General features: G+C 36.2%; 1 protein-coding gene across 1 annotated transcript; it reads right to left on the reverse strand.

Annotated features, from left to right (window-relative positions):
• Positions 1–540: 540 nt before the first annotated feature.
• GC (GC vitamin D binding protein) lies at positions 541–34,071 on the reverse strand. Its single transcript, XM_077848317.1, has 13 exons — positions 33,844–34,071; positions 22,663–22,732; positions 21,968–22,100; positions 19,482–19,693; positions 18,231–18,363; positions 17,853–17,947; positions 14,165–14,294; positions 13,086–13,288; positions 12,025–12,154; positions 11,459–11,556; positions 9,559–9,691; positions 3,370–3,424; positions 541–1,312 (listed from the first exon to the last, which is right to left on the reverse strand). Exons 1-12 carry the CDS (start codon positions 33,899–33,901, stop codon positions 3,395–3,397), a joined length of 1,425 nt encoding a protein of 474 aa, XP_077704443.1. The 5' UTR covers positions 33,902–34,071; the 3' UTR covers positions 541–1,312; positions 3,370–3,394.
• Between the last annotated feature and the right edge of the window lie 38,018 nt (positions 34,072–72,089).

Genomic DNA, 72,089 nt, shown 5'->3' on the forward strand with positions numbered 1-72,089 from the left:
GGACTTGAAGGCTAAGTCTCTGCTTTATTCTTCACTGTTTCCTTGGGCCACTCAATTGCCTTTTGGAGTTTCATTCTCTTATTTTTATCAATGATATTTACAGCTCAGAGTTGGTTTTGAACCTTCAGGAAAGGTACTTTTGGAAGTAAAAAAGAACTTTAAGAAATCTAAAATCCTGCTTTAATATGTAGTGCATAGTGCATAGTTGCCTTTTTTTTCTTGGTAGTATCTGAAGAACTTTCTGTTTGAGGTCAATTTCCCATTTTGGAATCTTCTATAGAAGCTGCAAGGGGAGAGACATTTTATTTCCCGGTTACCAGCAACTGAAGTTTTGGTATTTGACCTTGAGTTAGTTAATGAAATTTTCCGTCCTGGGACTTAGAATCTTGAGGAGTGATCAGGGATGATTTTGGTTAGTGTGACTCCATTTATATTTGCTATAAAATTTGCTTCATCTCTACCGTATAACTCTATATCTATCATGAGATAAATGTAAATTCCTTCAGGCAATTAATTATAAATACAGAAGTTTTCCTCGGCTTGTATTGGTTTCAGAGAGGTATTTATTCTAAAAGTATAACCTTTTTTTCAAAACAAAATACGTTGAGTTAGCAAGTTCATTTTTCCCTGAGCAAAGAAAGCACATAGAAACAATATCCTATACAGTGTGCATATGGTAAATTGAATTAAGCTGAAATCGGGTTTTTAGAATTATGACACACTAAATTGCTCTGAATTCTTTTTAGCAAAGATGAAAAATGTTCAAACCACAGAAATTTTCATGCAAGGTAGATGTTACCTACTTAATGTAACACAACCTGCAGCTGGGAGCAGGAAGGTGTTCTCAGGAAGATGGTAGTGGTGGTTCTTTAAGAAGTGAGTGATCCCAGGCATTTATGATGGAAGTCTGGCTAACTTTTCCTTAATGATACCTATCAAGGCTGAGAAGCAATCAATGAGTGGAGCTTAGTGTGTTGGGAATTTGAAAGTGGTTACTTAATGTTGTGAATCTTCTAAAAAGACACAGCAGAGACCTGAAAAAAAGCAGGGACTGGTGAGGTTAGGGCTACCTATCCCAGAATCTTTGTGACAATCACAGGGACAGAGCTGAATATCAACATTGTAACATTATCCCAGTAACATGTATGGATTGCATTATATTTATATTTATTTTTATAGCAAATTATCAAACATCATTGTATAAAGATATTGTAGCTGATAAAAGCAGGGATTATCCCACTCGTCTCCCCAGGAGCTCTGGTTTTCTTAGGTTAGGCCATCAGATGTTCCCAGGGTGGTTCCAACACTAGATCTATGAGAATAATGAAAATAAATGTTAGAAAAATAGTGAATGGGCAACAATCATAATACCACTCAGCAGATGTTTATAAGGTCAGGTTATTTTTATGTTTAAGGAGGAACCTGTCTAGCATGACCCATATACCCACTATGACCCACCTGATGGATCCAGAATAAAAATGTAAGAAATTCCCAAGACTTGCATTTAAGACCATCACTCTTGTTATGTCAAGATTCATTATAGCTTTTCTTTTTTTATTTATTTTTTACAGTAGAGTTCTACTGTAGTTTCTATTTGCACAGTGCAAGAAATTCCATCTTTCATTGTACTCTCAGTTTATGCATTTGAAGATGAGATGGGAGACCCATCTGTGCTTTCCTCACTGGTTTCTCTCCTAGTGCCTGGCTATGCTGAGTGTGATTCTGGTAGTGGTTTTTTTTTTTTTTGGTTTTGTTTTGTTTTTTTAAATCCAATTTGAATCTGCCATCGGATGAGCCTATTCCTTTATCTGTTGGCAACCCAGGGAACACTGTCTCCAAAACTGAAGGAAAAAGATAACTGGCTTTGTGGGATTTATCAGGAGGTGATAATTCTCTCTCCAGTGAGGCATGAGAATGTGGCCACAGTCAGTCAATTTTGGGGCTTGAAGAAAGTGAGTGGTCAAGATGATGACAACGGTTTATGATCTTAGTTAAGAATGAAATAGCATCACACTGTTGCCTGGAAAACCTGAATTGTAGGTGTCCTTAAGGATGGGAACACCTTGAGATGAAGGCTTCAGCTCCTACAAGTTCAAATCTCAGAAGAAATATAGACTTTCATTGAGAAGAAATTCATAAGCATCCACAGTTGATCTAGCAATTTTAGAACAGCTTCCCATTGAACAGTATGTGCCATTTCTGCCATGGGCGAGCTGACATGCTCTAGTAAAAGAAAACTCAGAAGAAAATGGATCTATTCTAGAGCAATTAAAAACATGAAAGAACTGCTGTATCTGGGGAAACTCGTTTGAGTTTAGATTCACATTATCTGTAGTAGAAGCAGCAGCAGCAACTTTGCTGGTAGTACTGTCATTTCTTAGGCATTTTATATACATCCCTTCCCCTTCATCATTACAATAATGCTGAGAGATAGATATTGTAATTTTCTTTTCATGAAAAAAGGGAACTGAGCTTTAGGGGGGATGAATGACTCACAAAGATAGGTAGTCGGAGTAGGAATTCTAATATAGATTGGATAATTCCGAAAGTTTCCATGACCACCCCTGTTATACTGCCTCTTGGGATGTTAATTTTCTTTTTTACTGTTTCGTATTCAAATAGCTTATATTGAAAGCCTGGATGTGATGGACTGATTTAATTTCCTTAGTCAAGGGTCTTTGCCTCCATATAATTTTGAGGAATGTTGTTAATAAATCAGCAAAATAACAATCTTTTATCATTGAAAAGACTCAGTTCAGTGAAGGTCTGAGATACACCAAATGATTGTTTTCTTCATTTTTAATTTCAAAAGTAATATCTTTAAAATGAACACAATTAAATTTGGAAAGAATAATTTTGTTAATGTGCAGAATTGAGGTCACCTTCAGCTTAAGGTACGAAACTTAAAGTATGTTATGCCTTTAACATCTTCATCATGCATTTTTAATGGGTGATAATATAATGTCTAAAATAAACAAATGCTAATACTTCAAATATTCCACTTAATTTGAAAAAACCTCTTTCCTCCTAGGAACCCTGTTGTCTTTTAAGATGATGGACTCTGTCTTTAAATTCAGTCTTTAAATTTAGAATTCTTCAAAATCCCTGCAGTGATCTCTATCTTGTCATTTTCTTAGATGCGGGATTATAATAGATGTAGTACCAAGCTGGGGACCTGGATTCTCGGTCTACAGAAGAAAGAAATTAGTTGGTATATGCATATAAGCTCCTTAAGTTTTCCATATGCTTAATGTCTCCACTGTAATATGAGTTTGAATAGATGATAGTTAGAAAAGAGACTTCTCAAATTGGTCTTGGATTTTAAAAATAAAAATCTGGGTTCTTCACTGCCTTTAAAGCTATACTTACCTAAGACCGCACACATACATCAGGACTATACAGTATTGTTCATTTCAACATCAATCTGAAATGAAAAAGTTATGTAAGTCATAAAGTGTTTTATAGACTGTTGTAGAAGGTATTCAAAAATTTGAACCTTGCTTAGGGGAAAAGATTCTTGTCAAAATGTAGCTTTATATTAAACTTTTTATCAGCCATCATTCACATTTATTTAGTTTTTTTTATTTTTATTTTTTTATTCATGAAAGACACAGAGACAGAGAGAGAGGCAGAGACACAGGCAGAGGGAGAAGCAGGCTCCATGCAGGGAGCCTGATGTGGGACTCGATCTCGGGTCTCCAGGATCACACCCTGGCCGAAGGCGGCGCTAAACCACTGAGCCACTGGGGCTGCCCCCACATTTATTTAGTTTTATGCTATCCCTGTACTTAGAATTTGAAAATAGATAAAGAAACGACAATAGTTAATAAGTGCTAATTATTGGGTGTGCACAAAATATTGAGGGATAAAAGAGCCTGAGTGCCAGAGAAGGATTCCCTGCGGGTAGATGAGGCCTAAAATGAATCCTGAGACTTGATGAAAGATTTAGTTAGGTTGGAGTGAGCATTGGGCAATCTAGGATGAGTCATTATGTGTAAAAATCCTTGAGGTAAGAACAAGATTAATGTACTTGAAAAATTACAAGTAGTTCAGGAGAATCAAAGCAGGAGGAACAAGAAGTAATGGTAGGTCCAACTGAAAAGGAAGTCAAGGGTTCAAATTCTTTATTACAAAACTTTAGACCCTATGGAGAGTAATTAGAGGAATATATTAACTATTACATGTTTTACAGAGGTGATTTTGACCTCTGCATAGAGATTAGGTTGGATGTGAGGCATGGAAGGTGAGAGGACTAGAGAAGGGAGACCAATTGGAAAGTTGTGATTCAGGCAAGAGGTTGCCTAAACTTAAGTAACAATAATGTAGAAGTAAGTGGGGGAGACAGAGATACAGAGATGTTTGAATTGATAGGATCTGGAATTTGGATATATATGGAAAGAGGTGAAATCAAGAATCACTTGTTATCTTAGTGGGTGAATGATTATGATATTTATTAATTTAGGAAACACAAGAGGAGGTTTTAAGGGAAGATTTTGGGTGGGTTGAATTTATATTTCTTGTGGGATAAGAGAGCCCCCTGAAGAGTTGGATAAAATGCTCAGTGTGGAAGGAAGAGATCCTGGCTAATGGAAGAGATTTGGATATTAAGGTCCTGTCCATGGCTGAGAACACTCCAGGAAAATGTAATATAATGAAAAAGAGCAAGGAAAAAAAACTAGAAAAGAGAAAGGATGGCTAGAAGAAGAAGATACTATGAAATAGAATGAGAAGGGAAGAATCCTGGAAGTACAAAAGGTAGAAAATAGGGATATCAAAGTAATTGTATCAAAGGGGAAGAAATAGTTGTAGGTATCAGGTGTTTTTTCAGAGAAGGCTGCTAAGCTAATGACTGAGAAATGTTTGTTAGATTTGGGAAGAAGGAGATTGTCAGTGTAATGCTATTAGTGGCATGGTTCTGTCAGAAGTCCTGCAATGGGCTGAAGACTTAATAGATGTAAGAAATGAGAATATATACTGTTATTTGAAAAATATTGGTCGTAAGGGGAGGAGAAAGGAAAAATAGCTAGGGAATAGTGTCCAAAGTACCTTATTTAAGGCAGGAGATAAGTAACTTTAAATTAGATGGAGCCAGGAAAAAGGGAATGTTGAAACAAAAGAAGAGTAGTATAACTAATGGAAGAAGATTCCAAGGAAGTGGAATAGATGGAATTCGGAGACATAAAACTGACCTGGCACTATTTTTTTTTCTACTTTCCTAATAATTTTGGATTTCAGTCAATTAAATCTTTTGGTATCTATACTTTGCTTTTGTCATTATTAGCGAAGTTAGGGCTAAATCTATGACCGTAACCTGGAGCGAGAGCAACAGACTCTTGATGAATAAACCTATGATTTTCCTAACATCAGGTAACCCTTGCATGTTCCTTCAACCATCTGTAAAAGGAGAATTAAAAATGGTACCTAATACTTAGAATTGTTTTAGATTATCTTATAAATGTATACATATAAGGCTCCTATTCTGCTTCACCTTTAGTAATGGCTTAATAAATGCTAGCTATGATGTTGAGGATCTCATAAAACCTACTTACACTAAGAAATGTGACCAACTATAGGGGATAAGCCAGTGTTCCCTGAAGTATGAGCAGAAGAAAGGGGGAGAAGGAGGGGAGAGTCTGTTTTCTTGCCCAGCTTCCTCTTGGCTATTTGCAATTGTCTCCTTTCAAGATGGTAATGATCAACTCCAGTATGTAACAATGGCTTTCTGAAAACTTTTGGAAACCATAGTTAATGCCCATTAGCACTCTGTTGGGACATTTTAGAGGAAACCTAGTAACGAATTCTCAGAGAATCACCAGGGATGAACTGACTGAATGATGGGTGAAGAGAAAAAAATAAATTCAAGTCCTATTTTACAGCTGTTTCTATAGTTAATGGGCTTCTATGGAATAAAAAAAAAAAGGACTAGTTCTAGTTCATTGAGAGTACTATGGTGAAACTAAAAGAATTACACTAATTTTTCTATTTGCTTGTCATTTGAAGATAAGGGTGAGGGATAGGGATAGATCACCACATAATGAGACTCTGGTTTAGTCTGGTTCAGAAGCATCTTTTGCCATTCTTCTAGTGACTCTGCCAAGTATACAGAATAGTAGATAGAGGTGGATCCCTGGATTTAAATGACTTGGAGTCGCTGTAATAGATGGGCATTATTTTTAAGGAAAAAAATTGTCAGGCAAATATGGGGCAAGGATATTTAATATATCTCAAATATTATAAGGTAACAGGACAAATAGTCATGCCAAGTATTGAGAATCAAAGCGAATGCTGTTCTAACATGAAGTCAGAAAGCAGAGGCCAGCTCACTTACCTAGCTGTGAGATTAGTTTAGAAAGACCATCTAAAAAGCTAATGGAAACAGCAGAGTCGAACCTTCGAGTGTTCCAGACAATCACATGTGCACGAGTGCCTCAACTCCATTTATTTCCATCTTCTCTAGCAATTACTGAAAAATTGGCTATTCAGCAGCAGCACTGCTCTATATTTGCTGAGTATAAAGCAGGAACATTGTTATGAACCTGCCTTTCCATCATTGTAGTTGAAAATACAAAGTTTTTAAATGGTAATATGTTATAATAAAAAAATCTAAAAAGCAAAAAAGCAAGAGACTTGAAGGAAACGTGTTGTGTGCAATTGTTCAGTTTTTCTTGTATGATGTCAAAAAGAAAGTGTGTATCTGGACAAACAGATAACAAACGGACTAGGAAAAGTTTACGAAACTGATACCTTTTGACAGCATGTAAAAAAAATAGTCCTTTCTCTTAATAATTGAATGATACTCTACGCAAAATCTGGTAACAACTTTGAAGTAAGGTAGTTTTATTTTTCTGGGATAAGGCAACCTAATTCAGCTGTTGTAGGTTGGTAGTAAAGGAAGGGTCTGCTCAATTGTTTTATGCTAAGTGTTTTAATGTGATAATGACCAAAATATTCTAACGATCTAGCTCCTCTAGTCTTATGTTTGATTTCACTTGGCTTGAATTTTCATAAAAGATGAACACGATCTGTTTCTCAGCAGAATTTAAAGAATATGCTTTTGTTCTTCATCTGGAGTTCTAACTTTATAAATTGCTGCAAACAAGATTGGCTAATAGGGTGTGAACGTAGAAATTGGAAGAGAAATCAGAATCTCCCAGGGTATCAAGCAGAAAAATGAACAAGGTGATGTAGCTCAGTTTAGCAAACTAATTAGGACAATTTTAGGTGCTGTACAGTCAAAATCAAAATTTCACTAAAATGTTAGGCAAGTCTGGGATATGAGTGCAAACTTTAAAATTTTTAAATTCCAGCTAACATGCAGTATAACTAGTTTCAGGGTATGATACAGTGATTCAACACTTCTTTATAATACCCAGTGCTCACTGCATAGTGCTCCTTAATCCTCATCACTTGTTTAGCCCATCCCCCCCCAACCTCCCCTCTGGTAACCATCAGTTCTCTACAGTTAAGTCTGTTTCTCAGTTTGCCTCTTTTCTTTTCCCCCTTTGATCATTTGTTTCTTAAACTCCACATAGGAATGAGATCATATGGTACTTGTCCCTCTCTGACTAACTTACTTCACTTACCGTAACACTCTAGCTCCATCATGTTGTTGCAAATGGCAAGATTTCATTCTTTTTTTATGGTAATATCCCATTGTGTGTGTGTGTGTGTGTGTGTGTGTGTGTGTGTGTACACACCGCACCTTTTTTATCCATTCATCAGTTGATGGAAACTTGGGCTGTTTCCACAATTTGGCTATTGTAGATAATGCTGCTATAAACAGAGGTACATGTGCCTCTTGGAATCAGTATGTTTGTATTTTTTGGGTAAATATCTAGTAGTGCAATTGCTGGATCATAGGGTAGTTCTATTTTTAAACTTTTGAGGAACCCCCATACTGTTTGCCAGGGTGGCTGTATCAGTTTACATTCCAACCAACAGTGCAAGGAGGTTTCCCTTTCTCCACATCCTCACCAATGCCTGTTGTTTCTTGTGTTGTTTGATTTTAGCTATTTTGACAGGTGGGTGCTGGTATCTTCTTTTAGTTTTGGTATGTATTTCCCTGATGTTCAGTGATGTTGAACATCTTTTCATATGTCTGTTGGCCATCTGTATATTGTCTTTGGAAAAATGTCTTTTCATGTCTTCTACCCATTTTTTTAAAAGATTTTATTTATTTATTCATGACAGACACACAGAGAGGAAGGGAGAGAGGCAGAGACACAGGCAGAGGGAGAAGCAGGCCCCATGCAGGGAGCCCAACATGGGACTCGATCCCAGGTCCCCAGGATCCGGCCCAGGCCTGAAGGCGGCGCTAAACATCTGAGCCACCTGGGCTGCCCCTTCTACCCATTTTTAACTGGATTATTTTTTAGGTGATGAGTTTCGTAAGTTCCTTATATATTTTGGATACTAACTCTTTATCAGATATATCATTTAAGGTTTGCCTAACTTTTAAGAAGCCACTGCAAGTATAAAAGCTGCTATTGAGAAAAGAGACATTTTCTAGCTGGTAAAGAAAACCAGAGCAGTTTAAATCCTAGTTTAAAACATTTAACAAAATATCAGAGCACAGACCAGATCCACCTGCAACAGAGCCACACAGCCTAAACTGGGCTCTCCTCCCTTATTTTATACCTCCAGCCTGCAGACAGGTGTAACACTAAGTACCTGCCTCACAATGGTTTATGGGAAAAAACCGGTAGGCTCAGATGCAGTGAAAAGGATACAGTAATAAAAGAAGGACGGTCTAGCTGGAAATACCTATGTTAAGCACAAGGTAAAATAAATGATCTGGCAATGATTTATGCAAATTACATTAAAAGGATAGAAGGAAAGCTAGGGAGGAATATAGGGGCAAGGAATGGAGACTCAGGGGGATTAACATTTAAAGAAAAATAAACCTAAGAATGAACAGATTAGTGGGGGTGGGGAGGGCAACTGGAAGATGTGCAAGTTCTAATTTCTTTAGCTTTTAAAGTTTGGAAGTAAATTGATAGTGTCTAAAAATTTTTGTAATTAAAAATGACCCCATTTTAAGAAAATCTTACTGTAAAGAAACATTAGTGACTATTCATTTTCAGTTGCATTTCTTTCTTGTTAAAAGTAAATTTTTATAATTAAGAGAGAAGGTATGTGATCCATGTTTATAAAAGTACTTCTATCTACTGATACCTATATACATACGCGTGTACATATGTGAAGTAAAATTCACAAAAGATTTACCCTCACTGTGTGAGATGGACTCTGATATCTCTACCATATTTTTTTCTTCATTTTAAGAAGCTGTCAATATGTTACAACCTAAGGTTTAAAACCACTGCTCTACACTTTGTTAACAAAAGGATTTATGAATATAGGCAATAAAGTTTTGCAACTGCCTCAATTTGCTTTTAAATTAGCATAACAAGGAAACTAACTTTTTTTTGTCTTTACAATGAAAGCATCAGGAAAAGTCTGCCAAGTGATGGCATTTCAGTAACAAAGGAAAGAGTACATCTGAGTACATAAATTGTTAAAATACTGTGCAGTGCTAGGGAGAGGGTTAAATTTTCTTACCTCTGAATCACAGTAGATGGGAGGTGAGTTTATGGAGCAGCACTTGGAGGCAAAGTCTGAGCGCTTGTCAATCAACCCTTGGAGGTCGGTTGCACTGGCATCAGGGAATTGTGCTTTTAATCCCTCTGCTAGTCTGAAAGACCATATTTTTGTACGGTTTTACTAGTTGTATTTTATAAACCTTTCTAATGCAAAATGATAACCCACTCCAGGTCTTTTAAAATTAAAAAAAATTGGAGTAGTTGTCTTAAATTTCAGATCTGTGGAGTAATCATTTAGCAATTCAATTTGCTCCTGGGTTTGACTTCCAGGCCTTCCCCTTTCATTTGTTCAATTATATTAACATGGACGATTTCCTCTCCAATTCTTCCTGACTTTCATCTTCTCTGCAGTACTAGATTTCAAGCTCCTTAAAGAGTATTTCCTTCATGGGATTTTATGCCACCTTAATACTCTTTCTTTTCTCTTATTTTATACAATTTCCCCCTTGGGTGCCTGCTTCTTGACTGGCTATGTTGGAAAACACAGAGAGGGTCAGACACTTTGGCTCTTGTTTTTAGCCCTACTATCAATTAAGTCTCCATCTAACTTTCAAGATGGTGCTAGGATTTGAGTTTTCTGGATTCTCTCCCAGTTTGAATGGTCTATATGATTTTGGTATCTCTCTACTCTTAAAATCAGCAGCTCAACCTAGTTTTAACATGATCTTCTCCAGAAACTGTTTGCCAGCCTTGTTTTGGGCAGAGATGGTAGAAATCCAAATTTATCTGGGTGGGATAAGGTGGATGCTGGGAAAGGACAAGAGGATGAGGGAGACTAGTTTGCTCATAAAAGCATTATTGAAAGGAGTCAGTCCCAGTTGGAAGGGCAGGTAAGTCTGCCCAGAAGGAACTCAGGTGATGGAGAAAGAAAAAATGTGTGTGCATTTGTGTACACTCGTGCAGAATTTCAAATATCTGGATGCAGTGGTCTTAATCTTTGATGTCATAGCCCTGAATGTCAATTCTACTCCATTGCTATTTTTAATGTTTTGAGATTATATAAATTATCAGTCAGTTGCCCTATGCAACACTGGAGTACAAAACTTGGATTATCTGTTTAATGTTCTGTACTGTTTTCTGATAATTCGGAAATAAACATTTTGAACTTACGGCTTTTACAATTTTTCATTTTCTTATAGAGCTTTGCTAAGGTAGTTTTCATAGGGGTCATTGAAGGAAGCATCTGATTTTGGGGATTCTTAGGTCTTTTTGTGGAGTCCTATTTGTTCTTGCTTTAGTCCTATGTTGACAAGATGATTTGAAATGGATCTAAGAAATCACTTTAATGAATTTGGGAATGCTGTGGGTAAAATTTCTTTCATTATCATGGCCTTTCTCGTCTTACTTAAGAAACATGGCAGTTGACTGTTGTACAACAGTGTTGGTGATTTTCAAGTTTTAGAGAACGCATGCTGGTCATGAGTGGTACTACCACTTGACTGACAGTTTGGGTTGTCTTGTCAGACACAATATACCATGAAGTTAGATAACCTATTTTTTTTTTTTAGCAGTTTTCTAGTTCCTCAATTATGTGTAGGGACATCTACATTTAGCCTTAGGGCAAGAATGTTGATGAACTATGGGCTAATTTGGTGTGTTTTGAATCAAGCAGATCTTGTAATTTATACTTCTGTGGCTCTGTTCTAATTGATCTCTCACCTGATACACATGACTTTTTTCCCCACTGTGAAAAGAACTCCATTTCTTCCTACACAGATTCTACTTTTTAAAACTCTTAATTGCACCTCTTTTTTCTATTGCTCACTTAGCACACCTTAAATCTTCAATTATACATTCAAATTACCATACCAAACTGCAGTTATTGATAAATGTGAAGGAAACAGCCAGAAAAATCTTACTTTTTCTTAAACTCAGTAAAAGTGTTTTCCGAATAATCTGCACATAGTTTTTGTCCCTTGTCAATGAAAGAAGATAATTCCTTTTTCAGTTGAGGTCCCTGTAAGAAAACAATTGCATACAAAATTATTTGTCTTGAAGCATTGTTCTAGAAGACATAAATTAAATTAGAATTCCATTTAATGTCTTAGTATGTGTGTGTTTTTATCTATGCCAGATATTGGCAAGTATTTTCTATGTAAGACCAGATAGTAAATATTTTAGATTTTGTAAACCATATATAGTCTCTTCTGTAATTATTCAACTTTGCCAATATGACACAAAAGCAGCTATAAGCAATGTGTAAATAAGGAGGAAGGCTGTGTTCTAGTGACTTTATGAACACTGAATTTTTAGTTTCACATTTTTTTGTGCCCTAAAATTAAAAACAAATCCTTTAAAAATATAAGACCATTCTTAGCTCATAGGCCATACAAACAGAGGCACTGGATCAGATTTGGCCCATGAGCTACAGTTTTCCAACCCTTTTCCAATCTCTACCAAGGTTGAGAAAATGTAGTAAGTGTACCTGAGCATTCATACAGCCAGTAGAATCTTCAGAGTCGCAGCATTCTGCAAGGCTTTTCAGGGTTGGCTCAAGTATTTTACTGAGGAATACTTCTGGAAGATGAGTTCTCCTACTTAATTCAAATGTATACCTGGCACAAGGGGAAAAGGAGAGAATACTCTTTGACATGAGTAGATTTGTGTTTGTGTGTCATACTAGAAATCTGACGTCTATTTTAAAGGTTGACCACCTGGCTTCTGCATCCTAATGAAAAATAAATGATTTAGGGATGACTTGGATGGCTCAGTGGTTGAGCATCTGCCTTTGGCTCAGGGCATGATCCCAGGTTCGAGTCCCACATCAGGCTCCCCACAGGGAACCAGCTTCTCCCTCTGCCTATAGTCTCTGCCTCTCTCTCCCTGTGTGTCTCATGAATAAATAAAATCTTTAAAAAAAATAAAAAATAAAAGATTTAGGTAAAACTGACTCCAAATCAACAGGTTTTGGATTTATATTCTCAATGAAATGCAAATCGTTAGTAGTAGCTTTGGAGCTATTCTGACTAGTTAATACTGTATTAAAGCTCTGTGTGTACTATATATACACGTATGTATATATTCTATATAAACATATCTATTTCAAATGCATATGGAACTAACTTTTATGTAACTATAATACAATGAACCCTACATAAAGCTTCAAGTAGGCACCTCAAGTGGCTTTTCTGTGTAAGTAGATCTGTAAATCCTTCCATTATCTTATTCCATTGCTCTCTATGCATTTATAAAAATATTCAGTCAACTATAAATCAGTCTAAAGTTAATCTAAATTATTCTAATATTGGTAATTTTCTGACCTGTTAATACAACTTATTTGTGAAATATTTCTATGCCCTGAATATGCATATACTCAGACCTTATGCAGCTCATGGCGTAAACGAACATATGGTCTATTTTTAGTTCTTAGTTGGATGAAAACAGATATAGGTTTACCATTTCTTCTCATTTAATTTCTTTGTCATCTAATGCTAGTGAATGTCAATACTGTCAAGAAAAAAATTTACTCTGGTCAACTCTACTTACTGATCTATGGCTTTGGTGTTTCCTTTATCACATACATCCGCATTTGCAGGCAACTCAATGGCTGGCAGCTCAGGTGTTGGAGCAGCTGGCATGAAGTAAGCGCACACAAAAATGTCCATGGGCGTTTTTTCTTGACAACAGTCCTTGAACTTAGAATTCTTTGTGGATAAGTTATCACAGATTTTTACTGTGTATTCAGGTAGCTATAAAAGCAATTGTGAGTTTGTGCATTGTTAGTTTCCTGGTTGGCCTAATTAAAAATAAGAAAAGCTTAGGTAGGCTTATAAGCCCTGGCATGGTATATATGAAAGGTTATAAGTAAGGTTCTTGAAAAACACCTATTAACACAGACATGTTTTCTTAGTGGGAAAAGACCAAGCAATATGACATATCTGTTTCTAAAGAGATCTACAGACTTGGAGTAACCTTTATTAAAGCAACTATTCAAATTCATATCCACTTAAAAGGATTGTGTAATTGAAAAAATGGTGAAGAAAATGATCGAGTCATCACAGGTATAAACATGAACAGCTTCCAATCTTCCAATAATATATTGGTTGCAATATTGTTCAGTAGAACTTTGTGATGAAATGATCTGTATCTATACTGTTCAATACTATTGAGCATTTGAAATGTGGCTAGTGGTGTGCCTGGCTGGCTCAGTTGGTAGATCATGTGGCTCTTGATCTCAGGGTTGTGAGTTCTAGCTCCATGTTGGGTGTAGAGATTACTAAATAAACTTAATCTTTTTTTAAAATGTGGCTAGTGTTACCAAGGAATCGAAGTTTATCAAGTTTAAGAAGTTAAATAAATTTAATTATGATTAACCTGTATTGGGCTGTGCAGGTAAAATAAGGTCAGGGGAGTTAGATAATCTTGTCCTCAAGTGTGGACTTGGCCATTTAATAGTTGTAAGACTTCAAATTATTCATCCTTGTTAATCTTGTTTCCTTATTAATGGAGTTAACAATACACTTAAATTTCACGATGATTCACTGAGATGATGTATGAAGAAGCAACATAGATCCCATAGCAACATGGGATTCTTAGTGCATGGCACATGATGAGGATTCTCTTACCTCCTTGGCCATGCAGTCCTCAGAGGTAGACTCACAGCACTTGGAGAGAACTGTGTTGATCTCTTCAGCTAGTGGCAAAACATCCTCCAGCTCAGCAGTTGGCACTTTCTGTGCTAATTTTATGAGATGGCTAAGTAGTTAAAAATGAATTGTTAGGTGGCTAATATTGTTTTTTGGGTCTTATTATGAACATACAGTCTGGAAGAATAATACCGTAATTTCAACTCTGTCCTCAATAGCTGCATGGAACACATCTGCTATGTGATGGATCCTATGTGCTAGAGCCACTATTCAAAATTCAATCATCCCCAAGGAATCATTTCCTATTTTTTGTACTGATATGTAGTTTTTTTTTTTTTTTTATGCAAGACCTACCTACTTGAAATATACCTTTAAAATGTTAGATACAGGGGGATCCCTGGATGGCTCAGTGGTTTAGCGCCTGCCTTTGGCCCAGGGGGTGGTCCTGGACTTCCCGGGTCGAGTCTCACATCAGGCTCCCTCGATGGAGCCTGCTTCTCTCTGCCTATGTCTCTGCCTCTGTCTCTTTCTCTGTGTCTCTCATGAATAAATAAATAAAATCTTAAAAAAAAATTTAGGTCTAAAAGAGCAATCAAGTACTAACATCCCTATTCATAAGGCCAATATCCCTTTTTTTGTGGCCTTTCACTGTACTTTTAAAAATGGTTTATGGGACACCTGGGTGGCTCAGAGGTTGAGCATCTGCCTTCGGCCTAGGGCGTGATCCTGGATGTCTCAGGATCAAGTCCCGCATCAGGCTCCCTGCATGGAGCCTGCTTCTCCCTCTGCCTGTGTCTGTGTGTCTCTCATGAATAAATAATTTTTTTTAAAATGGTTTATAAATTCATTTAGAAACTAAAGATAAAACAAAAAGGAATAAGACCTATGACCCTAGATCACAGAATAATAAATGTTGGTATTTTGGTGTATAACCTTGAAGAATTTTCTAAGGTTTATTAAGTATTAAGTATTTCATAAGGGATTATGTATACTCTGCTATACTATTTATACACTTGTCTTTTTCACTTAATATATCAGGGATATTTTCTATATTAAGTATTATTTATATTAAGTATTATTTTTAAATTGTGACAAAAAATTTACTTTGCCATCTTACCTTTTAAAGTATGTAGCTTGGTAATGTTAATTTTTACTATAAATAAGTATCTATAAATATAACAAATTTCTGGAATCTTTCCATCTTGCTAAACTGAAACTGTATATCCATTAAACACTGACAGCATCCACCTCAGTCTTTTGGCAACCACCTTTTTACTACTTTAGATATTACATCTAAGGGGAATCATATAGTATTTGTCCTCCTGGTACTGCTTATTTTGCTTAGCATAATGTCTTAGCATTCATCCATGTTGTAGCATGTGACAGGCTTTTTTCAAGGTTGCATATTATTCCAATGTATGTATATACCGCATTTGCTTTATTTATTGGTAGACATTTGAGTTTCTTCTATCTCTTGGCTATTGTAAGTAATGCTGCAATGAGCATGCGTATGAAAATATCTTTGAGATTCTACTTCGAATGCAAAGGTGGGATTCTATTTTTAAATTTTTGAGGAACCTCCATACTGGCTGCACCATTTTGCATTCCCATTAATAGCGCACGAGAACTTCAATTTCTTCACATTCTTGCCAACATTCATTTTCTGTTTTGGTAGTAGCCATCTTAATGAGTGTGAGGTGACATCTCATTGTGGTTTTGACTTGCCTTTATTTTATGATTACTAATGGTGAACATCTTTCCATATGCTTATAGGCCATTTATATATCTCGAAGAGAATTGTTTAAACAACTTGATTGAAAAAAATTGAATACTTTCTTATTGAGTTATGGAAGTTCCTTATATTCTGGACATTAAACCCTTATTAGATATACTTGTAAATATTTTCTCATTCTGTAGGTTGTCTTTTTACACACAGAAGTTTGTTTGTAGTTCCATTTGTCTATTTTTGCTTTTGTTGTGTAGGTCATTTCTAAGAAAACATCACCAAGTATAATGTTCTGAAGCTTTCTCTTTCATCTAAGAGTTTTATAGTCTTAGACCTTATGTTTTGATTTAATACATTTTGAATTTTAGTATATGTATAAGGTAAGGGTTCAATTTCCTTCTTTAGCATGTGGATATCCAATTTTCCCAGCACCATTTGTTGAAGAGACCATCCTTTTTCCAGTGTGTAGCCCAGCACCCCCATTGAAATTCATTTGGCCAAATATGTAAGAGTGTATTTCTGAGCTCTCTGTTCCATTAATCTCTCTCTATTTTTTTAATGCCAGTACCATAGCATCTTACTACTGCCATGTAGTATATTTTGAAATCCTAAAATGTGAGGCCTCCAACTTCTTTTCCAAGATTGTTAAGGCTACATAGAGTCCCTTGACATTCTATATGAATTTTAGGATGCTTTTGTTTTTAATATTGCTGCAAGAAATGCCATTGTGATATCGATAGGGATTGTACTAGATCTGCAGTTTGCTTTGAATAGTATGAACATTTTAACAATATTATTCCATTCAAAGAGCACAGAGTGTCTTTACATTTACTTGTATCTTCTTTAGTTTCTTTTACCAATATTTTATATTTTTCATTCTACATCTTTTTACAATAGAATTATAACAAACCATATGGCATTCTCATATAGATATACTGTAATATGAGTGTTCTCCATTGTAAGGAAATTTCAGAAGACTCTAATTTTTTCATATTTAAAAAAGAAATGGTGCAGCAATATATTAGCTAAATCTTTGTTCACATTCAATGCTACTTACCTGAGATAAATTCCCACGCTAATGCAAGTATAAATTAATGATTAAATTAGTTATATATTTTATAGGTGGTTTTATATTACAAATCCTTATGTTCTACTTGCCAAATACACTATCTTATTGCAAAAGGAAAACTAAAGGGGAGGTCTAAAGAAAATGCTATTTTAGTGTTTGAGTATATCTATTGGAAGGTATTTTTAAAGGACTCATGAAAGTAGTTCCTCTTAACATTAGAGAACCTTAGGATCTGATGCCAGCACAAAATAGATTTGTTTGTTTGTCTTTTCATTGCCATTAGAGGGAAAAAAGCTTGCAGATCAAAGTAAGAAGAATTAGAGACTGTAGAGACTGAAAAGATAAATCTGCAAACCCCAGAAGTCTGAGATAAGTGTTAACATAGAAACTGTCAAAATTAAAATATGGTGTTAACTGTAGCCCACAAAAATCACAGTGAAGGTTACAAATAAAGTCAGTAATTAGAATACATTCACTAAGCTTAAGAGATACACGTTATATATAGAACAAAGCTTCATGTAACAAGAATTCAGGAAATCTGATCTCAAGGAAAAAATAGGCAAAGGAAATAACAGATGAACAAAAAAGTGATTTTTAAATAAATACTGAGGAAACAATTTCTGGTGATATACCAGTTTTCCCATGAATATGTGGAAAAGGTTGATTAAAAACAAATCTCATGTTTTACAACATAGCTGTGTTCTTTATCCATGTTTAATGTAGATAAAAGAACTGGACTGTATTTTTGAGAATTATAGGAGTATAAGACAATAGTGTATATATTCTATTAAAAATATTTTCTTAGAGAATCCTAATATTATGGATAGTGTAGAAGCAAACAGCTAAACATACTGATGGTGCTTGATCTTTACCTGAGTCTTGATTTCTCCTTCCCATAAGCAGCATATTGTGAACAAATTCTATTTGACATAGTGGTGAGAAGTGATAAGTGTTTCATCTGGAGTCTCTAGGAAATAAGTGAGAGAATCCTATTATTAGATGGCCAAGCAGTGTTCAGGAATGGCAACAAGAAATTATTTTTTATTACTACAAAACTGAATTCTGACAAAAGAAACTTACTAATATTCCTTTCCTAGAGGTAGTTAGGTTTATTTTTCCAATGGATACAATGTAAAGGAGGCATTTTAGAAAGTTTTACTGATTCCAGAATCTGAACTTCCTTATTTAAATTGGATGGCGTTAGTAGAAGAAAAAAAAAATATATAACTGCATAATAAAGTGATACCTACCTCTTTCAAAAAGCAAGCTGTTGGACTTGATGAGGTACAGCAGGACCCTACCATAGAGAGATAACTCTTGGTATAACCGACTAAGAGTGATAGAGGGGCTTGTCCATAATTAATGGAATATTCATACATAAATCTGTTGGGAGGGAAAACAGGATTGGTCAAAACATTTGTGGGAAACAGAATCTAGTTTTTTAATAAGCACATTGATGAAAAAAGGATGCATTATGTTAGTTCTATAAAAGGTGCTCAGGATTTAAAGAATTGGCAAAATAGTAGTCACTTTTAATCAGTATTTTCATTAAAGTAATGTCTTAAATTTCCATACGGATTAATTGAGAGGAGGGGCTATTTGTCTCTTTACTGGCTCATGGTAATTGCTTATTAGTGTTGATTGAACGAGTTAAAATAAAACACATTTACGTTTCATTATCTATCCCAGTTTACTATTCTTGACAATTGCTACGTATACACTTGCTTATTTGCTGAAATTTTTAATTTTTAGGAGCATAAGCCCTTAAGGGTCTATAGGAGACTCTGAAATCTTGGGCAAAACCTCTGAAAATTTTCTCAGGGATGAGAAAGCCAACGAATTTTTATAAAATCATGACCTTAACTTCAACCTTCCAAAGCCAATTTGAGTGACATTGAATTTGACTTTTGTATATGTATTTGTCATTATCATAAATAGAATTGTATTGCTGTGCACATTTTAAATGCTTAGTGTTCACCAAAGCTTAAGTTTTTTTATTCCTACATCCCTAGAAACAGTTGTCAACGTGGCCTATGATACCACATAAGTGAACATGTAATTTTGACCATCTCATTGTTTAACATTCATGAGGAGCCAGATTATATATTCTTATATTAGTCTTGAAAGATCACAAAAACTAACAAAAATGTGGAAAAAATCTATCTGATGCAGTATGCATAAGGGATCCCTAGCATAAGAGGAATCACAATAGCTGTCAAATATTTGAAAATGTCACATAGACAGGGAATCTAAGTGATTCTGTTTCAGACAATAGAACTAAGTTTGGGACTTTTAGAAAGTTGACTTCATTTCTATCTGAGAAAGGTATTTACAATAACCAGCACTGGCTGAGATGAGAAATCTTAGGTAAGAGTCAAGTTCTTATTGAAAATTGTCCAGGTTGCTGTAGAAGAGGTGTTTGTATAGAGTAGGGCATTAGATTCAACACACTTCTGATATTTTTTTGCCTTGAAGTTTTACTTAGGATACAAGCAGCTTACTTCTCAGCAAAGTCTTTGGGATCTTTCCTGAATGCCTCACATATTTCATCATTTGTTGGCTCTACATAGGTAGGAAATTCTTGTGGCTGGTGCTTCAGGGCAGCCATACAGAGTTTGCGTTCAAGGCCCTCTCTGGTACAGCACTCAGCAGTTCCTGGGTGTACTGGGAATGGAGAGTCCTTTTCACAGGACCTGGCAGACAATGCTGAGGTCTAGAATAAGAGAAGAAAAACAAGTCAACTCCTATATGGAAGTTTCCAGGCTTGTAGTTCTCTATTCAATATGACATCTTAGTCTTAAATTTAAAAATTCTCATTAGTAATGAACTGTCCGTGCCAAAAGCTCCATCGGATGACTTATCAACATGACAATTTGTAATAGTTATAGGCAAATGCAAGGTCTTATGTTAATAAATGACTCAGACAAAAACAGAACCTTCATTAACAAGTGTGGACTGTGTTTGTAGCCACTGGAGGTTTTATCCTTCTCCATGTTTCTCTAGGGAGATATTAAGTGAGGTCATTTGAAAAAGCTCCACTGCTAATTCTGATATCCACCTGCTTTCTGCTGCAAATAACCCAGGGAGAAGGAGCATCTCCTTTTATTAAATGAGCAGACTTAATTCTTGACAGCTTTAGTCTTCTACATTTGTTTGTATTTTTTTACCCAGTCATTCTACAGTCTGCTTTTGCATCAGAATCAGAGTATATGAAATTCGGTGCCTGGGCTGTACAACGCAGAAATTCTGATTCATTAAGTCAAAGGGGAGGCCCAAGGATCTGTTTCCCAAAGCCTTGGTATTTATTCTGATGTGCAGCATAGGTTGAAAACCACTGGGGCAACTGAATGTACTGCCTCCACACTGGCACACGGATAACACTTGGGCCGACTAAGCCCATGGTAAGGACACCACCAAAGCAACTGCAGCGGCAAAATATTATTATTGAAAAATATCTGATATTTGGAATAAATGTAGAATTGAAATCCTTCCCATATGAAAACCTATCTTGGGATATACTTGGGGAAAAGTGCCTTGATATCCTTATACTTGTAAGTTTGTCATCTTCTAAAAACACAACTTCTACGGATCTTTCTTATAAATGAAGGAAAGCGACATGATGAAATAGTTATGTAAACCAAAAGTAAACCTCTCCTTCTCTCCTACACCTACTTTCCATCAGATTCTCCGAACTTTAGGAATTCTTAGGAACTCTTTTTATCCTTATCTCTTTAGTCAGTGAATTCCTTTTCCATTTCTTTCCCTGGCAAACCTGTTTTTTTTTTCTTTATTACTGTCTTTCCAAAAAAAAAAAAAAAGTTTGAAAAGATTCAACATATTTTTAAAAATGCTTTGAACAAACAGGAGAAAGAGGAAGGTGCTTTGAAAAAAAGTGCCATCTCTGTTTTATCATCTGTCTCTACTAATGTGGAGCTTATCTCTGGTCAAGGGATCAGGGACACCAGGGTGGCTCAGTGGTTGAGCATCTCTTTGGCTCAGGTCATGATCTCGGGGTCCTAGAATTGAGTCCTGCATCAGGTTCCCCACAGGGAGCCTGCTTCTCCCATTGCCTGTGTCTCTGCCTCTCTGTGTCTTTCATGAATAAATAAATAAAATCTTTTTTTTAAAGGGATCACTTAGCAAATACATGAAATATAAATAAAAATGTATTAGTGATCATGATTGGGAGTTTATTTTAAGGTAGGGCAGAAGGTCAAGTTGAAATAAATTTTGGGTTTTATGGAACTGGTGGTGGAAGAAAATGATTAAAATTCTTTAGAAGATACGTAAGGGCCAGATAAAACAATTAATGGGTAAGAATCATCATTGTGTAGAATATATTCTAATCAGGTCTTTGAAGCATGGTTTCTACAGGCTTGAGCAAGAAGATAGTTGTCTGTGAAGGTCTTTATCAAGATGCATCTAAATGTACTTTGCATGAGGCCTCATGACTGCATTAGGAAATTGCTAGAAATACCTGTGGTTTCACCTTTTCCAGCTCCTGTTTACTTTTTGAAACCCTGTCACTTCGGCATTTTAACTTCTGCTTTTATACTTCAAGGGAGAACCTAGGGTGTGTGTGTGTGTGTGTGTATGTGAGAGAGAGAGAGAGCATGTAAAGCAACTTTTGAACCCCCAAATAATCTGAGGCCAACACTAAATTATTCTGGGGCAGTTGGTATCAGTCTTAACATGATAAATGTATGGTTATGGGTAGGCTTTTAAGACACACAGAATATATTATTACAAGAGGTTCATGAATTAATATATGTCCGAGTTTTCTCATTTGAACCTTGTAGGACTGATGGGCAAAACTAATTAATTTTACTAGAATAAGCCTGGGATCTGGGAGGAACAGGTTTTCTAAGTATCCCAAAGTTGAAGTAGATGGAGTTGCTGTCTAAGATTTCTCCAAGATGGGTCATAATGGGTCTTTTTTGGCTTCTTCTCTGGGCCACCATGGGCATGGGCAAGCACATAAACCTACCCTGTGGTCATAGCAGTCTGGGTCGGCCCCTTCAGCACAGCAAGTTTCTGTCAAGGAGACAACTTCATTCACGAGGTGACTGATCTGTTCAAATGTGCTACTGGGAAACTTTCTGCTATATAAGACCATTGATCTGAGGAAAATAAGTCAATATATTTAGAATTTTAAAAAATTTCACATTTGTACTTATTTAAACATGAAATATTTGTTCAGTGTTTAACAAGCATATTGTATACCTTCTTTAATGAAAAGAACATGAGTTTGACTTTTAAAACTTGGGGTTTTTTTCCAGACAAACTTCCCTTGTAAAATGGAAGTTGGATTTGGGGGTTTTATCTGAGCAGCCTCCTGTTCTTTCCTCTCTTTGAGCCTCCCCCATAGACCTGTTCTGTATCTTCTTATCTTTTTTTGCCATGGTCCTTCTATATACTCTTTGCATTCTAATTTACACTGGAAAACTATGCTTATTCCCTTAACTCTATTAATAAACTTACTGCTAACAAATTCTCAGACCCTAGTAACAATAATCAACTGGAATCTTTGGATGTCCTCCACTGGCCTGACATCTGTGGCCACGTTGGGTTCTATCTTTTTAAAATGTTCAGAGAATGGTTCAGCATGCTGAAATGGAGTTCCCTCACACATGGCTTCATTCACATTTCACTCAAGAGAGTCAGGGAATACCTCATACTTACAAAGATGTGAAGTCATCTTTTCCCAGATTGGCAAGTTCCTTGCAAACTTTTTCCTTCTCATAATCTCGGCCTATGAACCAGAAATAGAAAAATCTATATCTTTTCCTTTTTAATGAATGTGGCATTATGTGTACATCTTCTACATGATTCACCCAAGGTGAAAGTAGCATTTTTCTCTATATACAATTTCATTTTGGGGGGCCTTTCTAGCTGTTTTCTTACAGATCAATTTTGTGGTCTGCTATAAATTATAATGGACAGCAGAACAAATGCACTAATACTGAATAAAAGCAGTTAAGTCAAATGGTATCAGAACCTATTGATAATGACAAGCATTCTCTTAGGTCCCTTCTTTACAGTAATGCTAAAATGGAACTTTTTATTCTTTCTTTGTCTTCATTTCACCAAAGGCATTGAAAAGAACCAAAATAAATAAATAAATGGAGAGTTTGTCTACATATGTACATAGTGGAGAGCTAGTCCCACTAATGCAGGACTTTTAAGGAGGTATGTGAGCTGGTATTGCTCCATTACCCATCTCCAAATTCTATCAAGTAATGCGAGGAATTAAGCTGAGGGGAAAAAATCGAAATTTGACCACTTTCTCCAAGAAGTAATTTGCCTGTGCAGTGGGTTTGGAGAAATGAGTGGAGAGTGCTTCCCTTCATTGCAGGCATGGTGCAGGGCTTAAGGGAAAACATTCAGGCCTTGATAGATGACTTCTGGAGTTTGGGGCACAATGACAAGTGTCTGATTCAGACTAGAGAATATTAGAGGGTGAGAAGGGCTGGTGGAGTGGCCTGGGGGCAACAAAGGGTGAGGAATTAGAGTGGGAAGCTGTGCTGTGGCCTACGGACCTGATGTAGATCAAGCAGGAGAGCAAGACAGCCAGCAGTTGTCTTAATTTTGGGAGTGGGGGTAGGCACTAGAGAGCAGTGGGCTGCCAGTAGTGGACACCTCTGTGCAGAGGAGACAACTTAAAATCTTAAGGTGTTGGTTGAATGTAAGAGATTCCAGAAATTATGCTGCTTACCTCTCCTGCTAGCTTCTCCCTTGCCTGTGGTAACCTTGGAAGAGGTAAAAGCAGTCTAGAGAAGGGGAGGAAGGAGGAGAGAACAGGCAGAGAAGAAAAGTGTACATGTCTCTTATTGCCACCATGGGCAACAGGACTGATATGGGGGGAGTAGCTTCAACTTCAAAGGAACTTACACATGTTTGGCTACTGAACAAACCAGACATTCCCTGACTATTAGAAGGTAGTTATTTTGAAGTTCAAAAGGACAAGAGGACCTCTTTATGTGAACAGAAAAATCATCAAACTACTCTTAGGTCCAATCAAGTGGTTGGGAAGAGCTAGTTCCCACAGGAGGAGGTAAGTTCTTTAAGACCCACCCGATCAACATACCTATTACATAATACGATAGGGTGGAGGTTTGGAAGCAGTCCATGGTGTTATTTCCTGATTCATCATTTATACCAATAAGTCTAGGAAACATTCCAACATTTTATGATATAGCTTTTGGGGGAAAAATGTAAGAAGCATATAAATGGTCCAGTTTCTAAGTGTGTTCAGGATTAGTAAGTGTTTTTTTTTCCTGGATTTTAAATATTAAGCAATCGATCTCAGGTGATAAAATGGCAACTTCTGTCATGACGTTTCCCCTCCTATGGTGCCTTTACCTCCCACAGTTACAGCTCTGAAAGCAGGAACATAAGGAAGCCAGGGTAGATTGTGGTCTTTGAAGGTTTGGAGTGGAGGGGATACTGCTTGGATATAGGCTGGGAGGAAATTTTTTTTTTTTAACTTTTTGAAAATGTTCTCTTTAGGATGTGTTAGATTTCTGACAAAAACTCCCTGTAGAGGAAGCTGCTGCACCTATATCTTTCAGGTAGAGTGCTCAGAGTATTTTACTGCTGTGGGAAGACACAGAATTGAGGGACAAAGACATTCCTAAACAGCAGTTTGTGTAAGTGAGCCCCTCATTTACACATTCCATCAAAATCCTAAAGGGTGGGAGGGACGCCTGGGTGTCTTAGCAGTTGGGCGTCTGCCCCTGGCTCAGGTCGTGATCCCGGGATGCAGGATCCAGATCCTGCGAGGAGCCTGATTCTCCCTCTGCCTGTCTTTTCTCTCAGTCTGTGTCTCTCGTGAATAAATAAATAAATAAATCTTTAAAAAAAATCCTAAAGGGTGGGAGAGAAACTACGTTCAGATCTCACATTATCTAGGAAATCAGGATAAGACAGCAGGATTGATAAAATTAACAATGGAATATGAAAAGCCACTTGGAATGAACCTGTTAAAGCTGAGGACCTTCACATCTAGTACATCTTCTAGAATGTATTGACTAGTTTACAAGGTCAGATACTGTCACAGTTTCAAAAGGTCAAAATAATGCCAGAAACTTCCATTAATCATTAATGGTATTCAATGAGACTGGCGATTAGGGCATGAAGGAAAAAATTAGGGGAGATCTGTCCTCCTATAGTGAAGGATGTACCATTAGGATGTCCATAGAGTTATTTTATGTTGTTCCTAAGGTAGAGCTAAGAAAAACAGCTAGTGGTAGATCTTAGTTCAACATACGAGAACTTTATTATAGCCATGACTAATAAACAATGAACAGTTTTTTTAGGAAGTGAGTTTGTTTTGCCCTGGAAATAATCAAGTGTAATTTAAATAACCATATGTATTAAAGATTCCTGAATTTAGTACAAGATTGTATCCTTATGATCTGTAAGATCACATCCAAAGGATTACAAAATCATTCCTTTTAGAAATAGTAAGAAATTGGTGTGCCTGGATGGCTCAGTCGGCTACGTGTCTGCTTTCAGCTCAGGTCATGATCTCAGGGTCCTGGGATTGGGCCCGTGTTGGGCTCCCCACTCGACTGGGGAAACTGCTTCTCATCCCTGTACTCCCCTATCCCCTGCTTGTATGCATGCATGCACTCTCTCAAATAAGTAGGAAAAAAAGAGTAAGAAATTATATGGAATCTCTTCTCTTTCCTGCACCGCCCCACCCCCTGCCCAAAGCTTACTGCATTTTATATTTTTTAAAGATTTTATTATTTATTCATGAGAGACACACAGAGAGAGAGGCATAGACACAGGCAGAGGGAGAAGCAGGCTCCATGCAGGAAACCTGATGTGGGACTTGATTGTGGGACCCCAGGATCATGCCCTGAGCCAAAGGCAGATGCTCAACTGCTGAGCCATACAGGTGTCCCAGCTTACTATGTTTTAAACTGCAAAAAAATAGTCCCAATAATAACTTTTCTCTTTTAAATGCAGAGAAGCTAACTTTGTTTAACAAAGTTTCCCTATAAAAAGAAGTCATTTTTGTTACTTTGATTGCAAACATTCAATAACATGAAAAGTGAGAGCCTATATTCAAATGGTATATGCATGATGAACATTTAAAGAAATATTTTGTTTCTAGCCTTCCAGATTCAGCTCTCTCACTTCACCAAAAAAGAAGCTTCACTGTGTTACGGGAATGGGAGTATATGGGAACGTAGTATAACTGGATACCACAGATTATCCCCTGTTCAATAGCTTTAATTAAATCAACTGGTATTTGCACTAAAATGCATTAGAATCCATAGGTGTTAGGTACTGCTTTAGTTAGAATGCAAAATAACAACAGCAAAATGGTGAAACTCGATCAACTACATGACTTAAAATGGTTTGGGAATCATTTTTGCTGAAAATTCAGCCTTCGGGTTGACAGAAGCAAGGAAGGAAACTCAAAAGAGTCACTGAGAAAGTCTAGAGTTAAAATATGAGGGTAAAAGTCTCTTAAAGAAATAACCTGTAGAGGAAGCTGTTGTACTATGTATCTTTCAGGTGGAATACCAAAATATGTTTCTGATTAAATTTTTTTAACTTATTTCTCTACAGAGATCTATAGATTACAAACCTAAGCAGATACATTAATTATTTTCTCATGGTCCAAAAACCAAGTACTGAAGTTAATTTGCAGTGTGATTATTACAAATTGATTCCTTATTCCATGGAGTACTGCTAAATGTTTTCATACCAGTTGAACTCCCTTTGATTCATCTAATTAAATCCTATCTCGAATGAATGGTAAATGACAGTCTGTTCTTTAATGTTCCATGTGTTTATGAAGAAGACAATCTGAACTTTGATACAACCCCAGTAAATATTGGCATAATCTCAGTGACTCTGGTGAAATCAGGTTCACATCAAGTGACCCCTCAGCACTAAATGTTTACAAATTTCATTAACAGAATTTTTGCTTTTTGCAATAGCCTGCCCCATTTCTACCTGTATTGTGAAATATTCTGGTAAGTTGTATCTAATTCAAGACTTCTGAAAACTTTATTTTCAGGAAATTTTTATTGCTTCGTGTACTTCATCTCTCTCAACACCGCTAACAACATTCATACATGCAACAGATACGTTTTGAAGACCTGCTCTGTACCAGGTTCAGTATTAAATACAGAATGGAGAGCAAAATAGATCTATGTCTGCCCTCATGGAACGTTCAATCTAGTGGGGATAGATAATAAGATACTACCATCTTGTTGCAAACTTTGTTAAAAAGTATATTTTGAAGCTTTAACTACTGTTAGAATATTTCTCTAAAACAATTTTGATCTCCTCTAAAAGCTGTTTATATACCAGGAGTGGTGGCTGTACCCTAAATAACACTGAATTGAGTACATGCTTCTGCAGAATGCTAGAAATTGCATTGTGTTACTATTTTCCTATTTTGTTCTGGAGAATCCTTGGTTTTCAGTGTTTCGTTGGGCATTCAGTATTTTGTAACTTCATTTCTTTGGCATTTTCATTTCTATTATGCATCGATAGACTTATCTGTCAGAATACGTCAGTATATTTGAGGTGTGTGTGTGTGTGTGTGTGTGTGTTTGACTTTATGGTTTGTAGTATCTATTCCAACTGGTCAGGCTAGATGTTGATATCACATTGCTGGACTGATTTAGGAAGCTCCCTTAATTATTGAAGCTAAAGAAAACTACCGATTTATTACTAGAAACATTGTCAATGGAGAAATGACAAATTAATACTTTATTTCATTTTTCAGGCTTTTTAAAAATTCTCTTTTCTACTGACATTTCTCATCATAAAGCATTAATGTGGTTTTTCATATTGATAGTGATTGCAGGCAGGTATGCAGTCTTCTGGCTTTGAATCAATAGAAATTCAATCCTTTTAGTACTAAACCTAGAACTCTACATGACATCTATAGATTAAACCATCTAGAGGAAATTAAATTTACGTCTTAGGATTCCATTAGAAGAATAAAGCTTCAGTTTAGACTTTGAAAATTAAAAAAAAAAAGGAGATGTGTGGACAGTTTTGGTCAGTTGCCCAAAAACTATAATTACAGTAGAGAATGACCTCATAGACTCATTCAAATTTAACAACCTTGGGTCCCTGCAGGTGGTCACCTACATAAATGCTACACCCACCAAAGTCTTAAAGGAGGCATTCTTCCTCCATACATCTCATTCCACCTCCCCTTCCCTTCACAGGTTGGGCACCTTGTTCACCTTGTTATTGACAAATGCTTTTGCAGGGGTGAAGATTAGCGAGCAGGTTTCTTTCTCCCACCTTTGGGATATGTGAGGGTGATAGCTTCTGCATCTTGACTTAGAAATTTAGAATGCATTGCAGGACTTAGGGTTTGTTTGTTTGCTTGTTTTTTTTAAAGATTTTATTTGTTAGAGGGAGCATGAACAGGGGGAAGGGCAGAGGGAGAGGCTCAAGCAGGTTCCCTGCTGGGCACAGAGCCAGACTCTGAACTCTATCCCAGGATGCTGATGTCTGGATCATGACCTGAGCTGAAAGCAGACCTTTTAACCAACTGAGCCACCCTGGCGCCCCCAGGCTTAGTTTTTAAAGCAATATAAGAATAAAATGGTGCCATGCAAAAAACTCTGAAGCCATCAATATTTAAGAAATTGAAGTCTATTAGTAGAGATAAGCATATAACATCCACAGTGCTCATTGTCATAGAGGAGATTGAAACAAAGCATTCCAAAACTTCAGAATGGAAGAGGGCTTTGAGAAAGCCTCATGAAAGAAACTATTGCTTTAAGTGGAGCATGAATAATGGGCAGGATTGTAACAGAAGTAAATGAATTGGGAGAAGTAATTTTAAGTGGAGAGAACAACTTGAAGAAACATCTGAAGTTCGAAAATCACAAGTCCTATTTGGAAAATGAGTAGCCCAATAAGAAAACTGAAATAATGGATTTTAACACATGCTTGGTAGCCAAAGTTTTACTGTTTAGGTAATGGGATATCTATTGAAATATATTACTGTAGAGGGATTCAAGGAAGACCAATCTGTGATTTAAGATGGTCAGCACTACCTTTTTCATAAGGTTGTTTCATGAAATATGTTAATCTAAGTGAAAATGCTTTGCACATCTCCTGTCTAATGTGATAAACATTCCATGTTAGCAACTTCATATAGCAAAATCCAGTGATATACAGGATACTCTATAACCTCATGGTATGGGTATCCTGTGATTTGCTCCAGTCCTTCTGGCAGATGGTAGGTTAAATTACTTTCTGGTGAGAGGAATATGGGAGAGAAGGTAAAAATAGAAAACTCCCAGAGAGCAGGGAAATTAGTTAACATGCACCCCAGTCATCTCCTGGCCCGCTCTCACTGGATCTGGCAAATAAAACGGTAGCCTGTCAACACTGAGATGTCTTGGCTCAGTGCTCCTTTTCTCTGGGAAGTCTCAACATGTCACAGGACTCAGAAGCCTACTGTACTGGACTTTTATTGCTACTATAACAAATTACCACAAATTCAGTGGTCTACTCAATACAAATTTACTCTCTTGTAGTTTGACAGTTCCTTTTGGGCTAAAATCAAAGCGTCCTTAGGACTATGTGCTTCCTGGAGGCTCAAGGAGATCCTCTGTTTCCTTGCCTTTTCCAACTTCAAGAAGTGGCCTACATTTTTTAGGTCCATTTTCAAAGCCAGCAATTTTTCATCTCTCTTTTTTCCTCAGTCATACCTTCCTCTGAATCTGTGCTGATTCTCTTCTACCTTAAAGCACCTGGTGATTACATTGACCCTGCACAGATAACCTGGCATTATTTTTCTATTTGAAGGTCAGCTGATTCGCAACTTTTTTTCTTAATTCCCTTTTGCAGTGTAACCTACCCTAATCATAGGTTCTGGGCTTTGGGATAAAGGCATTTTTGAAGGGCCTTTATTCTGCTTACCACATATTCCTATTTAAGCCTGAAGTCACCAGCAGGTGGCTCTAAACAGAGACCAGAATTGGGGTGGATTTGTATCAGACAGCCTGATCCATGGAATCCTACTTGCAGTTATAGGATTCCTCATTTCATTAATCTCTCAATAGTGATCCTGACTTTTATGCAGTTCATTTTTTTTTGGATTCCAGTTACAATACAAAGCCTGATAATCTAGCATTTTAGTATGAATTGACTGGGGAAGAGATGGGAGATAGGGATTTGATTAGGAAGCCATTACAATAGTCAGGTAAAGGGGAATAAGGGCTTGGACAAGGACAGTGTGTGGGAATGAAGTAGATACGAGAGGTAGTGTTCACAGGCCTTGAACTAGATACATGTAGGAGATAAAAGAGAGAGGCAAAAGGGGGTTCTGAGGAGGTTGTCTATAGCAGAATGCTCTGTACAAGGCTGATCTATTTCAGGGATGAAATTGGTAGAATATTGAAATGATTGGCGATAGATAGCAAAAATGAATACAATAAAATCCAGGAAGTCTCTACGGGTTTGATCATAAACAATTCCAAGGTGATGGTCCTAGAATAGGGAAGTTAGAAGACAGAGCCAGATCGTGCAGTACAGATGAGCTACGGTTTGGATCAGTTTCAGATGACCATAGTAGGCAGCATGGATTTTACTTAACTCCCCCTAAACTGGTGCTAGTGTATTAGTTTTCTCTTTTGTTCTTAGATTACTGAAAGATTGTTCAGATATCTGTCCCTTGAGCAGCAGCAAAGCCATGATGGTGAGGACTGTCTTTGTAAACCTAACTAATCTCTGTAAAATTCTGATCTTCCACTTACTAGCTTGGTTTCCTTGGATAAGCTACTTATCTTCCCTCCTACAGATTCTTTCACTTTTAAAGTGCGTTGATCAGGGTGTTGTAATGATGAATGAAATCTATTCAAAAGATCTTGAACATGCTGGCATATTGTGAATATTGTCTTTTATCCGGTGCATAGACTCTTAGACCAGTGTTTCACAGTGGGTACTTTATAAACCTTTATAATTACATAGTTTACTGTTTATAAGAAAGATGTCTATTAGGTGTTGTAGTTGAAATTTAATTTTCCTTAAATACTCAAAACTACCTTCTGAGATAGATACTCTAACAATCCTAATTTTGTGATTTTACATGCAAAAACATCATTGAATGCATATTACATGGAAAGTAGTATTCTAAAATGGGGAATCAAGCAAGGGACAAAATAAACTCCTTGATCTCATGGAGCTTAGGTTCTTAGGTTAGGTTTACATTTGTTATGATAAACATATGAACAGCTGGTGATCCAGGCAAGGTGATGAAAAGAAAAATAAAGCAGGGTGAGAGGACAGAGAAAAATGAAGTGGTCAGTGCTATTTGAGAAACGTTGATCAGGGAAGGCTCTTCTGTACATGAACTTGGAGCAGACACATGAAGGACATGAGGAAGGGAGCCATGTGGATGTTAGGGGGATCTGCTGGGGGTGGGGCTAGTGCAAGGCCCTTAGGTGCAGAGTGTAGTGTGTGGGATAGTGTAGGGGTCTGTGGCTGATGCAGGGTGAACCGGAGTGGTGGTGGTGGGGGAAACAGAGTGGGGTAGTTGGGCATAATAAAGAGTTTAAGAGGCCATAAATACCCAGGGAGAAGGGCAATCAATGCCTCTTAAAGATTCTTTATTTATTACTCCTAGATTAATCTCATGACCTTTAGAAGCCTGCATCCTTAGCCTATACTATACACATGATGGTGAGAGCATCCCTGGCATTATACGTTACAGTGGTGGAGTGTCACAGGGACCTTAACATTGCCTTTGATGATGAAGTCAGCTATCTCTGCAACTTTAGCAGCTCCTCCTTTTCCATCCTGGCTAAGCCTCTTTTGTGCTTTTACCCTCGATGCTTTGTGACTTAGATTTGAGTCCTGAGAAAAGAAACTAAGTGGAGAGGCAGTTGGTGCACACAGACTGCTTGCCTCTCATGATATAGCTAAAGTGGATATTTTCTTATGACTCCTTCCAGATTTGGCATGTTTGGTAAAGCCCTTATCTTCCAAGATGTACCAAGGGCTTATGAACTGAATCTCCAGTGCCATTTGATGGGAGAGGACTGGCATGACTGGAGACGATATTCATGTCGAGCTATAGCAATATCCATCTTAAACCTGAGGTTTCCCAAAGAACACTTCCATGGGCTCTGAGCATTTTAGGAAAGAGCCATGTGTTTGGGAAACTGGGTTAAATAACGTTTCTTTCTTGTATAACTTCTAATAACCTTTAGGATAACAAAGACATTGATCTTAAACCCACCAAGAAGGGCTAATGCATGGCTTCATTCTTAAATGTGTTTGGCCACAGAAACTTTTCCAAGATGAGTCTTAAATTAAATACACTTTCAAAAAGATGTTCTGGATACATACCGTGGATTGTTGGTCCACTCTCTAGAACTATATATAATAGGCAGAAAGAACTGCGACCCAAACTCCTAGATTTATGATCTATGATCTATGACACCTAAGTAATCTGATTGAAGCTGATTGTGAAGTTTCAGACCTTTAAGGAAGCTGAATTGTAGTTTTTAGCATTCAATTCATCAGAAGCTGAGAGAGTCCTGAATGATGTCAAGAGGGTGCAGAATATTATTTTCCAGAGGACACTTAAAATCCTTGGTGGTGAAGCCAATTTACACTTACTGAGTCAGCAGTTCAAAATGACTCATGCCCCATGCTATGGCATCCACACATAATCCCAGGACCTTGCCATTACTAGATCTTCTGTGTTTGGAAGATTTTGAGCTGAACCTATTTCAGTAGAATTTTTCAGGTCCAGATCTCCACCAAGGAAGCCTTGGGCAAAGGAGTAAGCTTTCAGGGTTTCTTAGGAGTTGGCTTATTCAGAGATCCTAAAAAGGACACAATTTATTTTATTTATTTCTCAGACTTCATAGTTTAATATAAGGACCCTAGCTTGCTTAAGAATCTATAAGTGAGTGACTTAAAATTTGAAATAACTCGAATGACAAAAGATCAAGGAAAAATTAATGTAAAAAAGAAGAGCAATAAGCTAATTAATGTCATAGTAAGAGACAATTTCTGGGGTACACCTTCTGCTACTGATATGGATATTACCATGTGACTTGGGTGAGGCTGTTCACTGACATCCCTAGATGGAAGTTTGTTATCCAAAGCAAGATGAATGCAGATTTCCTTATAAGCATTGAAGAATTTGCTAGAAAGGTAAATTGGAACAGATTATGGATTTTGCAGCTTGGGAACTTCTCATGAAGTTGTTTCACATATTTTAGCTTGTAACATTTGAAAAGTTTTTTACACATTGTTCAAAATGAAGACACCATTTGAAAAATATTAATGAAATATATAGCTTAATTATCTTGATGGTCATGTTTCATATCTATTAAATTCTTTCATGTGGGATCTTTCAGAAACTATGATGCATTTTCAAATATTACATGTACACAGAATTCCTTGAAGAGGATCAAGGATCTTAGCTGACTTCATGCATCATTGATAAGTTATATTATGCTCTCAAAGATAATAAATCTTTGAAGTCTGGGGTAGGGGTGGGGGTGATGCACAGTAATGGACCACAACTTCCATTAGCATTATCTTTTGACAACCAAAAAAAATTTTTTTTTTCAAAAAAATTTCTAATTTCAAGCAATTCCCTCCAGATCTTGGTTTTCAAAAAAGCAGGGAAGGATAATTGAAAAATTATGATTTTCCTTTTATGAGGTTCTTGATTCCTTGCACATTCCAATTCAATGCTATATGCCACATTTGAGCTCAGATAAGTGCCTCTTTGATGCTTACAACTCTCTGTTCTTCATCTTTTATATAACTTTTAAAAACAATATTAGAAAATCCAGACTACTAAGAGCTCTTATAAATGATCACAGTACAGGAAGCTCTTACCTCTTTCTAGAGCATGCACAAATGCTACAGCAAACAGAAAAACCAGGATCCTCTTCATTTTTCTGCTGGCAAGTTCTGTAACTCCCGTCTCTTGTACGTTACCCAGTAAAAAGTAGCAGCTCAAAGTAACCAATTCCCTTTTACTAAAATTCTTGACTATGAACTAATCAATTATTAATCTCTACACAAAAGCAAGGGCATCATCCTTGGCCCACAAGAGAGAAAATAATATCAATCAAGGCAAATAGACATCCTGGGGGAAAATGTAAGTGATATTAATCATTAACTTTGTCAAACTGCAAAAGAGTCAGGGAATACATAGAATTTTTTTTTCTCACTGCTGCTTTTTACTAAAATTGACTTAATATATTAATTGGCACATTTCCCTCCCTTTCCCCTTATAAGGTTATGTGTCTTTGGATCCTCCGTATCCTTCTCATACATAAATGGAAACCTGGAGGTTTTTGTTGTTCTGTTTTTCTTTCTTCAAATTTACTTCAAATTAAGGATTACCTTAAAATACTGAAGATTAGATATATTTAAGTTCTAAGGCAGTGTGGTGGGGACATGAGAAGCCAATTTTTTAAAAAAGATTTTATTTATTTATTCATGAGAGAGACAGAGAGGCAGAGACACACGCAGAGGGAGAAGCAGGCTCCATGCAGGGAGCCTGACATAGGATTCGATCCACCCCCTGGGCTGAAGGCGGTGCTAAACCGCTGAGCCACCCGGGCTGCCCTGAGAAGCCAATTTATAACAGTTGCCTAGTTCCATAATCTTAATGTTGTAAAATTTTATTGATGATGGTGGGATAGTACATTATGCGCTATTACTTTTTGAAACATTGACCTATTTTAATATTTTTTAAATTTTATTTTATTAATTTATGAGAGACTGAGCATGAAAGGGGAGAGTAGAGGGAGCTGGGGAACCTGACTCCCCACTGAGCAAGGAGCCTGGTGCAGGGCTTCATCCCAAGAACCCAAGATCATGACCTGAGCTGAAGGCAGACACTGAAATGACTGAGCCATCCACACTCTATCTTAATACGTATTAAAAATAACACTTGAAGTGAGGCAAATAACTAGGGTGGTGGTGGTGGTGGTGGTAAATGACTTGCTCCAAATTATAAAAACTAGTAGCAAGTCTTGGATTCCCCAGAGCTCATTTAAAGTTCTTTCTGTGGGGGCACCTGGGTGGCTCAGTTGGCTAAGTATCTGCCTTAAGCTTGGGTCATAATCTCAGAGTCTCAGAATCGATCCTGTCCTGCTTCAGGCTCCTTGCTCAGTGGGAGTCTGCTTGTCCCTCTTCCTCTGCCCCTCCTCCTGGCTTGTGCTTGCTCTCAAAATCTTAAAAAAAAATTCTCTATGAATTCTATAAAATTAGTATATTTTTGGATAGCATAACTTGAGAGAGCTCATAGCGGCTTTATGGAATGCGGACAAGGGAACACTTTACAGAAGAGGGAACCAAGTCCCAGATAGGTTTTCTAAGTTGCCAGGAGAGGCACAGTTATCATTCATCCCATCATTGGAATGGGATCACTGCCTGGGTCTAGCCCTGTTTTCCAGAAAAAGGGTCAGTTAAGGATTGCTACACAAACTCTGAAATCAAATCCTTACTCAGCTCTTATTGGCTCTGTAACCTTGGGAAGTTTTGTCTAAGCCTTATATTTGTCTATATTTTGTACTGTTCAAAGATTAAATTTCTGCCTACTAAAAATCTTCTAAACTTTTCCTTTGGCTAAACTACGAATTTGCTTTGTAAATTGTAATTTTGTAATTTGAAAAAGTTTTAGTCTTATTGTAAACTATCTGGAAATCAACTCTAAATGAGGGCCAAAGAGTCTAAAAATAAGAGAAACCCAGAGCTCAGAATATCTGACAGATTAGTTTCCATTTTTAAGATAACACAACATATGTACTCCTATAGTTTTTTAAACAGCATTTTAGTCATCTTTTGGTTAGTTCATTCAAAGATAGAGTATATTATTTCCCATTAAATTTGCTATAGGGTTTAAGATCAGTTTTTTCACTAAAAAAAAAAAATAACTTTATCTCTGCTTTTGCAATAACCTCTACCATTTCTGTTTAATGACAAACTACATGTAGCAAGAATTGCAACATCTCATTTAGATGTCCTCTTGAGCAATCTCTACACAGCTTCCAAATGCATTCTCTTGGTTGAGTCTATCTTTTTCTAACTGAAAATTGGCTCTCATATGCTAGTAGCTAAATATATGAACCTTTGCTCCATTTTATTTCTGTAAGTTTCCTTAATCTTTCAAATATTGATTGCTTACAATAGTTCGAAATTTGGGAAGAAATAATCCTAATTGGCTTAAATGAGAAGTCCCTTGTTGCAATGACTAGTACATCTGACGTGTTAGAATAGCAGTTATGGCAACTTAATTTTATTACTGAAATAGATGTTTAAAAAGAATTATTTATTAAATATTTAAGCAATAGAATTTTGCAGGAGTGGTTTTGCCTGTGAAGAATTGATAGTTGTAGTTGGGGCTCTTAGCTGGCTCAGTTGGTAGAGCATGTGACTCTTGATTTCAGGCTGTAAGTTCCAGCACCACGTTGGGTGTAGAGATTACTTAAAAACAAAATCTTAAAACAAAAACACCGAATTGAAGTAGTCTTCTGTTTATCTCGCCATTGGCTTTGGAAGAAATGTAGTTTCTTACCTAAATAAATCTAGTTCTAAGCAAAATTGTGAGACAAAGCCCATCTTTAGTTCTTTCTCTATTATGTTTTCTTATTTTAATAACATTTAAACCATATACTATTTACCAGAGCTGTATTTTGAACATTTCTGTGCTACTATAGGCTGCTAGACTTTTCCATTATAGTATAACAGTAGAAATTACTTTCGAAATGATTTTATTTGCCAGATTGTTCTTTTAATTCAGCTTCTCTTATGCTATTAAAGTGCAGTATCAGTACCTTGACCTGATGAATGACCTGAATAGATAGATATTAGTAGCATAAAGTATGTATTATCCTTAAAGGTGATGTGCAGAGTAGGAATAGAATATGATCATCATTGCAGGGTGTGCATTTTTTTTTTTTTAAAGATTTTACTTATTTGAGAGAGAACACAGCAGGCAGAGGGACAGAGGGAGAGGGACAAGCAGACTCCCCACTGAGTGGGGGTCCTGATGCAGGGCTCAGTCCAAGGACCCTGAGATCATGACTTGAGTCAAAGTCAGATGCTTTACTGACCGAGCGATCCAGGCCACCCCTGGTACTCGCCCTCCCCAATTCTTATTTTAATTCCAGTATAGTTAGCAGGCATTGTTAAATTAGTTTCAGGTGCACAATATAGTGATTCAGTACTTCCATACATTACCCAGTGCTCATCACCAGAAGTACACTCTTGAATCCCCACCACCTAGTCCATCCATCCCCCCACCCACATTCCCTCTGGTGACCATTAGTTTGTTCTCTATAGTTAAGAGTCTGTTTCTTGGTTTGCATCTCTCTCTTTTCTCCCTCTTTATTTGGTTCTTAAGTTCCACATAAGAGTGACATCTTTGGTATTTGTCTTTCTCTGACTTATTTTGCTCAGCATTACACTCCCTAGCTCTAACAGTGTCATTGCAAATGGCAAGATTTCATTCCTTTTGATGGCTGAAAAATATTCCAATGTATACATCACATCTTCTTTCTTCTCTTCATCTGTCGATGACTACTTGGGCTGCTTCCATAATTTAGCTATTATAAACGATGCTGTATAAACATAGAGGGGTATGTGTATCCTTATGTTTTAGTGTTTTTATATTTTGGGGGTAAATATCTGCTGGTGCAATTACTGGATTATAGGGTAGTTCTGTTTCTAACTTTTCAAGGAAACTCCATGGTGTTTTCCAGAGTGGCCGTAGCCGTTTGCAATCTGACCAACAGTGCAAGAAGGTTCCTTTCTCTCCATATCTTTGCCAATACCTGTTTGTGTTTTTGACTCTAGCCATTCTAACAGGTGTAAGGTGATATCTCATTGTAGTTTTGATTTGCATTTCCCTGGTGATGAGAGATGTTGAGCATCTTTTCCTGTATCTGTTGGCCATCTATATTGTATGGCTTCTTTGGAGAAATGTCTGTTTATGTCTTCTGCCCATTTTTTGAGGGGTTTTTGGTGTTTTATAAATTCTTTATATATTTTGGATACTAGCCACTTATCAGATATGTCATTTGCAAATATTTTTCTCCCATTCAGGAGGTTGCCTTTTAGTTTTGTTAATTGTTCCCTTTTCTGTGAAAAAGCTTTTTATTTTGATGTCGCAATAGTTTACTTTTGTTTTTATTTCCCTTTCCTCATGAGCCATATCTGGAAAACTGTTGCCATGGCTGATGTCAGACACGTTTCTGCCTGTGCTCCCTTCTAGGGTTTTTATGGTTTCAGGTCTCACATGTAGGTCTTGAATCCGACATGTGCTTATTTTTGAGTTTTTGTGCATAGTATATTTTGAGTTTACTTTTGTGTATAGTATAAGTGGTTCAATTTCATTCTTTTGCATTTAAGTGTCCAGTTTTTTCCAATACCATTTGTTGAAGAGACTGTTTTTCCAGCTGGATATTCTTTCTTGCTTTTTCAAAGATTAATTGACCATATAATTGTGGTTTATTTCTGTGTTTTCTATTCTTTTCCATTGATTTATGTGTCTGCTTGTGACAGTACCTACTGTTTTGGTCACTACAGCTTTGTAATGTAACTTGAAGTCTAGAATTGATACATACAGCTTGGCTTTTGTTTTTCAGAATTACTTTGGTTATTCTGGGTCTTTTGTGGTTCTACACAAACATTAGGATTGTTTGTTCTATCTCTATGAAAAGTGCTGGTGGTATTTTGATCAGGATTGCATTAAATGTGTGTATTGTTTTGGGTAGTATAGACATTTTGACAATATTCTTCCAATCCATGAGCGTGGAATGTCTCTCCATTTTTTTTGTCATCTTCAATGGCTTTCATTAGTGTTCTATAGTTTTCAGAGTATGAGTCGCTTATCTCTTTGGTTAGGTTTATTCCTAGGTATAGTATTGTTTTTGGTGCAGTCATATGTGGGATTGTTTTCTTAATTTCCCTGCTGCTTCATTAGTGTTGTATAGAAATAAAATAGATTTCTGTACATTTTTTTTATCCTGAGATTTTGCTGAATTTATCAATTTTGGTAGCTTTTTTGGTGGAGTCTTTCAGGTTTTCTATATATAGTATGCTGTCGTCTGCAAATACTTAACGTTTTACTTCTTCCTTGATGATTTAGATGCCTTTTATTTCTTTTTGTTGTCTGATTGTTGTGACTAGGACATCTGGTACTATATTGAACAAAGGTGGTGAAAGTGTGCACTCTTGTCTTGTTCCTGACCTTAGGAGGAAACCTCTGTTTTTCCTGCAGGGTATTCTTTATAGGTGGACCATTTTCCTGTTCTTGACTCCCATGAGAAATTCCAATAGCTTTATAATCTCCTTCTTTATTTTTAAGTTTATTCAAGCTGCAATTCCATCATTTACAATTAAAGGCTTTCTAACCGACCTTAGATCAATCTTCCCTCTCTTGCCATCATTTATCTAAAATGTAAATGAACCATATTATTACCTCCCTACTTATAACCCTTTAATTAATTGCCTGTACTTAAAGTTCATGACTATATGCTTGCACCTTTGTAAGGTACTCTTTGTGTTGCATATTAAAATTTAGTACAACTGAACTGCTTGTGGTTCACTGAGCATGTGGCATTGCTGCATCTTCAAAGATCTTTGTTCCCATTCTTTTCCTTGGAAGAGCTTTTACTCTATTTTCTGTCTGCTCTCTTGGTTTTCAGTAGAAGAAGCCTTTCACATATTTAACCTATATTTAATTAACATCACTTTTTGACAGGTATCATGCAAAGTTATTGGTGTTACCATGGCACGCAGATCTCTGTGGTCCTCAGGGACCTTCTAATCTAGTTAGGAAGGCCAATGATGAAAACAAAATAGCAAATGTGTTGAGAGGTGAGTATGTGGAGAATGCAAAAGAGATCAGAGTAGATGCAGCAAGGCCAGTCTGGAGGCTGCTTCAGGAGTTCAGGCAAGAGAAGACAAGACGCTAGGCCTGTGGTAAGGGCCGCGGGATAAGGAAACTATTTAGGAGAGAGAATCAGGGGTGATTGACCCAGGGAGAAAAAGTCAGAGGTGAGCCCCCTGGTTTTTGGCCTAAGCAAAGTTGGTGACTATTACTCTGGAGTGCAGAAGAGACCTGAATTTCCACGTTGCCCACTGAGTTTTCCTGCACTGTGCCATTCACCCCCTAGTGCTCTTACTCCAGCTGACACTAGTTCACCTAAGCACTCAGAACAGCTAGCACAGAAACACATCATTGTAAATTATTGAAGAATAATCATTAGTTTCATGGAGCAATTAAAATATCTAGTGAGTTTGTCAACTCTGTTTTAAAATTAAAGACTATGATAGAAGTCTATAATTTGTTTTTGCTCATTGAAATACAGATAAAATATGAACAAGTCAATTCATGTATGTTTCACTTACACTTTTGTGCAAATCTACAAATGCCTCATTGTGTATTTTAAACAAGAGGCTATTATATATTCAACAGAGTACGGGAGTTAGAAAAATCTCACAGATACACATAGGTTTATTAAGCAAAATGACTTGATTTATTTTAAAAGGAAAATTTGAGTTGAAATTATTAACTTCTATCATGGTTCTAAGTCTGTAATTTAAGAAGTTTTACATGATGAGTTGGCAAATAATCATAACTTTCCCAAGAATATGTCCATAAAGAAATAATCACTGAAGAGTACATCAGATATTTAAGAAAAATGGGTATTTAGACTAGAAGCAATCAATTTTGTCTTCTGCTTGGGAACGTAAAGATTAAAAAGAATCTCCAGAACAAGGTTAATATGAGATCACCTCAACCTTAGACAAGTAGCTACAATTCTGTGTGCCTCTGTTGCTTGATAGAATGAGTAATTCTGTGGTCACCACTGCTACAGCTGTAGTTCTGACTAGGGAACTGCCAGCTAAGAATACCTAAGAAAAAGTGATGACTACGTTCAGTTTATTAAGAAGAAATCACTTTATAGTGATTTCTTGCTCAACTGTTTTCTAATAATGGTGCCAAGTAATTTGTGAAAACAGGCCCAAGTTTTAACAACTGAAATTACTTTTTGGGGAACATTGAAAAACATATTTTTGCATCATTTATAGAGAAGGAAGCAGGGGTTGACAATGAGATTAATGATAAAATAGAAGATGAAATAAAGGGCACCTGGATGGCTCAGTTGTTAAGGGTCTAACTCTTGGTTCTGGCTCAGGCCCTGATCACAGGATTGTGAGACTGAGCTCCACATTAGGCTATGCACTCAACAGGGAGTCTGCCTGATATTCTCACTCCCTCTGCCCCTCTGGCTCGTGTGCTCTTTCTCTAAAATAAATCATGAAAAAAAAAAAAAAAAAGAATAAAAGAATAGGCCCCTTTAGAGTAAAATATCCATTGTGAACAGTGCAGATTGATATGCCCAAAATGTATATATTTCTTTTCCACATTTTTTAAATACTCTCTTAAAATGAAGTCCTCAAAAATAGAATAAGTGTTAATATAGCCTGTGTTAACCTTCATTAAGAGTTTCTAATGCTGCCTTCCAGACATTCTCTAATAAGTAGGACTCTAAAGAGGAAAGGCTGGCAATTTGAGTAAATGAAATTCATATTTAAATTATATTACAAGAGTTTGACATTTCCAAGATCATATTGTAACAATTAAGAGATAACCTAATAGATTCCACTTGGGGGAAATATATTATCTTGGTTTTCATGAATTTATTTTGGGGGGGCTAGAATGTCAATAAATAGGACATTTTGAGAAATTAATTATAACAAGTAGAATATAGACATACCTCTGAGATATTATGGGTTTGGTTCCAGACCCACATTCCAATAAAGCAAATATCACAATAGGACAAGCCAAATGAATTTTTTTTCCCAATGTATATAAGAGTATTGTTTACATTATAGTGTAGTCCATTAGGTGTACAATAGCATCATGTCTAAAAGGAAATGTACACACCTTAACTAAAAAATACTTTATTGCTAAAAAAATAAAGTGCTAACCACCATCTGAGCTTTTAGCAGCTTATAATCGCTGATCATAGATCATTATAACAAATACAATGATAATGAAAAAGTCTGAAATTGGTGATTATGAGAATTACCAAAATGTGGCACAGAGACAGTGAGAAAATGTTTGAAAAATGGCACTAAAAAGAAAAGAAAAGAAAAGAAAAGAAAAGAAAAGAAAAATGGCAATGATCGACTTACTTGATGCAGGTTTTCTACAAACCTTCAATTTGTGTTTACAAAAAAACCCAAACAATATCTGCAAAGCTCAATAAAGCAAAGCTTAATAAAACAAGATATGCCTATAATTCTCCTATCTCCACCTCCCCACCCCAAAGATGCTCACATCCTAATCCTTGGAAACTGTAAACAGATTATACTGCATGGAAAGGGGGAATTAAGGTTGCTAATCAGATTACTGTGGTATATGTAGACTTTCCTGGGTTATCCAGGTGGGCCCAAAGAACTCACAAGAGTCCCTTAAACATGGAAGAATAAAACAGATTAGAAAAGGTTAGGAAGAGATGTGAGGGGGAAAGCAGAGATCAGAATAATGTGATTGTTGACTTTCAAAAGGGAAAGGGAAATAATGTGATTGTTGACTTTTCAAAAGGGACATGAGCCCCAAAATGTGGGCCGCCTCTGGAAGGAAGTTGGAAAGGGCAAGAAAATAGGGATGTTACCATCTCTAGTTCTAAGAATTTTTTCTTTTTTTCTTACATTTCTGCACTTTTTTTAGCTTCTTAAATTTTGAAACTGGTGTTGTATACATATAGACTTATAATTATTACTTCTTATAAATACTTTTTCAGTATGTCCTTTATGTAGCACTTTACATCTTATAAGTAGTCAGTAGTTCTTATTGCTATCCTGTTTATGGTGTGTCTGATTGCTTTCAATATTGGTATTTTACCTTTGGTTTTCACTAGCCTTTGTGTACAGTGTGGTTCTTTTTATATCTATCTTAATAAGGTTTCATTGAACTTGTTATATTTGCAAGTCAATGTTTTTAATCAAATTTGTGAACTGTTCAGCCATTACTTTTTAAGAACTTTTCTGCCCTACTCTTTTCAGTGGGACTATAATTGCACATGCTTCTAGTGGTGTATTCGACCATTTGATATTATCCCAGAGAATATGTCTCTGAGATTCTATTCAGCTTCTTCAACCTTTGCTCTCTCTGTTTTTCAGTTTGGATAATTTCAATTCATTAGCCTCAGTCTCATTACTCTTTTATCTCCAATCTCATTCAAAGAATTTAGAATTTTTTCAGCTTTAGAATTTCTGTTTTTTATAGTTTCTATTTTGCTACTAAGTTTCTGTTTACTTAAGACCTTATTTGCCTTTAATTCTTCAATTTTTTAAAGATTTTATATATTTACTTGAGAGAAAGAGAATAAACAGAGGGAAAGGAAGAGGGAGAAGCAGGCTTCATCCCAGGACCTCAGGCTCATGACCTGAGCCAAAGGCAGATACTTAACTGACTGAGCCACCCAGGCACCCTAATTCTCTAAGCATATTATTCTTTAAATATTCCTTCATAGTAACAAAAGCTTTTTGTGGTCTTTGTCTGCTAAATAATATGTGTGGGCCATCTCAGAGTTAATTTCTATTGACTGATGACTGGATCATCAGTGACATTTTTCTGTTTCTTTTCATATGTTGTAACTTTTTCACTGTATACTGGACACTATTGAATATGTTATAGGGACACCTGGGTGCTCAGCAGTTGGGCATCTGCCTTTGGCTCAGGGTATGATCTTGGAGTCCTAAGTCTGGTATCCAGAATGATACCTATCGAATTCCACATCGGGCTCCCCACATGGAGCCTGCTTCTCCCTCTGCCTATGTTTCCACTTCTCTGTGTCTCTCATGAATAAATAAATAAAATCTTAAAAAAAGAATATGTTATAAAAAAAAAACCTTGCATTCCATTATATTCCTACAAAGATTTGACTTTTTTTTTTCAGCTGACACTTCAATTATTGGCCAACTTTATCTTAAAATCATGTGAACTTAATTTTGCCCTAGAGTGGATGAATGAAGGCCATGGTGTTTCCCAAGCCCCTGTAACTTAGACGGATCAACACTTCCAAACTCCTATATTGCTCTGGTAAGAACTTGGATATTAGGTTCTGTATAGATGTATCTGGAGTAGATCTTACTCTCCAATTAGGTCTGTATGTCTAGAGTGTAGTCTTTTTAGTGTCTTAGCCAGTGTTTTGATGTTTACAAAGGTGATGATGAAGTCTTTCGACTAGCTGAGTGTGGGATCTGGAAGATTTTAGCACTGCTTGACCTCTATTTTCTTTTGCCTTCTCAATACAGCAGCCACATTTTGATGAACCTCATATATTTTTTATAGCAAAATTACCGAGATGTAATTTAAATTTCACAATGTTCATCTATTTAAGGTATAAGATTGAATGGTTTTTAGTATAGTCAGGTGACCATCATCATATCCAATTTTAGAACATTTTCGTCACCCCAGAAAAGATGTAGTTCTTTTGGCATGATAGTAGGAGGAACACCATGGACTTGTTCCCCCGGGGAAACTGGTGAAAGTATCTAGAAATGGTTCTAAGGGTATATAACAAATGAAGAAACTTTTTTTTTTCCCAAGAAAATCTACTGAACTTGGTAAGGAAAATGACAATCTGTGGTATTTGAGACAAGACCACTCACTCCTCACTCCCAGCTAGCAAAACAAGTATAATTTAGCACACAGGGCTCCTTTTCTCCTACCATCTCTCAGTTGGTTGGGCTACCCACCATGTTTGCCCCCTCCACTGAGTGCTTAGCTCTATTTCGCTATTAATTTCTTAGGAGAAAGTATAGGGGTAATCTTTATGACAAAGAATTCTTAGATATGACACCAGAATGATAACCAACAAAAGAGAAAACAGATAAAAGGACTTCATCAAAACTAGTGTCTTTTGTAGTACAAAGGTTTTTATCAAGAGCTTGAAAAGATAACACTTAGAATAGGAGAAAATTTTTACAAATCATATTTGATAAGGTTCTTGTATCCAAAATATATAGAAAGAACTCTCACAAATCAAGACAACCGAATTTTAAAAAAGCAGGGGAGGTAAAGGATTTGAATAGACATTTCTCCAAAGAAGGTATATAAATAGCCAATAAGCACATGAAATATGCTTAACCTCATTAGTCAACAGGGAGATGCAAACTAAAACCACAATGAGCTACCCCCCTTCATACCCACTCGGATGACTACAATCTCAAAGTTGGATAATAATGTGTTGAGAATGTGAAAAAATTAAAACCCTTATAACTGCTTGTGGGGGATATAAAATGGTGCAGCCACTTTGAAGAATTTCCAGACCATTTTTCAAATAAACATAGTCACCGTGTCAGCAGTTCCACCCCTAGATTTCTTCCCAAGAGAAATGAAACCTTATTCTACACAAAAACATTTAAACATTTATAGCAGCATAACTCGTAATAGTCAAAGGGCACAAACAACTCAGTGGTGGAAACAACCCAATTGCCCATCACCTGATGAATGGGCAAACAAAATGTGATATATCCATACAGAATACTGGTAATGATGGATGAACCTTGAAACCATTATGCTAAATGATGACCTAGTACATGATTCTACTTAAGTGAAATATCCAGAATAAGCAAAGCTAAGGAGACAGAGTAGCTTAGTGGTTGCCCAGGTTTGGGGAAATGGAGGAAGCAGTGGGGTAATAGATAAAGGGTATAGTAGTTTTTTTTCTTTTAAGATTTACTTACATTAGAGAGTGCATGCGCGCACACACACAAACGGACGTGTGAGCTGGGGAAGAGAGTGGGCAGAGAGAGACTCTTAAACAGGCTCTTTACTGAGTGTGAAGCCCGAGGATGGGCTTGATCCCACGACTCTGAGATCATGACCTGAGTTGAAACCAAGGGTCAGTCGCTCAACCAACTGAGCCACTTAGGCATCTTGGCATTTCTTTTTGAGTTGATGAAAGGGTTCTAAAATTGACTGTGGTCATTATTGCATGTATCTGTGGGATAGACAATATTTTAAATAGATAAATTACATGGTATCTGAATTTTATTTTAATAAAGCCGGTATCAAAAAAAATTATGTACAAGCAAGGCTTATAGGTCTTTGCCCTGGGCATACACAGCCCAGTCTTTGTCCTAGATCATATGGGGAAACTCACAGTCCCCAGAGCACATTTCCTGCCCCCATGCATATTCTCTTCCCAATCCCATCCCTATGTTGCAAATTCCATGTGTTTCAGCTGCCCTAAATTCTCATCTCTGTCTCTACAGCTCAATGGAACCACTGTGCTGCATGGACTGGAGCTTGTTACAGTTAAGGTCAGCACATTTTCTACAAATAGAGAGCCAGGGTAACCCTGGGGCTTGCCTCATGAGGTTCCTCATTCAGAGGAATTCAAACTTAACTCTTGTCTAATGCCCGAAAGCAGGTTCTTTATTAATGATTTCTTACATTAGGAACTTTAGCATGGTGTTTTATTTTCCTTTTATTCCTTCCTACCTGCTCTTTACACATAAACAGGATTATAAATACCTAAAATATAAAAGCTTTGCCTATAAGTATTGACAATAATTGAGACTATCACTGGCATATTTTTAAATGACTATTCTTTAATTTTTAAATATTTGTATTCAACTTTCCTATAACTTCATGGTAGATTATTCTTTTTACCTATTCTCAAAGTTGATTTTGAGATGAAAATTAATCTTAGTATTAGAAAAGCTAAGTGTTTGAAAATACCAACCTAATTTTTAACTTCGTAGAAATGAGCAAAATATCTATTTTTTTGAGTTAATTGACTTTATCGTAGTCTTATATCACCCCTTCCTTTCTTTGGAAAGTAGATTTTGTCTTGACTAAGTATTAGATATAAGCCTTTATTCTAACAGCTTGATACTTATCATTTTAATTATTCTTCACTCTTACCTATTCCAACGAACACTTCACTGTTTTAATAGTCTTAGGTTTTCCAGTGCTTTTAATTATTGCAATTAATGTTTGGAGCTTAAGCTTCATATCTTTATTTTTTGATATTTACCTTCTAGTATTATTCACACACAAGATCATATTGGCATTCACATAGAGCTGTGTCTACACTGATTAGGTTAGGTCAATATGTTCTTTCACAGAAAAACAAGACCCATAGGATAGTCTAATTAGCACTTGTGATGTTATAGGGAATAAAAAAATCAAACCATACAGAACCATCAAGTTGTTTTCACGTTACTTTTCTCATTCTTGATATCTCTGAGTGTAATTAGTGCTGTTCAGACATCCTTTTGATTGAATCAATTGGATATCGGCCAAAATTGCTGCCCAATTTAGTCAAACCAACATTTGGAATACTCAAATGTGGGACTAAGATAGGAATATCTGATGAACTCTGTTTGGTGCCATACCTAAACTCTAATTTGGCTGAGGGTAAAAGGAACTAGCAAAGAAAAGTTTTCTAGCAACAAATTTATTCTCATTCTATTTCTGAACCAATTTGTTTGTTTTAAAGAAAGGCATCTGGTTACCTATTGGAAAGATCACTTCTGATTGTCACTTCAAATATGGAGACTAAGCAGGTTAATGTGTAATGAATGCTGATAAATTACCTATTTCTCCCTGTTCTGTTTTTTTTTTTAAGATTTTATTTATTTATTTATTTATTTATTTATTTATTTATTTATTTATTTATTCATGAGACACACACACACACACAGAGGCAGAAAAATAGACAGAAGGAGAAGCAGGCTCCTTACAGGGAGCCTGATGCAGGTCTTGATCCCAGGACCCCAGGATCATGCTCTGAACCAAAGGCAGATGCTCAACCACTGAACCACCCAGGTGTCCCTTTCTGTTCTGTTTTATTCAAAGTACTGCTGTGTGAATTCTATGTGAGATGTGCTCTGAAAAGGAGTCCACATAGTATAAAGGGATATGCAGGATACAAACCTGGCTATTTTTGTTACTCTATTTTTTTACCTCTTACTTCAGATATCAGGACTCTCCTGCATTCCTACAAATAAAATTTGGTATAAAATCATAGCTCTTAAAAAGAAACTTTAATGTAAGTGAATACAGATAAGTACTGATACCACCCATATCATATATTTCAATTGCTTTACAGCTTGTAAATCATTTTCCTACACTTCGTATTTCATGTGCTCTGGACAACAATTCATGCATTGGTAGGTAGAAGATTATAAAATAATTTTACAAATAAAAAAGCCGAGACTCAGAGCACCAACGATAATTGAAATTCTTTGAGATTAAAATACAAAACCTGACTCCAGACCAGAGTGTTTCTCACTAATTGAACTAGTCTATATCATCATCACTGGTAGATAAGGTAGATGGATTTCTCCTGATGGAGTAAGCAATCTTCTAGAACAGTGAAAAGAACATGAACTTTGGTTGTTGTAGACAAAGATTTATGTGTAAACCTTACTAATAACCTTAATTAATATGATAATACAAGTTTAATGATAAGTTTAAGTGGAAAAAATGAGGATATCTGGCCAAGTTTAAAACTTTGAAATTGAAACACATACTATAACTTCTGTTATATTATTAAAATACATTATTCTTTCAATTATGGCTAATTCATAAGAAGTATTAAATTTTTGATTCTACAAATGTTGACTGATATAACAAGTCAGAGGAAGTAATAAAAAACCCACTTTGTTTAAAAACAATATACAAAGTCTACCTTTTTAAAAAAACCTAACTCTGCTTAACCTATAGTCATGTGTTATAATAGTAGTAACCTATTGTTCCTAACATACTGTTAAATTGTTAATTATAGTAATTTGAGTAACATTAGTAACACATTACTTTATTCAAGGAAACTTTTATTGGTCAGGGACTGTTCTAAACATTGGGGTAAGATCATGGAAATGCAGACAAAAATATTTGCCTTCATGGAGTGTAATTCTAGTGGGATAGAATGGATGATAATTATGTTTTAAATAGCTGCATGTTAAGTATTGATCATTGCTTTCTGATGTAAAAGTTTTTAGGGAACCCTCTTTATGCAGATAATTTACACTGAGAGAAACCTGAGGATCCCACATCCTTTAAAATTGTGTGGCAGAGTGCCTGAGTAGCTCTATTAGTTAAGCATCTGACTCTTGATTTCAGCTCAGGTCATGGTCTCAAGATTATTGAGTTCAAGCCCAACTTAAAAAGAAGTTTTAAGGGGCATATCTCTTTTGCTATGTAGTTTTCTAGTAGATACAACTATATAATCTTAAGGACGTTTGAGCCACTGTAACCCAAGGAAAATTTTTATAATGAGCAGCCCATCTCAATACCCATTGTTGTTTGTTCATTTATTTAGAGATTTTATTCATGAGAGACACAGAGAAAGACAGAGACATAGGCAGAGGGAGAAGCAGACTCCCTGCGTTGACCCCGGGGTGGGACTCGAGCCCAGGACCCCGGGATCACGACTTGAGCTGAATGTAGACACTCAACCACTGAGCCACCCAGGTGTCTCTTCTGGACTCTATTCCATTCAAGTTCATTCGTTTTTTTTTTAAGGCTTTGTATCTTTTTTTTTTTTATTATTAAAAAAGTCAGTGAATACCAAGGAGAATTAGACATGAGATTCTGCTATGTTCATTTTTACCTTCTAGACAATAAAAAATATTTGTAATGATTTTAATCACAGAAATAAAAAGTAGAACAGTTATGGGCAACAAAAAAATCACAAATGGATTGTGCAGCATATAGAACAACAGGGAATTAACCACAAGGCATATAAAACACTAGATGAAGTAACTCCCTCTTGTTTAGCAAGGTGAAAGGGTGCTTAATAGTAAGAGAAAACAGTCATCATTTTTCCTTGCTATTAATTTTGTTCTTTCATCTCTTATGTAGCCTTCATAATGTATGACCTATGATGTAGACAATATTTAAGAAATTAACATTTTCTTCTTTTTTTTAAAGATTTTATTTATTTATTCATGAGAGACACAGAGAAAGAGATAGAGGCAGAGACACAGGCAGAGGAAGAAGCAGGGAGCCCGACATGGGACTCCGTTCGAGTCTCCAGGATCACACCCTGGGCTGAAGGTGGCGCTAAATCACTGAGCCACCAGGGCTGCCAAAGAAATAAACATTTTCAAGGTTATCTAAAAGAAGGGTAGTTTATGCATTGGTAGGCAGTACACTGTTATGTTCACTTTAAAAAATAAGAATCTGAAATTCTTACTAAGATACTGATTTATAGTATAATTGGAAGAGTGGTGAGGATTATTCTCAAAGACAGTTTTTCTTTTAATTATCAACTCATGTTTTGGGTCATTCTTAAATTTACTTCAAATGAATTCCCAGGGCAGCCCGGGTGGCTCTGGGGTTGAGCACCTGCCTTTGGCCCAGGGCGTGACCCTGGAGACCCGGGATCAAGTCCCACATCGGGCTCCCTGCATGGAGCCTGCTTCTCCCTCTGCCTGTGTCTCTGCCTCTCTTTGTCTAATGAATAAATAAATAAAATCTTTAAAGAAAAAAAAAATGAATTCCCAATGAACTAACAAAAAAATTTTCAAGACTGTATAGACATTTGTTTGTAATACCTCTCTATACTGTAGCTATGTGTTCTCATTTTTCATTGCTTTGCAACCTGGCCTGGCTAGATTGATTTATTAAAAGTGTTCTTTTCCCAATTTTGTTGGAGGGAAGGGATTAATGTCATTGTTTTTTTTTTTTAAATCAGTAGATTCACATGCATACTAATAAAAACATTAACATGTAATGAGCTTAACATTTCTCTTACTGTTAAGAGAATGCTATCTATGCTGGACAGTTTACATGGATTTCCTCATTTAATCTTCATGATAAAAAAAAATAATAATCTTCATGATAGCACATGAAGTAAGTCATGATTCTTTTTTATAGATGAGAAAATTGTGCTTAGACTTTTCTAGTAAACAGAATCTGATTATCAAGTCAAGCATTTTGATTCAGAACTATCCCTAAACCAGTGCTGTATTATCAAGAAGTAAGCAGTGACTTACAAATGGAATATATACTTTCCGTGCTATTTTCAATTATGTTTAGCACTTGTCTGACAATTGAGATGCAATTTCATCTAAAAAACTGAATTAAGAGTGGTATAGGGGTAGGAGATAATTGATAAATTTTTTGATAGTTAAAAAGGGTCTGCATACTCGAAAAAGTTGGAAGCCATAATAGTAGAAATTAGCAGTATTCTGGGTCATTGGCTCAGAACTTAAGCCTATAGTACTATTCTCATTAAAAAGAATTATTTATGGCTGTAGTTTCACCATACCTGGCCATCCTAGATGAGCAGGCTTCTGTCTTAAAAGGGCTAGAGAAATTGGAACACTACAATGGAAATAGCAGTTCAAATCATTTGCAGAATGAAATGAATTCTGAAATATTTTCATGTGAAAGGCAACTCTTTATAATCAATTGAGAGCAAGCTGAAACCCTATTTTATTGTATTCCTTTTTGTCTCCCTCTCTGTGAATACATTCACAAAACACATAAAAATATATATATTAGGTAAGGAGGGATCTGGAGAATGCTATATTGCACTTGAATTATGCTAGTGTATCACTTCACTATTGTGTAGAACAGAACATAATATTTCTCAAAACCAAAATAAAACTCAACTACCTATGCATAAGTTTGTGAGCTACCTTGAGCCCTACTTAATTTCAAATATATCTTTCATGCTAACTTGAGATAAAGAACAATCAGTGAGTCATTTAACTTTTTATGTTCTGTAAATATGGATTGACTAAACCTATAGAAATGTGAGTCTGTCTTTTGTCTCTGTTTGCTATTAAGACATACTGGATACTGAGCTCCCATATTATTATAAAATAATATGTATTTTATAAAGCATGATAAAATGTTTCAGTACACTGTTACTTAACAGGAGTCCTATTATCTACACATGTAGTAGGTAAGATGATGTGCTTTTAAATTTTCTTCCATTAACAGTTCAATGATAAGCAACATTGTTCACTTATTCTTTTAATCATTTACTCAACAGGTATTTGAGCACCTAATATGATAAAAAAGATACATCCTGTCCCTGGCCTCATAGAGTGATGGATTATGCTCCTAAGTATGTATTTAATGGGTCTATGGTACACTAGACTAGTGTCTACCAGGATTTCCAGACTTTCTTTCCTACCAGGAACATGGCTGGCTCTGCTTGTGCTTTATCTCATATCCTCTCAACCCATTCCCACCACTCCCCATCATCTCAAACACTGCTGTAAGACGTTGATGTGAACAGGTGTATTCTGACAACACCTCATTTCAGCTGCATTGGGAACTTCAATTTTCTGCCTCAGAGCTTCTCTGTCATATCTGTATGGGTCACGTGTGGAAATCCTCAGCCATTCTGCTGAATGTTCAAATCTAGGATGATGAGGTAGTTATCATCCTGTGAGATAGGCCTAGACAATGGCGATAGGAGTTGGTAGATAAATACTACTCTTTTCTATCCATAGGCAGAGAATTCTAAGGTTTTCTAGAAGTTGATCATATCCCAAAATATAATACATATATGCAAGCCCTGTCTCAGTCTTTGCTTGTAGGGGAAGCCCAGGCTAGAATATTTGGTATTCTAACTAGCTCCAATAGTGTTTTTGTTTGTTTGTTTGTTTGTTTTTAATAGCAGACCTCAAGATGGGACTCTAGAAACAGTAATTCTGATACTGTGTGGTAGGGTGGTATGACCCCTGGCGTGCAGACTAACACTGGTATAATTAAGACTTTGATGATGGATTGAGAAGAGTACTGGAGGTAAATCATTGGCTTATACAATGACAGTGTTGATTAATATTGCGGTGGCAATTACAGAGCTAGCTGTTTTTTGTTAACTGCCTTAAAAACTTTGAAAAACAAAATGGCAAGCTTGGTTTTGCCACTTAGCAATTCAAAGCACACTGAAATCCAGAAAGCCCAGATTGCAGAAGGGCAATATTTAGAGAGCTATATCTCCTATAGTCACTGTATAATCACTATCTGGTCTCAGGGTTATTATGTCAACTCTCCTGTTCCTCATAACACTGTAGTTTGAAAACAATGTTAATATTCTGCAGAATATCATACTAGTTCACTGTATCATTGACATCATGCTAATTGGATATGTTGAATAGAAATTAGAATGTACTCTGATGTCCCAGTAGGACACATGAGTAGTAAAGGATGAGAGAGAGAGACTCTGGGACGGTTCAGGGGCCTGTCTAAAAGTAAAGTGTTTTGAAGTCCTGTAAAAAAGAATCTGTACTTAGTAAACCTCTGGATTTTTGAAGTGGCATATTACGTAGTTGGGAAAACTTGTTTGATTCATTTATTAGTGACTTCAAAGTTGACTAGATTTGAAGGTTCCCAGAGCAAAATAGGACTTTGTGAAGAAGCCAGCTTACAGTATACCACTAGTTTGGGGATTGTTCTTCAGAATGCATTGTACACACTAAAACAGTGATTTATGGACTGTGATATGTGAAGCTATGTACTCAATGACTAAAACCTATAGCAATAGGAACTGAATTTACAGGGAGGATTGGCCCCTTTTTGTATTACCCCAAGTGACTCTCTTTTGGAATTTGTGCTTCCTGTCCCTTGACTCTGCTAGAATAGAGGTCCTGGATCCCACCAGGAAAATATTTTTACCAGAGGTAAGGGCTTGAATTGCCTGAAACCCCGTTACTGTTTCCTCATTTTAACTCTTAATGCTATTGAACCATTAAAGAAGTTACTGTATGGGTGGGAGTGGTTGATCCTGATTACCTACGATAGGGATGTTGCGTACTGGGGACAAGAAGTACATTGGTGCTTCAGCCCCTTAAACTGAAGGATGGTTACGTGACATTTGTCCAAGCTTAGAAGCACAATCCCTTGTGTGATTAATTATTCCTGCTTGTTTTCTTAGTCATAGTAATTGTATAAACCTGCATTGACATGAAACCATCTGGAATGTGGAACCACCTCAAGGAAGCCAGCTGCTCTGCAAAAATGAGAATTGAACTTTTGTCTAGTTATGCCATAGATATTTTGGGATTTGTCAGTGAAGCATAGCCTAGCTCATTCTGTCTATGGAGTAAAGAACAATGCATACAACAGGGTGGAATGTGAAGAAGGAGCATAATAGCACTCATATTTCCTAACCTAATGCTTTTCCTCACCTCCAGGAAAGAGGTCTAAATTTTAATCATTTCCTGTATTATTTTAACATGGCGAGCAGAGTAGAGAATCTAATTGAAATCCAAGTACATGTCACATAAAAATACAATCAAAACACTTCTTCCTAACCACATTTTCATACTTCTGAGGTACCAGCATCACATTTTTTTTTTGCTTTTTTTAACTCCAATGAATATCTTAATATTTTTACTCTGACTGAATGATTTGCTAAACAATGTTGTTTTGCATGCTTCTATAATGCAGTCAACACTGTGAGCTACTTTTTGCAATGTGCCTCTTTCCTCATACAAGGATTTTGAGATTTACTTGGGTTGATAACAGTAACTCTACTTCATTTATTTTCACAGCTATGTAACAATTACATGGATATGCTAGATTTTGTTTACCTATTCTCCTGTCAGTAGACACTTAGGTTGTTTACAGAATTGAGTGAATGTCTGAGCTGTTCTTATGCCATCTTCTCCTCCCCAGGGAAATAGTTTTGCCCATTGATAGCTAATGCCCATTAAGGAGGATTAAAAACTGTTTACCTTTGTGAGACCTGCTTTATGGCCTATTGGGGCAGAAGCCAAACTGCTCTTGAGGTCTGAGTAAAGGAGGTAAGGGAGAAGAATGGCCCAATGTCTGAGTTAACAGATCTGTGGGATTTGAAACTAGATGTGTGTTTTAGGAGAACACTTGGTCAAATATTAGGTGGAAACTCCTTTATGCTGATTATTTTTATAAGGCACAGAGACTATATGTTAAGATTCAAAACTCTAAGAGCCAGCTATCAAATGGGTTTATAATAGTTTTTATTTTTCCATTAAAGGTAGCATTAAGAAATCATCCAATATTACTTATTTCCATTGGGTTCTCAGAGCTCTGTTATAAGTTCTTTTGTTTGAATTGTTTTAATTATTTGAGCATAAATGGGAATTCCTACCCCTTAGTCCACTCCTAAGACAAAAAAATAGAAATATGATTTTTACTTCATTGAACTTTGTGGGCATGGTATGGTCAGTGCTTCTCAGCAAGAAGTAACCAGCCTTCATCTTTTATATCCATATTGACAGAAATTACTTCTGTTACAACTTTTTCTGACCTGGGACACTGATAGGTCATCAAATGAATGAAGTCCACCTATCTGACATGGGAACAGGCATGGGTATAGTCCCATGATACAATGCAAGATATAAGGAATAAAAACTACCGCCTATGCTTTTCTCCTCACTCTTTAGTATCCCTACATAAACGATCTCCTGGGTGTAAAAGGACTTGGGACTTGCTGAAACCTGTTTACCAAGGTGCTCTGTTTAATGAAGCCATAAATCCGTAGATGAAGCTATTTGTCACATGGTGAATGATCAAAAGCCCCTACTTCTTACTCCCACAGTACTGATCTGAATCCCCAGACACTTAGGAATTGATGGTGGTATTATGCATATACTAAATATAAGTAAAAAGGAATAGAGTGGTTTTTGAAAGGTGAGCACAAGGAGGAAATAGACTGCGGCGTTTATAATAGAGGAGCTAAGAAGGGTTGTCCAGAGATACTCCTCAGGAACTGAGAGAGGTCCTCCGATTACATAGGACACCTCCTGTGTAGGGTTCAGTGACCTGTTTCCATGCAGCACTCAGAGAGATAGCAGAGCCTTACATGAGATTGAAAGTTGCTTACCAGGGACCCGACTCCTACTTGGTGAGGATCATGGTGTCCAAGATGCCCAATAAAATAGCAGTGTTCTCTGCTTCCTACCGACCATAGGGCTTTTCCAGGGTAGACTCATGAAAGGTCCTTGTTGAATCTTTGGGAATAAATAAGACCCTAGAGCTCTCACATAACCTTAGGGAAGGGCTCTACAAATCATAATGAGATTGAATTTCTTGCTGGCCAAGACTGCAGATTCAGAAGGAATTTAATTTAGAGATTCGATTTAGAGAAATAGTAAAAGAAAAATATCCTCTTTGTCTCTAAGAGCTGAGAAATAAACTTCATACCTGCTATAGTTGAAAAAGCTAATGTAGTAAACATGTCACTAATAAACTAAATATGCACTCTGAAACTGTGACATGGAATAAAACTAATGGCTCTTATTCTACTGGACTCTAGCAAGAAGTTGATACAACATCTGATAGGTGTCCAGCACATAGAAGATCATCGTTTTTAAAAAGCTGTTAATAAATGCTGTCATTTCTACTTCCAAGATGATCGGTTCAATAATGATGACAATAGAAACCCTCAATTAAGCTATCTGCCAAAGATGCTTCTAATCGCTTTACATACTTTATTAAGTGTGACAGAAGTGTTATGAGAAAGTGTTAGTATCCTAATCTTTTAGAAGAGAAAATCAAGGGCTTGAAAGAAACTTGTCCATTTTTAATCCATATATTCCACTTTATATTCTTTGCCATCACCTTAATCTGTGCTCAGTCATTTCTTTCTTTGATTACTGCAGCAACCTTTTCATGGCTTCCCTGTATTCTCTTATAAAAGAAGACCACTTCTCTCCATTTCCCACAGGACAACTAGAGCAAATCCTTAGAAAGTACATTACATTCTACCACTTTCCTGATCCTTAAGGGACTTCCCATTGCTTTCCTGTTACCATGGTGTTCTGGACTCAGTTTATATCCCCAGTATATGTCATCAGTATGTAATCCTCCTGCAGTATTTCTTCTCTTTCTTGATACTTTTCTGCTGACCTGGTCTTTTGAGTCTGGAAACACTGCCTCAGGACTTTTGCACCCACTATCATGTCTGTTTTTCCATTATGGTTAAGATTAGATTCAGCAACAATTGACAAAAAATTCCAACGAACAGTAGCTTAAACTATCTCTTAATCTCACATGAAATTTTTGTAGATCTGTTATTCCATGGTGTCATGGTTCAAGTTCCTTCTGTCTTGTTACTTGGCTGTATGTGGCATTCCTTCATAATCAAAGTTGGCAGCATCCATGTTGCTGGTAGCAAAATGAAATAAGAGACAGAGAAAAAGAGGGTAAGCACAGCCCCCAAAAATCTCTGCATAAAGGTAGAAGACAAAACATATTGAGTAAGCATTAAATCAGAATATGATGTGCATCACAGGCAATCTGTTGCAGAAATGGTAAAGACAGAAATCTCAACTCCTTCTATAGCCAAGCAGATGCAACCCATTACATAGAAGTTTTCAAGATAATAACTACTCCCTAAGCAATAGGATTTGGCCCCACCAAGGCTCACATAAGGTTTATCCTAAATTCACTGGTTTTGGGGCCCTTTTCTTGCCCTTTCTTCCTTCCCTCACCACCCATTAAAATTTCCCAGGTGAGTCTAATATGCCGCTGAGTAGAGAAACACACACAGTGGGGAAAACAGGAAATTGGTACTTATGTAGAAAAAATATAAAGCAGAGGAATAAACAATGTCTGAGAATAGGCAAGAATGCAAGTGTTTCTATTCTAAAATATTCATGAGTCCTCATGGTTTGAAAAAGAGTTCATGAAAGAGACAAGATGATTGGCCATATTCAAGGAAATGAATGAAAACTCTCTTTTAATCTTAAAATCTCAAGGGATTTTGAGAGGACTCATTAAAATTGGGTAGAATAAGAAAATAGAAGAACATGTTATAACTACTATATGTGGAGCAGAATGAGAATATTTACTCTATATGTAACTAATGCAGTGATTATGCCCTATTTCAAATTCTATCTTAATTTCTGATGTCCTGAGGAGTGAATACATTCTCAGACAAGAACTGAAATGACTGTCCAGGGAATCCAATAAAGTTTAAGCACATTTTTATTGTTTTTTAAATTCATAATGTCTGAATTACATTTCTGTAAGATCTTCTGGACAAAGTTCAAGTAGCAAATACTAACTCTGGTTCTTAATAACACTATTGGTAAAGCTTCCTCCATTCATCAACCTATTTAACTGTGATAAGTCCTGGTAGACAAAGTTGCAGTTTCTCTTCCTTATCAACCTGAAGCTGTGCCGGTCAATTGAAAAGATTCTTTTTTCAATCTGTCCTAACGGGAGAAATGGGAAGGGAAAGAAAATGTATAATGACTTACCACTATTTTGAGAAATCTAAGTTGGTTCCATCTTGATAGTTCATTATATCTTGTGTAGTACATTGTTTTTGTTTTCTTACCAGCTTCTGTTTCACTTCCTATTCATTGTGCAACAACTGGTAGGTTCAGGTGAGATTTGTCCCATGTCTGGTAAACTCTATCTGGAGGCAACCTATTAGCATAATTCCCACATTGCCATAGCTTAATCTCCTGCCCACAGAGATTCAGGAAAAGGTATGTAACCTAAGTTAAAGTAATCAGAGTAAAGCCTCGAAGAAATGGCCCCAAGAGATGCTTTATGGATGACAGGTCAGGAAGTGTTTCAGCCTTTGTTACCATGAAGCTTATTTTTGGTAAAGGGTAGAGTCAAATAAATGGAATTGGAACCCTAATTAAAAACATGCTTGAACCTATTAACTGTATTTTTAGTTATATGTACTAAAGTTTACTCTTATTTAACCCATTTGAGTTTTGTTTATTTTTTAATTTTTTTTAAGATTTTTATTTATTTATTCATGAGAGATACAGAGAGAGAGAGAGAAGCAGAGACACAGGCAGAGGGAGAAGCAGGCTCCCTATAGGGAGCCTGATGTGGGACTCGATCCCAGGACTCCAGGATCATACCCTGGGCCAAAGGCAGGCACTAAACCGCTGAGCCACCCAGGGATCCCCTGAGTTTTGTTTATAACCAAAAGCATGTTCCCTAATAGAAAGCTATCATCTTAACTGATACAATAGCTACCATTCAATATGCTAGGCATCGGGCAAATCACTTGCTATTCACGTCGTAAAGGTTTATCTTTTTATTTGGAGCCTATCTCTTAGAATTTCTACAAAATTTACATTTATCCTTATAGATTCAACCTCACCTTTTCAACTATATTTATCTCAGTGGCTTTGCACATGGTCACATGTCTTCCGTTGAAAACACACAACTTCAGTCACCATCTCCTTGTTCATCGGGTTTTTGTTACTTTCTCTGACATATAACCTTGTATTAGTTTTCGATGTACCATATGGTTTGACAGGGAAGCATCATTATAGAGTGATCACTCTGTTTTTCATGGTAAAACCAAGTATAATCTAGGTATGTATTTTTAAATGTTGAGATTAGTGAATATGTTAAGGTCAGCAAAATATGTTTGCTCTATGTGCTAGGGATACACCTCTTTAGTTCTTCCAATTAGGATGAAATTAAGCACATGTTTTCCCTTGGGACTGCTGAAATCTGGATGGTAGCTGTTATACATTAAATATTATGTAAAATAAACCATTTGCAGAAAGAATATTTGCAAATATAGCTCCTAATTTCATGTGGACCGTTAATTAATTCACCACCAGCAACCCAGCTGTCCTTTATCATGTGAACTCATCTTTATTTTTTGATAGCATATTTTTATAGAGAAGGTAAGAGGTACAGAAAAAAAAAATTAAGTATCTGGATATGAGAAAATATTTTTGACCTCTGAATAACCTTGTGACATAAAGGTGAGTCAAGAAAATAAGGCACATGGAATAAGTTAAAAATCTTTGGAAAGATAAAGTCATCTAGGAAACAATAGTCTAAGTTCAGAGAGTTGAATTTTAAGATATTCCTACCTCTTCTGGGGATTAACTTTTTTGCCGACATTAGGAATGTCAGAAAGGAGAAGGGAAATTTGCAAAAGGAAAATTAAAAACTTGATATATACACAGCTATGTAGACAGTTATGTTGAGTTGCCAATATTATGAACTGTTACCTGATTAAAGTAGCATAAAACATATTTATTATTTATCCTTTTAACTGCTATAGTCTGTGGTTATTAGTTTCCAGTCTAATGACAAATGTTACAAATGCCTAAAAATGAATGGCAGTGTTAAAAGTTGTTTTCTTAAGTGTCTTTCAAATGAATGTAAAGATAAGATGATAGAAGATGGCCAATATTCACTGAATATTCACTGAATATTCAATTATTAAAATGCTAATGAGGAAACTTGTTAACTTTGCAACAGATAGTATACAGGACCATTTTTAAATTTGGCAAGAGAAAAGCAATTAAATTCACTTAGGTGTTAACAGAAAGCATTCCATTTTTTGTTAAAACAGAAAAAAATGTATTTGCATTTACTTCACAGAAGACTTCCTTATCCTGCCTCTAGAGAGGCATTGTAAGTAATTAAAGAAGATCTTTTACATGTGAGGAGGAAATGTGATCTAATAAATGGAACTATAAAAATTTTTAGCATCTCCTAAGTTTTGTTATCCAAACTCCTAGAGGGAAAGGTTTTCACTTTTACAGTGTATCCTAGAGTACTAGGAACTGGCCGAAATCCAGCAAATTCATTATAGAAGGGATAGATGTTTTTAAAAGCCCAACAAAATTAAAGTATTTAGCTTAGTCAGAAGGAGTAGATATCAAGAGAAGGAAATAATGTTCTAATTTTTTTTAGTCACTTTTAAGATTTATCTTTGCGTAGGTGCATATGTGCTACACTTCTTATACCTTCTCAAATCCATACCTACAATTTTAATTTTATAACACTTTTGAAATTGTGGAAAATATAATGGACAGTTAAGGGCATAATTTTATTCAAGGAATTTCAGTAAAGAGTAAATGCATTAATAAGTAACATTAAAGAAATTACAGGAGATGGAATTAAATAGGCAAGGAAGACTTTGTTAACAGACTACTGCAATGGAAGAGGGAGACTATCGCAATAGAGCAGAGAGATTGAACTCAAATCTGCCCAGACAAAAGATGGGATTTTAAGTGCTGGGATGAGCAAGCAGAAAAGTACAGGAGGATCTTAGGCAGAGAGGAGGCTGATCAATGGGCTTAGACTAACACTGTTGGCAAACTGGTACTTTTCAAAGTTAGGCTTCTGCTTCCCACAGAGATTGGGAGATGAGTGCTAGCTTTCTTTGTTGAGCTTTCCAAAGGGGGAAAAAAAATAACTGCAGGATTTTTTTAGTTGTATGATTTTTTTTTTGAAATTTAATTTAAATTCAATTAATTAACATATAATGATTTCAGAGGCAGGGGTCAGTGATTCATCAGTCTTCTATGACACCCAGTGCTCATTACATCACATGCCCTCCTTAATGTCCATCACCCAGTTATCCATCTCCCCTCCCCTTTCTTGATGGTTACATTTTAAAGGAAGGGCCCCCAATTCCTTGAGAAAGACATTCTAGGTTATAAAACTGGCAAGAGGCTGGAAAAGGATCCACATCTTGAAGCGGCATGGAATGATTTTACAATTCCAAGTTTTCTCAAGTAAATGTTCTAGGAAAAGGGAAGCCAGGGCCTATTGTCAGGAAGAAATGTCTAAAGGTTAGTTTAGGAGAAGGTTAAGCCTGTTTGATTAGGAAAGTCTGAAGAGGAGAAAATTTGGAGTTTTATACCAAAAAAGACTCCTTGAGGTACAGTGGGGATATACTTTAACTGATTGAGGAAAGGTGGAGGTATGATACATTTCAGAAATGGCCATTTCTCAGGACAAGAAAGGATTGGGGGAGGATTTCCCCACCTCACTGTCTTTTTTACCCTCTATTCTAAACCATCCCATTCAGTGAACACAGGGCTACGGTTGAGTTCGACATTGTTAAACCTATACAAGATCTCCATTCATTAAAGGATGATGCAATTAGATTTAGAATACTCTGTTTTCTAAGTGGGCACCTTTTCCAGGATTCTTCTGTTTTAATTTAAATTCAAGTTAGTTGATGCATAGTGTAGTATTGGTTTTAGGAGTAGAATTTAATGATTCATCACTTACATATAACACCCAGTGCTCATCCTAACAAGTGCCCTCCTTAGTTATTATTGATTTCAGAGGCAGGGGTCAGTGCCCATCACCCATTTAGCCTGTCCACCCACAGATCTCCTCTGCAACAGCCCTCAGTTTGTTCTTTATAGTTAAGATCTGTTTTCTGAATTGCTTTCTCCCCTGTTCATCTGTTTTGTTTCTTAAATTCTATATACGAGTGAAATCTTGTGGTATTTGTCTTTCTCTGACTGACTTATTTCACTTAGCGTAATACTTTCTAGATCTATACACATCATTGCAAATGACAAGATTTCATTCGTTTTTATGGCTGAGTAATATTCCATTGTATAAAAATAGCACCTCTTCTTTATCCATTCATCAGTTGATAGACATTTGGGCTCTTTCCTAATTTGGCTACTATCAATCCTGCTATAAATATCATGGTACATGTGTCCCTTTGAGTAAGTATTTTTGTATCCTTTGGGTAAATACCCAGTAGTGCACTTGCTGGATCATAGAGTAGTTCTATTTTTCGCTTTTTGAGGAAACTCCATATTGTTTTCCAAAGTAGAATGCACTTTGCATTCCCAGCAGTGCAGAAGGGTTCCCCTTTCTCCACATCCTTACCATCTTTTGTTTCCTGTGTTGTTAATTTTAGCCATTCCTGACAAGTGTGAGGTGAAACGTCATTGCAATTTTAATTTGTATTTCCCTGATGATGAATGATGTTGAGCATCTTTTTATATATTTGTTAACCATCTGGATATCTTCTTTGGAAAATGTCTATCATGTCTTCCCATTTTTAAACTGGATAATTTGGGGTTTTTTTGGGGGGGTGTTGAGTTTGATAAGTTCTTTATTGATTTTGGATACTAACCCTTTATCAAATATGTCATTTGCAAATATCTTCTCCCCTTCTGTAGGTTGCCTTTTACTTTTATTGTTCCCTTCACTGTGCAGAAGCTTTTTATTTTGATGAAGTCTCAGTGGTTCATTTTTGCTTTTGTGTCCCTTGCTTCTGGAGAGGTGTCTAATAAGAAGCTGCTGCAGCTGAGGTCACAGAGGTTGCTGTCTGTGTTCTCCTTGAGGGTTTTGATGGTTTCTTATCTTATATTTAGGTCTTTCATCCATTTTGGATTCGTCTTTATGTATAGTGTAAGAAAGTGGCACAGTTTCATTCTTCATTTTGCTGCCCAGGGATAAATCCCACTTGGTGAACAGTCCTTTTAATGTACTATTGGATTTGATGAGACTATCTTATTGAGAATTTTTGCATTCATGTTCATCAAAGATATTGGTGCATAATTCTCCATTTTAGTGGGATCTTTTTCTGGTTTTGGGATCAAAGTAATCCTGGCCTCATAGAAGTTTGGAAGTTTTCCTTCCATTTCTATTTTTTGGATCATTGTGAAAAGAATAGGTATTAAATCTTCTTTAAATGTCTAGTCAAATTTCCCTGAGAAGCCATCTGGCCCTGGACTCCTGTTTGTTGGGAGATTTTTAACTACAATCAGTAGTTAAACTACAATAGTAGTTTTAACTACAATCAGTACAATTTATTTGCTGGTTATGGGTATGTTCAAATTTTCTATTTCTTCCTGTTTTAGTTTTGGTAGTTCATATCTTTCAAAGAATTTATTCATTTCTTCCAGATTGCCCAATTTGTTGGCATATAATTTTTCCTAATGTTGTCAAAATTATTTATATTTCCGTGGTGTTGGTTGTGATTTCTTCTCTTTCATTGGTGATTTTATTTATTTGGGTCCTTTTTTCTTTTTGATGAGTCTGGATAGGGGTTTATCAATTTTGTTAATTCTTTCAAAGAACCAGCTTCTAGTTTCATTGATCTGTTCAACTGTTTTTTTTTTAATTTCTATATCATTTATTTCTGCTCGAATCTTAATTATTACCCTCTTCTGATGGTTTTAGGCTTTATTTACTATTTTTCCAGTTCCTTTAGGTGTAAGATTAGGTTGAGTATTTAAGACTTTTCTTCTTTAGGAAGGCCTATATTGCTATGAACTTCCCCCTTAGGATCACCTTTGCTGCGTCCCATGACACCTTTGCTGTCATGTTTTCATTTTCATTTGCTTCCATGTATTATTTTCACCTTTAATTCCTGATTAACCCATTCATTCTTTAGGAAGACTAAGTCTAACTTCCATGTATTTATGGGCTTTTACAGGATTCTAGTCGCAGTGATGACTTCATTGATTAGCATATAACAGAGTCAATCTAGGTAAAATATTCTATTCCCAAAGCATTCTTTTAATCAAAATACAGTTTGACTGCAAGTCACAGAGTTCTTCTGTTTATGGCCTTCTCTTTGCTTTTTAAATATTTTGTCTTTTCTACTATGATTGTTGGTTAATTTCCGTTTGTTACGATTTCCTGCTTATTCTTCAGAATACTAATCCCTCAAATTTGTATTGTGCTCTACAGATTGCAGACTTTTGTTTATATTATCTCATCTGATAATTGCCCCAATATTCTGTGAAGTAGTCAAAAGCAGGAATCTGCAAACTTTCCTTAAAGGATCAGATAGTAAAGATTTTAGGCTTTCTGTACCATAAGGTCTCTGTGACAACTACTCAACTCCAATTATGTAGCATGAAAACAACCACATTCAATATGTAAATGAACGAACATGAATGTGTTTTTTTTAAAAAAGATTTTATTTATTCATCAGAGAGAGAAAGACAGAGACAGAGACACAGGCAGAGGGAGAGAAGCAAGCTCCATGCAGGGAGCCCAACATGGGACTGGATCCCAGAACTCCGGGATCACGCCCTGGGCTGAAGGTGGAGCTAAACCACTGAGCCACCCGGGCTGCTCATGAATGTGTTTTAATAAAATGTTCATGGACCCCAAAACTTGAATTTCATATATTTTTTCTTGAGTCATGATATATTAATCTCATGATTTCCCCACCCCCACCCCCAACTATCCTTAGCTTGTTCACCATACAAAACCAAGTGGCAGGTCAAATTTGGCTTCTGAGCTACAGGTTGCTGACTATTGGTTTAAATGGTAAAATAATTAAATGTTTGAATTTTATCTCTACTATTTACTAACACTGAAGTCTTGAGTAAATAACTTTATCTTGAGCTGCCATTTCCATGTTTTCACAGTAGAAAAAATGTCTATTTTATACTTCCACAAGAAAATAAAATGAGCATCAGTGAGACAAAATACAAGGTTTGTAGAATTGGTAGGTCCTCAATATTCCCTTCCTTATATTATGCTATGGATGAGGGATTTACATTTCAGAAGCTAAGTGATCTGCCCAGGACCAAAGCTAGGACTTTGAATTCAAATCTCTTGTACATCTGCTGGATTCTGACCAAGCTGTCTCCTTTTTGCATGGCAGTTGCATACAGTGGGGTCTTAATCTTGGACCTTTCTCAGATATGCAGTTCACTTCTACTTCCTGTTGTCTTCATCACTTAGTTCTTAGTATTTTTTTTTTTTTTTTAGTTCTTAGTATTCTAAACAAATTTTTTTTTTTTTTTTTTTAGATCTAAGCAAAACTTAGAAATAGGGCTTGGTAATTCTGTCTACTAATCTCCTAAGCTTCTACTCACTAGACCCACCAGGCTTCCTTTCCACCAGGAAAAGCTCATTTGTATCATATCACCTTATATATTGTGTTTTTTGTTTTATATTGTGTGAAGATACTCCCCTGGATTTTACAATGGACAGATGGCAGTGGAAAATTTGAGAGAATTAAGACAATATTATAAAAGAGCATAAGATAGGCTTATATTTGCAAATACAATGTGCTAATGTTTTCACTAAAATACGAAAAAGCAGTTGGTTACATTCACAGTGCAACTAGCTTAAGAAATCGAAGACCTGATAAAAACAAAACATAGAATCTTTTTATCTAGGCAGATTACATTGAAGGAAAAATCTTTTTGCTTATAGTTTCTTATTAAGAGCAGACTGGTAATTTAAGAAAACTTTTTAACAGAAAACCAAATCTTAATTTCAGATCAGTGTACTTTTGACATTAAAATCAACCCCCCCCCCCCAACTTTTTAAATGTGAGCAGTGTTTTAGTTATCTCCTGGGTAGTCTACATTTCAGAGACATAAGATTCCAACTCTAAGGAACAGAGAAAAAAAATGCAAATTTTCTCCCAGGAGTTTTATATATATATATATATATATAATTGTATATATAATATATATACAATATAATATATGTATAATATAATATATATTATATATGTATATATAATATATATAATTGTATATTATATGTATATTATATATGTATATATAATATATATAATTGTATATTATATATATATTATATATATATAATTGTATAAATATTGCTTTGTGTTAGTGGTCAGACAGCATGGGACATCTCATTTGGGTTTTTTGTTTGTTTTCAATCATGATAATATCCTTCTCTTTCATGATTTTTCCCAGGGATTTCAACTCTTAACATCCTTGTTAAGGCTTTGCCATAAGTGTCTGGATCTTAATCTGTGGCATTTTATGTCTTTCTAATTTTCTAAAATGGTCTCCTAAGTCTCTAATTTATTTTTCTGTTCTCCCAGCTTTCTGTCAACACCAAAGATAGCAGAATAATGGACCCTTGCATATCTTTCTCTAATTTCCATTATTTTCCTTACTTTCTAATTGGAGCTTTAGCTTCTATTTGGGCATCAGTGGCCAGCTGAATTGCCCACAGTAGAGACCATTCTCTGGCATCTGGCATTCATGTGTTTGTCTTCCTCTGCTATGGTGTGCTATGTGTAATTCTTCAAACAGGTGTATGAGGGCAACCAGCATTTTTGAGGTATCCTTGTATTCATGTGGTGGTGCAAAGCATCTGACATTTGGTCCATCTTTCCCACATAGAGGTCGAAGGCCAATTTGGGACTTCCTTTGCAGATGCTTCTTTTTCAAGGCTAGGGAACTTAAGAGATGTGTAGGGCCATCCCTTCCTACAGGAGGTTGATGCCTACTTCAGGCTTTACTCCACAGAGACCTGCTTTCCACAGTCTATTTCTTTGGTCTTTGTCATGACTGGCTCACCAGTTGTTGGTTCACAAGCTCGTTGGGGGCTTCCCAGGAGTAATTTGAAATAAGCCCCATACTTGGAAGCAGAGAGAGACTTAAGAAAGAAGCAGACTATTTCATATTGGTAGGTGGCAGGTTGAATAAGCAGAGAGAAGTTACATATGAGGCTTATCTTGGGCAACTGCAAATTAAATAGATCTCCACATCCACTTGTCACATCTCAAAAATTGATATAGGGTCCATAACTGAGTTCAGTCACAAATACTGTCCAGATAGTCTCGGTAACACATTATTATTTCAAGGCTAGATCCTTGGGTTAGCCTCTGGAAGTGGGAAGGCAAACAGAATTCATATTTCATGGACAGAGGAAGAAGTGAGGAGCTTTTGATTGTCAGGGTCCAGTTCAAGGGTCAACCAGTGGTCATGTCCTCTTAACCAATGAAAATTTACTATTCTTTTTATTGTTGAGATTGAAGCTGAAATCATTGATTTGAGTGCTTTCTTTTTAATATAAGAGTTTATCATTGAGGATCAATTTAACTTGATATTTTTTTTCTTTCAGTACTTTATAAATTAATAAGATAAAGCTTTGTGATCTTCTGGCTTGCATTGTTTTTGACATAGTCTGCTGCCATTATTATTTTTGACCCTTTGTATATAATAGATCATTTTTCTCTTCTCACACTTGAAGTCAGTGATAGAGACAATGTTGAGAAAATGGATTCTGTTGTGCTTTGGTGTAGTTTTCACATTTACTTTGTGTTGGATGTTTATGGAGATTATTTTGATACATGAGTTCATATTTTTCATCAAACATGAAATTTTTCCAATTACTAATCTCTCTGCTTTCATGAGCAATGTGATATACACCTATAATTTTTGATATGGTTGTGTACTAAGTCTATGATTTGTATCATTTCTGGGTTGAAATTTCTAAATAGACCTTTCTTATGGGTCAAATATTTCCCGCCTGGATTTGGAGAGTCTATACATTATTTTATTAAGATAGTCAAATGACTCTTAAGTATAAGAGTTGAAGAATTGGGACTCATTTTGCCAGTGTTTCTTAACAATTTACATGCTCTGAAATTTTTTTTTTTAATGATGCCTGGGCTTATTTATAGAGATTTTGATTCAGTTGATTAGGTTTGGGGCCTGGACATCCATATTTTAGGGCTTTCAAGTAATTCTAATGTGCATCTAGAATTTAAAACTATGTCTTAGGGTAGAGTATGAGCACATGTAAGTGGGTATTTATGTATAGAAGAAATCTAGTATTTTCTTTGAAACTGGCAACATAGCTGAGTGCAAAGAGAGTGAGCAAGAACCTGGCTGTTATCATAGATCAGGCAGGCTATAGGTCAGATAGTGAAAGTTAGGCATGGAATAATTATAGGATAATATTAGTCAAAATGATGTTAAGAATGAAGCAGAGGCAGGAATATGCCATTAACTCATATAGTCTCAAAGGATTCTGTATGTGGGCCCTAATCTGGAATGTCAGAAATGGAGTATCCTACTGAAGAGGAAAGTAAACCTGTTGCTGTTCTTAAGGTAGGGATTTTTTAAAATCCTACATTAAATATTTACTGTGTGAATGGCTTAGGGTTCAGAGATTTTTCTTTATACCAGAGAATGTCAAAATTCTATGCACCTTAATTAAGGGAGGTAAACATGCATAGATTTAGATCAATGAACACAAGTTTTCTTCAATTTTTCATTTAAAAAAAATCTTTTTAACACTTTCATGACTGATTGTATTCCCTTTATAGAATATAATTCTTAAAGCTGCTTTCAGGAAAGAATTTGATCCAGAAAAATGTTTACTTTTTTTTAAGTTGTGTTTATTTATTTTACAGAGAGTTACAGACCTGGTGCACAAGAGCAAGGATGAGTGGGTCAGGGGCAGAGGAAGAGAGAGAATCTAAGCAGACTCATTGCTGAGTCTGACACAGGTCTTGATTTCATGACCCTGTACAATACCTGAGCCAAAATCAAGAGTTGGATGCTTAATCGACTGAGACACTGAGGTGCCCCAAGGCTTATTTCTTTGAGATTTTTTTCACTTTAATGGGAGAGTTTATCAAATCTATCACTAGTGGCTGGAAGAGGAGGTATTTTTAAGAATATTAACTTTCCCCAGTGTCCCTGAAATCCCACACACAGCTTCTGCTGTAGACAGTGTTTGTATCCTCCCAGGTTTCATGTTGACATCCTAACAGTGATGGTTATAGGATGTGGAGCCTTTGGGAGGTGATTAGGTCAATAGAGTGGAGCCTTCATGATGTGATTAATGCCTTTGGAGTCCTGAGAGAGCTTGCTTCCGCTCTCTGCGTTTGCCCTGTCAGAATACATTGAGGAGTTGGTAGTCTGTGACCCAGAAGAGGGATCTATTCAACCATAGTGGCATTCTGATCTTGGACTTTCATCCTCTAGACCTGTAAGAAATAAACTTTTTTTGTTTATAACCTACCCAGTCCATGGTAATTTGTTATAGCAACTCAAGCAGACTAAGACAGCCACTTTAATTACATATATGGGCATATCATTATCCACATATTGTTCACACACACAAATATATTTTAAGGGAGTTAGATAAATACATAGATAATGTCTACCTAGCTCTGGGTTCTGATTTCTCTTTGCCATTCTGGTAGTTAGACTACTTACCTGTAAACTCCACAGTCTGTGGGATATCTTACTTCAATACAGAGCTCTCATATCTAACAGTTTTGTCATAAACTGTGCTTTGATTGTCTCTTGTGTTCTGAAAGGTCTTTTGCAGTGTTCTTGTCTAAAAGGTATGCAGAAAAAATTCAATTTCATTTTTCATCCTGAAGAGATTGATTTTTGTACATATGTCAGCCCAGTTGAGATTTCTGTGCAATGATTCCATTGTCTCTGAAAGAATTGCATTTCAGAAACTGTATCCAGGTTATCTGAATCTGCCATTCAGCAGGAATGTTAGCAAGTAGGCATTATTGCTTAATCAATTTTGTTTCACAAAATAAATGCAACATTATAAAATTGAAAACATTCCATGTTGGACTTCATTTTTGCAAGGGCAATTTGAAAAAGAAAATGCCCATTGGCAAAAGGTCATCTTGTTTTCCAGAAAATATACTATAGAAATACCTTAGGTAAGGATTTTAAAAACAGACCTGCAACAATAATCAATGTGAGTTTTAAATAAGAATTTGGCATTGTGATCTTCAGTTATATTGTAAGTGTAAGATTAGACTTCTCTGCCTCTAAGAGATAGAGGTAAGTTTTATTCTATGTTGGTTTCATTTTATTTTTTTATTGTACAATTTATATTTTACATTATCTTCAAAGTTTATTATTATTTCATTAAATGATCAATACTACCATCCTAAAGAAAATTTGAAAAAAAAAAAAAAAGGGAAAGATGTTACCTCTATTTATACTTTAGTGTCTTTGCTTTGTTCTCTTATGCAAATTTGTTTCTTTTTAATATATTGCTATTCACATCTGCAGATTTGGTCACCTCTTTTATTTCTACAAATTAAATGGTACTATTTTAAGAATCAGCATGCCAGTTTAAGTAGGAAGTCTATCTCCCTTTCCATTCATTCCCTGAAAGTCTGGAGTTTACTCAGTCTGTAAGAAAGTACAACTGAAAGCCATGCCCAAGTAGAGAGGGCCAAGTTTCTAATGTTTGCTGCTGCCTGTGGTGCTATGTGCTCTTCCTCTTACATCATGTTTCATTTGATTAACAGTCATTCATAATATGAAAATCTTGCCAATCATGTGTGCTGCCCCAGCTCCCAGTACAGACCAGTGTGGGCTTTTGAGGCCTGTGACTTTAAGGAAGTAGTCTCTTCTTTTGATGTTAGACATAAGCCCAGCTGCCCCATACTGGCTTCCAGGGTGTTCTTCCAGGGCCCAACTTCTACAATACAAACCACAGTCTTTCCTCATCAAAGAAAAGGCCAGCCTATCCAGAAACACAGCACTTTGATTGGGTTTATGGTGGTGTGAGTTGATCTACAATCCTATCTCTATCTTCAGTTTGTTGGATCTTTTTGGGGTCAGACAGTTTTCCTTTTTGGTCCCTGAAAACAAATTGTTCATTCCACTTCTTTCTTGGACAATGAAAATATCCTATGATGGCTACCTGTGTAGTTGTCAAGAGCAGACCCTTCCATAGCTTACCTGATAAGAGTCTCCTTTTTTACTTTTTATTTCTTATTTATTTTTTTTTAAAGATTTTATTTATTTATTCATGATAGACATGGAGAGAGACAGAGACAGAGACAGAGAGGCAGAGAGAGAAGCAGTCTCCATGCCGGGAGCCTGATGCAGGACTTGATCCTGGGACTCCAGGATCATGCCCTGGGCCAAAGGCAGGCACTGAACCGCTGAGCCACCCAGGGATCCTCTCTTTTTTTATGTTTTAAAACAGGGGTCTTTGTATTATATCTTTTTTGGAAAAGAGAGTTTGAATGACTTCAAGGATTTGGGAAAAGTTTGTTTACTTGCTGTAAGAGCGACAACAATCTGTTACTGTATCATCTGGGTGAGTTATCTCCCAAGTACTATCTGGGTGACTTTAAAGGTTCTATTTAAAGAGTTCTTTTTTGAACTCCAATTAGGTACATTTGGGATTTTTTTTAATAACTTCTTACTTTTACTCCTCCTGTGATTAATTTTGAACTTTGTTCTGTAAGATTTCCATAACTTCCCCTTCCAATTATTTTTTTAACTTGTCTACTGACTTATTTCTACAATACTTTTGTTTACAACAGCGTTTTATCAGTCTTTAAGTTTCCATTTTAATCCAGTTCTATTCTATTGTCATGTTTGCAATATAGTCTTTGATTTCTCTGTGAATGTTAATTATAGTGTTTATGACCGTTAATTTCATGTTCAACCTTGGCTGGGCTGAGGGGTGTCCAGATGGCTGTGGAGACTTTTCTTGGTGTGTCTATGAGGGTGCTTCTGGAAGAGTTTACTATTCAATTCAGTAGACTAAGATCCCTCCCACCAATGTGGGCTGGCATCATCCAATTCATTGAAGGCCTGAATAGAACAAAAAGGCAAAGGAAGGGAGAATTCTTTTTCTTCCTAAACTA

This window comes from Canis aureus, chromosome 14, assembly GCF_053574225.1.
Source record: "Canis aureus isolate CA01 chromosome 14, VMU_Caureus_v.1.0, whole genome shotgun sequence".
NCBI classification, from domain to species: domain Eukaryota; kingdom Metazoa; phylum Chordata; class Mammalia; order Carnivora; family Canidae; genus Canis; species Canis aureus.

Coding starts and splice junctions, on each gene's coding strand:
- GC (XM_077848317.1), bottom strand. CDS start 33,901: ATGAAGAGGATCCTGGTTTTTCTGTTTGCTGTAGCATTTGTGCATGCT. Junction 22,101..22,662: donor AAAGATGACTTCACATCTTT/GTAAGTATGAGG, acceptor TATTTTCCTCAG/ATCAATGGTCTTATATAGCA. Junction 17,948..18,230: donor CAGCTTGCTTTTTGAAAGAG/GTAGGTATCACT, acceptor CTTATTTCCTAG/AGACTCCAGATGAAACACTT.